Below are 72,089 nucleotides of genomic sequence, written 5' to 3' on the forward strand. Positions count from 1 at the left end.
AATGTCCCCCATGCAATATGGCTGACTTGGAAGTCACCTATAGGACATGGCAACCAGCACAATGTCCCCCATGCAATATGGCTGACTTGGAAGTCACCTATAGAACATGGCCACCAGCACAATGTCCCCCATGCAATATGGCTGACTTGGAAGTCACCTATAGAACATGGCAACCAGCACAATGTCCCCCAAGCAATATTGCTGACTTGGAAGTCACCTATACAAGACAACCAGCACAATTTCCCCCATGCAATATGGCTGACTTGGAAGTCACCTATAGGACATGGCAACCAGCACAATGTCCCCCATGCAATATGGCTGACTTGGAAGTCACCTATACAATACAACCAGCACAATGTCCGCCATGCAATATGGCTGACTTGGAAGTCACCTATACAACATGGCATCCAGCACAATGTCCCCCATGCAATATGGCTGACTTGGAAGTCACCTATAGAACATGGCCACCAGCACAATGTCCCCCATGCAATATGGCTGACTTGGAAGTCACCTATACAACATGGCAACCAGCACAATGTCCCCCAAGCAATATGGCTGACTTGGAAGTCACCTATAGAACATGGCCACCAGCACAATGTCCCCCAAGCAATATGGCTGACTTGCAAGTCACCTATAGAACATGGCAACCAGCACAATGTCCCCCAAGCAATATGGCTGACTTGGAAGTCACCTATACAAGACAACCAGCACAATGTCCCCCATGCAATATGGCTGACTTGGAAGTCACCTATAGGACATGGCAACCAGCACAATGTCCCCCATGCAATATAGCTGACTTGGAAGTCACCTATAGAACATGGCCACCAGCACAATGTCCCCCAAGCAATATGGCTGACTTGGAAGTCACCTATACAACATGGCAACCAGCACAATGTCCCCCATGCAATATGGATGACTTGTAAGTCACCTATACAATACAACCAGCACAATGTCCCCCATGCAATATGGCTGACTTGGAAGTCACCTATACAAGACAACCAGCACAATGTCCCCCATGCAATATGGCTGACTTGGAAGTCACCTATAGGACATGGCAACCAGCACAATGTCCCCCAAGCAATATGGCTGACTTGGAAGTCACCTATACAAGACAACCAGCACAATGTCCCAAATGCAATATGGCTGACTTGTAAGTCACCTATAGAACATGGCCACCAGCACAATGTCCCCCATGCAATATGGCTGACTTGGAAGTCACCTATACAATACAACCAGCACAATGTCCCCCATGCAATATGGCTGACTTGGAAGTCACCTATACAATACAACCAGCACAATGTCCCCCATGCAATATGGCTGACTTGGAAGTCACCTATACAATACAACCAGCACAATGTCCCAAATGCAATATGGCTGACTTGGAAGTCACCTATACAACATGGCAACCAGCACAATGTCCCCCATGCAATATGGCTGACTTGGAAGTCACCTATACAATACAACCAGCACAATGTCCCACAAGCAATATGGCTGACTTGGAAGTCACCTATACAAGACAACCAGCACAATGTCCCCCATGCAATATGGCTGACTTGGAAGTCACCTATACAAGACAACCAGCACAATGTCCCCCATGCAATATGGAAGTCACCTATACAACATGGCAACCAGCACAATGTCCCCCAAGCAATATGGCTGACTTGGAAGTCACCTAATAGAACATGGCCACCAGCACAATGTCCCCCAAGCAATATGGCTGACTTGGAAGTCACCTATAGAACATGGCAACCAGCACAATGTCCCCCTAGCAATATGGCTGACTTGGAAGTCACCTATACAAGACAACCAGCACAATGTCCCCCATGCAATATGGCTGACTTGGAAGTCACCTATAGGACATGGCAACCAGCACAATGTCCCGCATGCAATATGGCTTACTTGGTAGTCACCTATACAATACAACCAGCACAATGTCCCCCATGCAATATGGCTGACTTGGAAGTCACCTAAACAATACAACCAGCACAATGTCCCCCATGCAATATGGCTGACTTGGAAGTCACCTATACAACATGGCAACCAGCACAATGTCCCCCATGCAATATGGCTTACTTGGAAGTCACCTATACAAGACAACCAGCACAATGTCCCCCATGCAATATGGCTGACTTGGAAGTCACCTATAGGATATGGCAACCAGCACAATGTCCCCCAAGCAATATGGCTGACTTGGAAGTCACCTATACAAGACAACCAGCACAATGTCCCAAATGCAATATGGCTGACTTGGAAGTCACCTATAGAACATTGCCACCAGCACAATGTCCCCCATGCAATATGGCTGACTTGGAAGTCACCTATACAACATACAACCAGCACAATGTCCCCTAAGCAATATGGCTGACTTGGAAGTCACCTATACAAGACAACCAGCACAATGTCCCCCATGCAATATGGCTGACTTGGAAGTCACCTATAGGACATGGCCACCAGCACAATGTCCCCCATGCAATATGGCTGACTTGGAAGTCACCTATACAATACAACCAGCACAATGTCCCCCATGCAATATGGCTGACTTGGAAGTCACCTATACAATACAACCAGCACAATGTCCCCCATGCAATATGGCTGACTTGGAAGTCACCTATACAATACAACCAGCACAATGTCCCCCATGCAATATGGCTGATTTGGAAGTCACCTATACAACACAACCAGCACAATGTCCCCCATGCAATATGGCTGACTTGGAAGTCACCAATACAAGACAACCAGCACAATGTCCCCCATGCAATATGGCTGAATTGGAAGTCAACTACAGAACATGGCCACCAGCACAATGTCCCCCATGCAATATGGCTGACTTGGAAGTCACCTATACAACATACAACCAGCACAATGTCCCCTAAGCAATATGGCTGACTTGGAAGTCACCTATACAAGACAACCAGCACAATGTCCCCCATGCAATATGGCTGACTTGGAAGTCACCTATAGGACATGGCCACCAGCACAATGTCCCCCATGCAATATGGCTGACTTGGAAGTCACCTATACAATACAACCAGCACAATGTCCCCCATGCAATATGGCTGACTTGGAAGTCACCTATACAATACAACCAGCACAATGTCCCCCATGCAATATGGCTGATTTGGAAGTCACCTATAAAACACAACCAGCACAATGTCCCCCATGCAATATGGCTGACTTGGAAATCACCTATACAAGACAACCAGCACAATGTCCCAAATGCAATATGGCTGACTTGGAAGTCACCTATAGAACATGGCCACCAGCACAATGTCCCCCATGCAATATGGCTGACTTGGAAGTCACCTATACAAGACAACCAGCACAATGTCCCCCATGCAATATGGCTGACTTGGAAGTCACCTATAGGACATGGCCACCAGCACAATGTCCCCCATGCAATATGGCTGACTTGGAAGTCACCTATACAATACAACCAGCACAATGTCCCCCATGCAATATGGCTGATTTGGAAGTCACCTATACAACACAACCAGCACAATGTCACCCATGCAATATGGCTGACTTGGAAGTCACCAATACAAGACAACCAGCACAATGTCCCCCATGCAATAGGGCTGACTTGGAAGTCACCTATAGAACATGGCCACCAGCACAATGTCCCCCATGCAATATGGCTGACTTGGAAGTCACCTATACAACATGGCAACCAGCACAATGTCACCCAAGCAATATGGCTGACTTGGAAGTCACCTATACAACATGACAACCAGCACAATTTCCCCCATGCAATATGGCTGACTTGGAAGTCACCTATAGGACATGGCAACCAGCACAATGTCCCCCATGCAATATGGCTGACTTGGAAGTCACCTATACAAGACAACCAGCACAATGTCCCAAATGCAATATGGCTGACTTGGAAGTCACCTATAGAACATGGCCACCAGCACAATGTCCCCCATGCAATATGGCTGACTTGGAAGTCACCTATACAAGACAACCAGCACAATGTCCACCATGCAATATGGCTGACTTGGAAGTCACCTATAGGACATGGCCACCAGCACAATGTCCCCCATGCAATATGGCTGACTTGGAAGTCACCTATACAATACAACCAGCACAATGTCCCCCATGCAATATGGCTGATTTTGAAGTCACCTATACAACACAACCAGCACAATGTCTCCCATGCAATATGGCTGACTTGGAAGTCACCAATACAAGACAACCAGCACAATGTCCCCCATGCAATATGGCTGACTTGGAAGTCAACTATAGAACATGGCCACCAGCACAATGTCCCCCATGCAATATGGCTGACTTGGAAGTCACCTATACAACATGGCAACCAGCACAATGTCCCCCAAGCAATATGGCTGACTTGGAAGTCACCTATACAACATGACAACCAGCACAATTTCCCCCATGCAATATGGCTGACTTGGAAGTCACCTATAGGACATGGCAACCAGCACAATGTCCCCCATGCAATATGGCTGACTTGTAAGTCACCTATACAACATGGCAACCAGCACAATGTCCCCCATGCAATATGGCTGACTTGGAAGTCACCTATACAACATGGCAACCAGCACTATGTCCCCCATGCAATATGGCTGACTTGGAAGTCACCTATACAAGACAACCAGCACAATGTCCCAAATGCAATATGCCTGACTTGGCAGTCACCTATAGAACATGGCCACCAGCACAATGTCCCCCATGCAATATGGCTGACTTGGAAGTCACCTATACAACACAACCAGCACAATGTCCCCCAAGCAATATGGCTCACTTGGAAGTCACCTATACAACATGGCCACCAGCACAATGTCCCCCATGCAATATGGCTGACTTGGAAGTCACCTACACAATACAACCAGCACAATGTCCCCCAAGCAATATGGCTGATTTGGAAGTCACCTATAGAACATGGCAAACCAGCACAATGTCCCCCATGCAATATGGCTGACTTGGAAGTCACCTATAGAACATGGCCACCAGCACAATGTCCCCCATGCAATATGGAAGTCACCTATACAACATGGCAACCAGCACAATGTCCCCCAAGCAATATGGCTCACTTGGAAGTCACCTAATAGAACATGGCCACCAGCACAATGTCCCCCAAGCAATATGGCTGACTTGGAAGTCACCTATAGAACATGGCAACCGGCACAATGTCCCCCAAGCAATATGGCTGACTTGGAAGTCACCTATACAAGACAACCAGCACAATGTCCCCCATGCAATATGGCTGACTTGGAAGTCACCTATAGGACATGGCAACCAGCACAATGTCCCGCATGCAATATGGCTGACTTGGAAGTCACCTATACAATACAACCAGCACAATGTCCCCCATGCAATATGGCTGACTTGGAAGTCACCTATACAATACAACCAGCACAATGTCCCCCATGCAATATGGCTGACTTGGAAGTCACCTATACAACATGGCAACCAGCACAATGTCCCCCATGCAATATGGCTGACTTGGAAGTCAACTATAGAACATGGCCACCAGCACAATGTCCCCCATGCAATATGGCTGACTTGGAAGTCACCTATACAATACAACCAGCACAATGTCCCCCATGCAATATGGCTGACTTGGAAGTCACCTATACAATACAACCAGCACAATGTCCCCCATGCAATATGGCTGACTTGGAAGTCACCTATACAATACAACCAGCACAATGTCCCCCATGCAATATGGCTGATTTGGAAGTCACCTATACAACACAACCAGCACAATGTCCCCCATGCAATATGGCTGACTTGGAAGTCACCAATACAAGACAACCAGCACAATGTCCCCCATGCAATATGGCTGAATTGGAAGTCAACTACAGAACATGGCCACCAGCACAATGTCCCCCATGCAATATGGCTGACTTGGTAGTCACCTATACAACATACAACCAGCACAATGTCCCCTAAGCAATATGGCTGACTTGGAAGTCACCTATACAAGACAACCAGCACAATGTCCCCCATGCAATATGGCTGACTTGGAAGTCACCTATAGGACATGGCCACCAGCACAATGTCCCCCATGCAATATGGCTGACTTGGAAGTCACCTATACAATACAACCAGCACAATGTCCCCCATGCAATATGGCTGACTTGGAAGTCACCTATACAATACAACCAGCACAATGTCCCCCATGCAATATGGCTGATTTGGAAGTCACCTATAAAACACAACCAGCACAATGTCCCCCATGCAATATGGCTGACTTGGAAATCACCTATACAAGACAACCAGCACAATGTCCCAAATGCAATATGGCTGACTTGGAAGTCACCTATAGAACATGGCCACCAGCACAATGTCCCCCATGCAATATGGCTGACTTGGAAGTCACCTATACAAGACAACCAGCACAATGTCCCCCATGCAATATGGCTGACTTGGAAGTCACCTATAGGACATGGCCACCAGCACAATGTCCCCCATGCAATATGGCTGACTTGGAAGTCACCTATACAATACAACCAGCACAATGTCCCCCATGCAATATGGCTGATTTGGAAGTCACCTATACAACACAACCAGCACAATGTCACCCATGCAATATGGCTGACTTGGAAGTCACCAATACAAGACAACCAGCACAATGTCCCCCATGCAATAGGGCTGACTTGGAAGTCACCTATAGAACATGGCCACCAGCACAATGTCCCCCATGCAATATGGCTGACTTGGAAGTCACCTATACAACATGGCAACCAGCACAATGTCCCCCAAGCAATATGGCTGACTTGGAAGTCACCTATACAACATGACAACCAGCACAATTTCCCCCATGCAATATGGCTGACTTGGAAGTCACCTATAGGACATGGCAACCAGCACAATGTCCCCCATGCAATATGGCTGACTTGGAAGTCACCTATACAAGACAACCAGCACAATGTCCCAAATGCAATATGGCTGACTTGGAAGTCACCTATAGAACATGGCCACCAGCACAATGTCCCCCATGCAATATGGCTGACTTGGAAGTCACCTATACAAGACAACCAGCACAATGTCCACCATGCAATATGGCTGACTTGGAAGTCACCTATAGGACATGGCCACCAGCACAATGTCCCCCATGCAATATGGCTGACTTGGAAGTCACCTATACAATACAACCAGCACAATGTCCCCCATGCAATATGGCTGATTTGGAAGTCACCTATACAACACAACCAGCACAATGTCCCCCATGCAATATGGCTGACTTGGAAGTCACCAATACAAGACAACCAGCACAATGTCCCCCATGCAATATGGCTGACTTGGAAGTCAACTATAGAACATGGCCACCAGCACAATGTCCCCCATGCAATATGGCTGACTTGGAAGTCACCTATACAACATGGCAACCAGCACAATGTCCCCCAAGCAATATGGCTGACTTGGAAGTCACCTATACAACATGACAACCAGCACAATTTCCCCCATGCAATATGGCTGACTTGGAAGTCACCTATAGGACATGGCAACCAGCACAATGTCCCCCATGCAATATGGCTGACTTGTAAGTCACCTATACAACATGGCAACCAGCACAATGTCCCCCATGCAATATGGCTGACTTGGAAGTCACCTATACAACATGGCAACCAGCACAATGTCCCCCATGCAATATGGCTGACTTGGAAGTCACCTATACAAGACAACCAGCACAATGTCCCAAATGCAATATGCCTGACTTGGCAGTCACCTATAGAACATGGCCACCAGCACAATGTCCCCCATGCAATATGGCTGACTTGGAAGTCACCTATACAACACAACCAGCACAATGTCCCCCAAGCAATATGGCTCACTTGGAAGTCACCTATACAACATGGCCACCAGCACAATGTCCCCCATGCAATATGGCTGACTTGGAAGTCACCTATACAATACAACCAGCACAATGTCCCCCAAGCAATATGGCTGATTTGGAAGTCACCTATAGAACATGGCAAACCAGCACAATGTCCCCCATGCAATATGGCTGACTTGGAAGTCACCTATAGAACATGGCCACCAGCACAATGTCCCCCATGCAATATGGAAGTCACCTATACAACATGGCAACCAGCACAATGTCCCCCAAGCAATATGGCTCACTTGGAAGTCACCTAATAGAACATGGCCACCAGCACAATGTCCCCCAAGCAATATGGCTGACTTGGAAGTCACCTATAGAACATGGCAACCGGCACAATGTCCCCCAAGCAATATGGCTGACTTGGAAGTCACCTATACAAGACAACCAGCACAATGTCCCCCATGCAATATGGCTGACTTGGAAGTCACCTATAGGACATGGCAACCAGCACAATGTCCCGCATGCAATATGGCTGACTTGGAAGTCACCTATACAATACAACCAGCACAATGTCCCCCATGCAATATGGCTGACTTGGAAGTCACCTATACAATACAACCAGCACAATGTCCCCCATGCAATATGGCTGACTTGGAAGTCACCTATACAACATGGCAACCAGCACAATGTCCCCCATGCAATATGGCTGACTTGGAAGTCAACTATAGAACATGGCCACCAGCACAATGTCCCCCATGCAATATGGCTGACTTGGAAGTCACCTATACAATACAACCAGCACAATGTCCCCCATGCAATATGGCTGACTTGGAAGTCACCTATACAATACAACCAGCACAATGTCCCCCATGCAATATGGCTGACTTGGAAGTCACCTATACAACATGGCAACCAGCACAATGTCCCCCATGCAATATGGCTGACTTGGAAGTCACCTATACAAGACAACCAGCACAATGTCCCCCATGCAATATGGCTGACTTGGAAGTCACCTATACAAGACAACCAGCACAATGTCCCAAATGCAATATGGCTGACTTGGAAGTCACCTATAGAACATGGCCACCAGCACAATGTCCCCCATGCAATATGGCTGACTTGGAAGTCACCTATACAACATACAACCAGCACAATGTCCCCTAAGCAATATGGCTGACTTGGAAGTCACCTATACAAGACAACCAGCACAATGTCCCCCATGCAATATGGCTGACTTGGAAGTCACCTATAGGACATGGCCACCAGCACAATGTCCCCCATGCAATATGGCTGACTTGGAAGTCACCTATACAATACAACCAGCACAATGTCCCCCATGCAATATGGCTGACTTGGAAGTCACCTATACAATACAACCAGCACAATGTCCCCCATGCAATATGGCTGATTTGGAAGTCACCTATAAAACACAACCAGCACAATGTCTCCCATGCAATATGGCTGACTTGGAAATCACCTATACAAGACAACCAGCACAATGTCCCAAATGCAATATGGCTGACTTGGAAGTCACCTATAGAACATGGCCACCAGCACAATGTCCCCCATGCAATATGGCTGACTTGGAAGTCACCTATACAAGACAACCAGCACAATGTCCCCCATGCAATATGGCTGACTTGGAAGTCACCTATAGGACATGGCCACCAGCACAATGTCCCCCATGCAATATGGCTGACTTGGAAGTCACCTATACAATACAACCAGCACAATGTCCCCCATGCAATATGGCTGATTTGGAAGTCACCTATACAACACAACCAGCACAATGTCACCCATGCAATATGGCTGACTTGGAAGTCACCAATACAAGACAACCAGCACAATGTCCCCCATGCAATATGGCTGACTTGGAAGTCACCTATAGAACATGGCCACCAGCACAATGTCCCCCATGCAATATGGCTGACTTGGAAGTCACCTATACAACATGGCAACCAGCACAATGTCCCCCAAGCAATATGGCTGACTTGGAAGTCACCTATACAACATGACAACCAGCACAATTTCCCCCATGCAATATGGCTGACTTGGAAGTCACCTATAGGACATGGCAACCAGCACAATGTCCCCCATGCAATATGGCTGACTTGGAAGTCACCTATACAAGACAACCAGCACAATGTCCCAAATGCAATATGGCTGACTTGGAAGTCACCTATAGAACATGGCCACCAGCACAATGTCCCCCATGCAATATGGCTGACTTGGAAGTCACCTATACAAGACAACCAGCACAATGTCCACCATGCAATATGGCTGACTTGGAAGTCACCTATAGGACATGGCCACCAGCACAATGTCCCCCATGCAATATGGCTGACTTGGAAGTCACCTATACAATACAACCAGCACAATGTCCCCCATGCAATATGGCTGATTTGGAAGTCACCTATACAACACAACCAGCACAATGTCCCCCATGCAATATGGCTGACTTGGAAGTCACCAATACAAGACAACCAGCACAATGTCCCCCATGCAATATGGCTGACTTGGAAGTCAACTATAGAACATGGCCACCAGCACAATGTCCCCCATGCAATATGGCTGACTTGGAAGTCACCTATACAACATGGCAACCAGCACAATGTCCCCCAAGCAATATGGCTGACTTGGAAGTCACCTATACAACATGACAACCAGCACAATTTCCCCCATGCAATATGGCTGACTTGGAAGTCACCTATAGGACATGGCAACCAGCACAATGTCCCCCATGCAATATGGCTGACTTGTAAGTCACCTATACAACATGGCAACCAGCACAATGTCCCCCATGCAATATGGCTGACTTGGAAGTCACCTATACAACATGGCAACCAGCACAATGTCCCCCATGCAATATGGCTGACTTGGAAGTCACCTATACAAGACAACCAGCACAATGTCCCAAATGCAATATGCCTGACTTGGCAGTCACCTATAGAACATGGCCACCAGCACAATGTCCCCCATGCAATATGGCTGACTTGGAAGTCACCTATACAAGACAACCAGCACAATGTCCCCCATGCAATATGGCTGACTTGGAAGTCACCTATAGGACATGGCAACCAGCACAATGTCCCCCATGCAATATGGCTGACTTGGAAGTCACCTATACAATACAACCAGCACAATGTCCCCCAAGCAATATGGCTGATTTGGAAGTCACCTATAGAACATGGCCACCAGCACAATGTCCCCCATGCAATATGGCTGACTTGGAAGTCACCTATAGAACATGGCCACCAGCACAATGTCCCCCATGCAATATGGAAGTCACCTATACAACATGGCAACCAGCACAATGTCCCCCAAGCAATATGTCTGACTTGGAAGTCACCTAATAGAACATGGCCACCAGCACAATGTCCCCCAAGCAATATGGCTGACTTGGAAGTCACCTATAGAACATGGCAACCAGCACAATGTCCCCCTAGCAATATGGCTGACTTGGAAGTCACCTATACAAGACAACCAGCACAATGTCCCCCATGCAATATGGCTGACTTGGAAGTCACCTATAGGACATGGCAACCAGCACAATGTCCCGCATGCAATATGGCTGACTTGGAAGTCACCTATACAATACAACCAGCACAATGTCCCCCATGCAATATGGCTGACTTGGAAGTCACCTAAACAATACAACCAGCACAATGTCCCCCATGCAATATGGCTGACTTGGAAGTCACCTATACAACATGGCAACCAGCACAATGTCCCCCATGCAATATGGCTTACTTGGAAGTCACCTATACAAGACAACCAGCACAATGTCCCCCATGCAATATGGCTGACTTGGAAGTCACCTATAGGACATGGCAACCAGCACAATGTCCCCCAAGCAATATGGCTGACTTGGAAGTCACCTATACAAGACAACCAGCACAATGTCCCAAATGCAATATGGCTGACTTGGAAGTCACCTATAGAACATTGCCACCAGCACAATGTCCCCCATGCAATATGGCTGACTTGGAAGTCACCTATACAACATACAACCAGCACAATGTCCCCTAAGCAATATGGCTGACTTGGAAGTCACCTATACAAGACAACCAGCACAATGTCCCCCATGCAATATGGCTGACTTGGAAGTCACCTATAGGACATGGCCACCAGCACAATGTCCCCTATGCAATATGGCTGACTTGGAAGTCACCTATACAATACAACCAGCACAATGTCCCCCATGCAATATGGCTGACTTGGAAGTCACCTATACAATACAACCAGCACAATGTCCCCCATGCAATCTTGCTGACTTGGAAGTCACCTATACAATACAACCAGCACAATGTCCCCCATGCAATATGGCTGATTTGGAAGTCACCTATACAACACAACCAGCACAATGTCCCCCATGCAATATGGCTGACTTGGAAGTCACCAATACAAGACAACCAGCACAATGTCCCCCATGCAATATGGCTGACTTGGAAGTCAACTACAGAACATGGCCACCAGCACAATGTCCCCCATGCAATATGGCTGACTTGGAAGTCACCTATACAACATGGCAACCAGCACAATGTCCCCCAAGCAATATGGCTGACTTGGAAGTCACCTATACAACATGACAACCAGCACAATTTCCCCCATGCAATATGGCTGACTTGGAAGTCACCTATAGGACATGGCAACCAGCACAATGTCCCCCATGCAATATGGCTGACTTGTAAGTCACCTATACAACATGGCAACCAGCACAATGTCCCCCATGCAATATGGCTGACTTGGAAGTCACCTATACAACATGGCAACCAGCACAATGTCCCCCATGCAATATGGCTGACTTGGAAGTCACCTATACAAGACAACCAGCACAATGTCCCAAATGCAATATGCCTGACTTGGCAGTCACCTATAGAACATGGCCACCAGCACAATGTCCCCCATGCAATATGGCTGACTTGGAAGTCACCTATACAACACAACCAGCACAATGTCCCCCAAGCAATATGGCTCACTTGGAAGTCACCTATACAACATGGCCACCAGCACAATGTCCCCCATGCAATATGGCTGACTTGGAAGTCACCTATACAATACAACCAGCACAATGTCCCCCAAGCAATATGGCTGATTTGGAAGTCACCTATAGAACATGGCCACCAGCACAATGTCCCCCATGCAATATGGCTGACTTGGAAGTCACCTATAGAACATGGCCACCAGCACAATGTCCCCCATGCAATATGGAAGTCACCTATACAACATGGCAACCAGCACAATGTCCCCCAAGCAATATGGCTGACTTGGAAGTCACCTAATAGAACATGGCCACCAGCACAATGTCCCCCAAGCAATATGGCTGACTTGGAAGTCACCTATAGAACATGGCAACCAGCACAATGTCCCCCAAGCAATATGGCTGACTTGGAAGTCACCTATACAAGACAACCAGCACAATGTCCCCCATGCAATATGGCTGACTTGGAAGTCACCTATAGGACATGGCAACCAGCACAATGTCCCGCATGCAATATGGCTGACTTGGAAGTCACCTATACAATACAACCAGCACAATGTCCCCCATGCAATATGGCTGACTTGGAAGTCACCTATAGGACATGGCAACCAGCACAATGTCCCGCATGCAATATGGCTGACTTGGAAGTCACCTATACAATACAACCAGCACAATGTCCCCCATGCAATATGGCTGACTTGGAAGTCACCTATACAAGACAACCAGCACAATGTCCCAAATGCAATATGGCTGACTTGGAAGTCACCTATAGAACATGGCCACCAGCACAATGTCCCCCATGCAATATGGCTGACTTGGAAGTCACCTATACAAGACAACCAGCACAATGTCCACCATGCAATATGGCTGACTTGGAAGTCACCTATAGGACATGGCCACCAGCACAATGTCCCCCATGCAATATGGCTGACTTGGAAGTCACCTATACAATACAACCAGCACAATGTCCCCCATGCAATATGGCTGATTTGGAAGTCACCTATACAACACAACCAGCACAATGTCCCCCATGCAATATGGCTGACTTGGAAGTCACCAATACAAGACAACCAGCACAATGTCCCCCATGCAATATGGCTGACTTGGAAGTCAACTATAGAACATGGCCACCAGCACAATGTCCCCCATGCAATATGGCTGACTTGGAAGTCACCTATACAACATGGCAACCAGCACAATGTCCCCCAAGCAATATGGCTGACTTGGAAGTCACCTATACAACATGACAACCAGCACAATTTCCCCCATGCAATATGGCTGACTTGGAAGTCACCTATAGGACATGGCAACCAGCACAATGTCCCCCATGCAATATGGCTGACTTGTAAGTCACCTATACAACATGGCAACCAGCACAATGTCCCCCATGCAATATGGCTGACTTGGAAGTCACCTATACAACATGGCAACCAGCACAATGTCCCCCATGCAATATGGCTGACTTGGAAGTCACCTATACAAGACAACCAGCACAATGTCCCAAATGCAATATGCCTGACTTGGCAGTCACCTATAGAACATGGCCACCAGCACAATGTCCCCCATGCAATATGGCTGACTTGGAAGTCACCTATACAACACAACCAGCACAATGTCCCCCAAGCAATATGGCTCACTTGGAAGTCACCTATACAACATGGCCACCAGCACAATGTCCCCCATGCAATATGGCTGACTTGGAAGTCACCTATACAATACAACCAGCACAATGTCCCCCAAGCAATATGGCTGATTTGGAAGTCACCTATAGAACATGGCCACCAGCACAATGTCCCCCATGCAATATGGCTGACTTGGAAGTCACCTATAGAACATGGCCACAAGCACAATGTCCCCCATGCAATATGGAAGTCACCTATACAACATGGCAACCAGCACAATGTCCCCCAAGCAATATGGCTGACTTGGAAGTCACCTAATAGAACATGGCCACCAGCACAATGTCCCCCAAGCAATATGGCTGACTTGGAAGTCACCTATAGAACATGGCAACCAGCACAATGTCCCCCTAGCAATATGGCTGACTTGGAAGTCACCTATACAAGACAACCAGCACAATGTCCCCCATGCAATATGGCTGACTTGGAAGTCACCTATAGGACATGGCAACCAGCACAATGTCCCGCATGCAATATGGCTGACTTGGAAGTCACCTATACAATACAACCAGCACAATGTCCCCCATGCAATATGGCTGACTTGGAAGTCACCTAAACAATACAACCAGCACAATGTCCCCCATGCAATATGGCTGACTTGGAAGTCACCTATACAACATGGCAACCAGCACAATGTCCCCCATGCAATATGGCTTACTTGGAAGTCACCTATACACGACAACCAGCACAATGTCCCCCATGCAATATGGCTGACTTGGAAGTCACCTATAGGACATGGCAACCAGCACAATGTCCCCCAAGCAATATGGCTGACTTGGAAGTCACCTATACAAGACAACCAGCACAATGTCCCAAATGCAATATGGCTGACTTGGAAGTCACCTATAGAACATTGCCACCAGCACAATGTCCCCCATGCAATATGGCTGACTTGGAAGTCACCTATACAACATACAACCAGCACAATGTCCCCTAAGCAATATGGCTGACTTGGAAGTCACCTATACAAGACAACCAGCACAATGTCCCCCATGCAATATGGCTGACTTGGAAGTCACCTATAGGACATGGCCACCAGCACAATGTCCCCCATGCAATATGGCTGACTTGGAAGTCACCTATACAATACAACCAGCACAATGTCCCCCATGCAATATGGCTGACTTGGAAGTCACCTATACAATACAACCAGCACAATGTCCCCCATGCAATCTGGCTGACTTGGAAGTCACCTATACAATACAACCAGCACAATGTCCCCCATGCAATATGGCTGATTTGGAAGTCACCTATACAACACAACCAGCACAATGTCCCCCATGCAATATGGCTGACTTGGAAGTCACCAATACAAGACAACCAGCACAATGTCCCCCATGCAATATGGCTGACTTGGAAGTCAACTACAGAACATGGCCACCAGCACAATGTCCCCCATGCAATATGGCTGACTTGGAAGTCACCTATACAACATGGCAACCAGCACAATGTCCCCCAAGCAATATGGCTGACTTGGAAGTCACCTATACAACATGACAACCAGCACAATTTCCCCCATGCAATATGGCTGACTTGGAAGTCACCTATAGGACATGGCAACCAGCACAATGTCCCCCATGCAATTTGGCTGACTTGTAAGTCACCTATACAACATGGCAACCAGCACAATGTCCCCCATGCAATATGGCTGACTTGGAAGTCACCTATACAACATGGCAACCAGCACAATGTCCCCCATGCAATATGGCTGACTTGGAAGTCACCTATACAAGACAACCAGCACAATGTCCCAAATGCAATATGCCTGACTTGGCAGTCACCTATAGAACATGGCCACCAGCACAATGTCCCCCATGCAATATGGCTGACTTGGAAGTCACCTATACAACACAACCAGCACAATGTCCCCCAAGCAATATGGCTCACTTGGAAGTCACCTATACAACATGGCCACCAGCACAATGTCCCCCATGCAATATGGCTGACTTGGAAGTCACCTATACAATACAACCAGCACAATGTCCCCCAAGCAATATGGCTGATTTGGAAGTCACCTATAGAACATGGCCACCAGCACAATGTCCCCCATGCAATATGGCTGACTTGGAAGTCACCTATAGAACATGGCCACCAGCACAATGTCCCCCATGCAATATGGAAGTCACCTATACAACATGGCAACCAGCACAATGTCCCCCAAGCAATATGGCTGACTTGGAAGTCACCTAATAGAACATGGCCACCAGCACAATGTCCCCCAAGCAATATGGCTGACTTGGAAGTCACCTATAGAACATGGCAACCAGCACAATGTCCCCCTAGCAATATGGCTGACTTGGAAGTCACCTATACAAGACAACCAGCACAATGTCCCCCATGCAATATGGCTGACTTGGAAGTCACCTATAGGACATGGCAACCAGCACAATGTCCCGCATGCAATATGGCTGACTTGGAAGTCACCTATACAATACAACCAGCACAATGTCCCCCATGCAATATGGCTGACTTGGAAGTCACCTATACAATACAACCAGCACAATGTCCCCCATGCAATATGGCTGACTTGGAAGTCACCTATACAACATGGCAACCAGCACAATGTCCCCCATGCAATATGGCTTACTTGGAAGTCACCTATACAAGACAACCAGCACAATGTCCCCCATGCAATATGGCTGACTTGGAAGTCACCTATAGGACATGGCAACCAGCACAATGTCCCCCAAGCAATATGGCTGACTTGGAAGTCACCTATACAAGACAACCAGCACAATGTCCCAAATGCAATATGGCTGACTTGGAAGTCACCTATAGAACATTGCCACCAGCACAATGTCCCCCATGCAATATGGCTGACTTGGAAGTCACCTATACAACATACAACCAGCACAATGTCCCCTAAGCAATATGGCTGACTTGGAAGTCACCTATACAAGACAACCAGCACAATGTCCCCCATGCAATATGGCTGACTTGGAAGTCACCTATAGGACATGGCCACCAGCACAATGTCCCCCATGCAATATGGCTGACTTGGAAGTCACCTATACAATACAACCAGCACAATGTCCCCCATGCAATATGGCTGACTTGGAAGTCACCTATACAATACAACCAGCACAATGTCCCCCATGCAATATGGCTGATTTTGGAAGTCACCTATAAAACACAACCAGCACAATGTCCCCCATGCAATATGGCTGACTTGGAAATCACCTATACAAGACAACCAGCACAATGTCCCAAATGCAATATGGCTGACTTGGAAGTCACCTATAGAACATGGCCACCAGCACAATGTCCCCCATGCAATATGGCTGACTTGGAAGTCACCTATACAAGACAACCAGCACAATGTCCCCCATGCAATATGGCTGACTTGGAAGTCACCTATAGGACATGGCCACCAGCACAATGTCCCCCATGCAATATGGCTGACTTGGAAGTCACCTATACAATACAACCAGCACAATGTCCCCCATGCAATATGGCTGATTTGGAAGTCACCTATACAACACAACCAGCACAATGTCCCCCATGCAATATGGCTGACTTGGAAGTCACCAATACAAGACAACCAGCACAATGTCCCCCATGCAATATGGCTGACTTGGAAGTCACCTATAGAACATGGCCACCAGCACAATGTCCCCCATGCAATATGGCTGACTTGGAAGTCACCTATACAACATGGCAACCAGCACAATGTCCCCCAAGCAATATGGCTGACTTGGAAGTCACCTATACAACATGGCAACCAGCACAATGTCCCACAAGCAATATGGCTGACTTGGAAGTCACCTATAGAACATGGCAACCAGCACAATGTCCCCCAAGCAATATGGCTGACTTAAAAGTCACCTATACAAGACAACCAGCACAATTTCCCCCATGCAATATGGCTGACTTGGAAGTCACCTATAGGACATGGCAACCAGCACAATGTCCCCCATGCAATATGGCTGACTTGTAAGTCACCTATACAACATGGCAACCAGCACAATGTCCCCCATGCAATATGGCTGACTTGGAAGTCACCTATACAACATGGCAACCAGCACAATGTCCCCCATGCAATATGGCTGACTTGAAAGTCACCTATACAACATGGCCACCAGCACAATGTCCCCCATGCAACACGGCTGACTTGGAAGTCACCTATACAAGACAACTAGCACAATGTCCCCCATGCAATATGGCTGACTTGGAAGTCACCTATACAACACAACCAGCACAATGTCCCCCAAGCAATATGGCTCACTTGGAAGTCACCTATACAACATGGCAACCAGCACAATGTCCCCCATGCAATATGGCTGACTTGGAAGTCACCTATACAATACAACCAGCACAATGTCCCCCAAGCAATATGGCTGACTTGGAAGTCACCTATAGAACATGGCCACCAGCACAATGTCCCCCATGCAATATGGCTGACTTGGAAGTCACCTATACAAGACAACCAGCACAATGTCCCCCATGCAATATGGCTGACTTGGAAGTCACCTATAGAACATGGCCACCAGCACAATGTCCCCCATGCAATATGGCTGACTTGGAAGTCACCTATACAACATGGCAACCAGCACAATGTCCCCCAAGCAATATGGCTGACTTGGAAGTCACCTATAGAACATGGCCACCAGCACAATGTCCCCCAAGCAATATGGCTGACTTGGAAGTCACCTATAGAACATGGCAACCAGCACAATGTCCCCCAAGCAATATGGCTGACTTGGAAGTCACCTATACAAGACAACCAGCACAATGTCCCCCATGCAATATGGCTGACTTGGAAGTCACCTATAGGACATGGCAACCAGCAAAATGTCCCGCATGCAATATGGCTGACTTGGAAGTCACCTATACAATACAACCAGCACAATGTCCCCCAAGCAATATGGCTGACTTGGAAGTCACCTATAGAACATGGCCAGCAGCACAATGTCCCCCATGCAATATGGCTGACTTGGAAGTCACCTATACAAGACAACCAGCACAATGTCCCCCATGCAATATGGCTGACTTGGAAGTCACCTATAGAACATGGCCACCAGCACAATGTCCCCCATGCAATTTGGCTGACTTGGAAGTCACCTATACAACATGGCAACCAGCACAATGTCCCCCAAGCAATATGGCTGACTTGGAAGTCACCTATAGAACATGGCCACCAGCACAATGTCCCCGAAGCAATATGGCTGACTTGGAAGTCACCTATACAAGACAACCAGCACAATGTCCCCCATGCAATATGGCTGACTTGGAAGTCACCTATAGAACATGGCCACCAGCACAATGTCCCCCATGCAATATGGCTCACTTGGAAGTCACCTATAGAACATGGCAACCAGCACAATGTCCCCCATGCAATATGGCTGACATGGAAGTCACCTATACAATACAACCAGCACAATGTCCCCCATGCAATATGGCTGATTTGGAAGTCACCTATACAACACAACCAGCACAATGTCCCCCATGCAATATGGCTGACTTGGAAGTCACCTATACAACATGGCAACCAGCACAATGTCCCCCATGCAATATGGCTGACTTGGAAGTCACCTATACAATACAACCAGCACAATGTCCCCCAAGCAATATGGCTGACTTGGAAGTTACCTATACAAGACAACCAGCACAATGTCCCCCATGCAATATGGCTGACTTGGAAGTCACCTATACAATACAACCAGCACAATGTCCCCCATGCAATATGGCTGATTTGGAAGTCACCTATACAACACAACCAGCACAATGTCCCCCATGCAATATGGCTGACTTGGAAGTCACCTATACAAGACAACCAGCACAATGTCCCAAATGCAATATGGCTGACTTGGAAGTCACCTATAGAACATGGCCACCAGCACAATGTCCCCCATGCAATATGGCTGACTTGGAAGTCACCTATACAACATGGCAACCAGCACAATTTCCCCCATGAAATATGGCTGACTTGGAAGTCACCTATACAATACAACCAGCACAATGTCCCCCAAGCAATATGGCTGACTTGGAAGTCACCTATACAAGACAACCAGCACAATGTCCCCCATGCAATATGGCTGACTTGGAAGTCACCTATACAACATGGCAACCAGCACAATGTCCCCCAAGCAATATGGCTGACTTGGAAGTCACCTATAGAACATGGCCACCAGCACAATGTCCCCCAAGCAATATGGCTGACTTGGAAGTCACCTATAGAACATGGCAACCAGCACAATGTCCCCCAAGCAATATGGCTGACTTGGAAGTCACCTATACAAGACAACCAGCACAATGTCCCCCATGCAATATGGCTGACTTGGAAGTCACCTATAGGACATGGCAACCAGCAAAATGTCCCGCATGCAATATGGCTGACTTGGAAGTCACCTATACAATACAACCAGCACAATGTCCCCCAAGCAATATGGCTGACTTGGAAGTCACCTATAGAACATGGCCAGCAGCACAATGTCCCCCATGCAATATGGCTGACTTGGAAGTCACCTATACAAGACAACCAGCACAATGTCCCCCATGCAATATGGCTGACTTGGAAGTCACCTATAGAACATGGCCACCAGCACAATGTCCCCCATGCAATTTGGCTGACTTGGAAGTCACCTATACAACATGGCAACCAGCACAATGTCCCCCAAGCAATATGGCTGACTTGGAAGTCACCTATAGAACATGGCCACCAGCACAATGTCCCCGAAGCAATATGGCTGACTTGGAAGTCACCTATACAAGACAACCAGCACAATGTCCCCCATGCAATATGGCTGACTTGGAAGTCACCTATAGAACATGGCCACCAGCACAATGTCCCCCATGCAATATGGCTCACTTGGAAGTCACCTATAGAACATGGCAACCAGCACAATGTCCCCCATGCAATATGGCTGACATGGAAGTCACCTATACAATACAACCAGCACAATGTCCCCCATGCAATATGGCTGATTTGGAAGTCACCTATACAACACAACCAGCACAATGTCCCCCATGCAATATGGCTGACTTGGAAGTCACCTATACAACATGGCAACCAGCACAATGTCCCCCATGCAATATGGCTGACTTGGAAGTCACCTATACAATACAACCAGCACAATGTCCCCCAAGCAATATGGCTGACTTGGAAGTTACCTATACAAGACAACCAGCACAATGTCCCCCATGCAATATGGCTGACTTGGAAGTCACCTATACAATACAACCAGCACAATGTCCCCCATGCAATATGGCTGATTTGGAAGTCACCTATACAACACAACCAGCACAATGTCCCCCATGCAATATGGCTGACTTGGAAGTCACCTATACAAGACAACCAGCACAATGTCCCAAATGCAATATGGCTGACTTGGAAGTCACCTATAGAACATGGCCACCAGCACAATGTCCCCCATGCAATATGGCTGACTTGGAAGTCACCTATACAACATGGCAACCAGCACAATTTCCCCCATGCAATATGGCTGACTTGGAAGTCACCTATACAATACAACCAGCACAATGTCCCCCAAGCAATATGGCTGACTTGGAAGTCACCTATACAAGACAACCAGCACAATGTCCCCCATGCAATATGGCTGACTTGGAAGTCACCTATACAATACAACCAGCACAATGTCCCCCATGCAATATGGCTGACTTGGAAGTCACCTATACAACATGGCAACCAGCACAATGTCCCCCATGCAATATGGCTGACTTGGAAGTCACCTATACAAGACAACCAGCACAATGTCCCCCATGCAATATGGCTGACTTGGAAGTCACCTATACAACATGGCCACCAGCACAATGTCCCCCATGCAAAATGGCTGACTTGGAAGTCACCTATACAACATGGCAACCAGCACAATGTCCCCCAAGCAATATGGCTGACTTGGAAGTCACCTATAGAACATGGCCACCAGCACAATGTCCCCCAAGCAATATGGCTGACTTGGAAGTCACCTATAGAACATGGCAACCAGCACAATGTCCCCCAAGCAATATGGCTGACTTGGAAGTCACCTATACAAGACAACCAGCACAATGTCCCCCATGAAATATGGCTGACTTGGAAGTCACCTATAGGACATGGCAACCAGCACAATGTCCCCCATGCAATATGGCTGACTTGGAAGTCACCTATAGAACATGGCCACCAGCACAATGTCCCCCAAGCAATATGGCTCACTTGGAAGTCACCTATACAATACAACCAGCACAATGTCCCCCATGCAATATGGCTGACTTGGAAGTCACCTATACAATACAACCAGCACAATGTCCCAAATGCAATATGGCTGACTTGGAAGTCACCTATACAAGACAACCAGCACAATGTCCCCCATGCAATATGGCTGACTTGGAAGTCACCTATACAATACAACCAGCACAATGTCCCCCATGCAATATGGCTGATTTGGAAGTCACCTATACAACACAACCAGCACAATGTCCCCCATGCAATATGGCTGACTTGGAAGTCACCTATACAAGACAACCAGCACAATGTCCCAAATGCAATATGGCTGACTTGGAAGTCACCTATAGAACATGGCCACCAGCACAATGTCCCCCATGCAATATGGCTGACTTGGAAGTCACCTATACAACATGGCAACCAGCACAATGTCCCCCAAGCAATATGGCTGACTTGGAAGTCACCTATAGAACATGGCCACCAGCACAATGTCCCCCAAGCAATATGGCTGACTTGGAAGTCACCTATAGAACATGGCAACCAGCACAATGTCCCCCAAGCAATATGGCTGACTTGGAAGTCACCTATACAAGACAACCAGCACAATGTCCCCCATGCAATATGGCTGACTTGGAAGTCACCTATAGGACATGGCAACCAGCAAAATGTCCCGCATGCAATATGGCTGACTTGGAAGTCACCTATACAATACAACCAGCACAATGTCCCCCAAGCAATATGGCTGACTTGGAAGTCACCTATAGAACATGGCCAGCAGCACAATGTCCCCCATGCAATATGGCTGACTTGGAAGTCACCTATACAAGACAACCAGCACAATGTCCCCCATGCAATATGGCTGACTTGGAAGTCACCTATAGAACATGGCCACCAGCACAATGTCCCCCATGCAATTTGGCTGACTTGGAAGTCACCTATACAACATGGCAACCAGCACAATGTCCCCCAAGCAATATGGCTGACTTGGAAGTCACCTATAGAACATGGCCACCAGCACAATGTCCCCGAAGCAATATGGCTGACTTGGAAGTCACCTATACAAGACAACCAGCACAATGTCCCCCATGCAATATGGCTGACTTGGAAGTCACCTATAGAACATGGCCACCAGCACAATGTCCCCCATGCAATATGGCTCACTTGGAAGTCACCTATAGAACATGGCAACCAGCACAATGTCCCCCATGCAATATGGCTGACATGGAAGTCACCTATACAATACAACCAGCACAATGTCCCCCATGCAATATGGTTGATTTGGAAGTCACCTATACAACACAACCAGCACAATGTCCCCCATGCAATATGGCTGACTTGGAAGTCACCTATACAACATGGCAACCAGCACAATGTCCCCCATGCAATATGGCTGACTTGGAAGTCACCTATACAATACAACCAGCACAATGTCCCCCAAGCAATATGGCTGACTTGGAAGTTACCTATACAAGACAACCAGCACAATGTCCCCCATGCAATATGGCTGACTTGGAAGTCACCTATACAATACAACCAGCACAATGTCCCCCATGCAATATGGCTGATTTGGAAGTCACCTATACAACACAACCAGCACAATGTCCCCCATGCAATATGGCTGACTTGGAAGTCACCTATACAAGACAACCAGCACAATGTCCCAAATGCAATATGGCTGACTTGGAAGTCACCTATAGAACATGGCCACCAGCACAATGTCCCCCATGCAATATGGCTGACTTGGAAGTCACCTATACAACATGGCAACCAGCACAATTTCCCCCATGCAATATGGCTGACTTGGAAGTCACCTATACAATACAACCAGCACAATGTCCCCCAAGCAATATGGCTGACTTGGAAGTCACCTATACAAGACAACCAGCACAATGTCCCCCATGCAATATGGCTGACTTGGAAGTCACCTATACAACATGGCAACCAGCACAATGTCCCCCAAGCAATATGGCTGACTTGGAAGTCACCTATAGAACATGGCCACCAGCACAATGTCCCCCAAGCAATATGGCTGACTTGGAAGTCACCTATAGAACATGGCAACCAGCACAATGTCCCCCAAGCAATATGGCTGACTTGGAAGTCACCTATACAAGACAACCAGCACAATGTCCCCCATGCAATATGGCTGACTTGGAAGTCACCTATAGGACATGGCAACCAGCAAAATGTCCCGCATGCAATATGGCTGACTTGGAAGTCACCTATACAATACAACCAGCACAATGTCCCCCAAGCAATATGGCTGACTTGGAAGTCACCTATAGAACATGGCCAGCAGCACAATGTCCCCCATGCAATATGGCTGACTTGGAAGTCACCTATACAAGACAACCAGCACAATGTCCCCCATGCAATATGGCTGACTTGGAAGTCACCTATAGAACATGGCCACCAGCACAATGTCCCCCATGCAATTTGGCTGACTTGGAAGTCACCTATACAAAATGGCAACCAGCACAATGTCCCCCAAGCAATATGGCTGACTTGGAAGTCACCTATAGAACATGGCCACCAGCACAATGTCCCCGAAGCAATATGGCTGACTTGGAAGTCACCTATACAAGACAACCAGCACAATGTCCCCCATGCAATATGGCTGACTTGGAAGTCACCTATAGAACATGGCCACCAGCACAATGTCCCCCATGCAATATGGCTCACTTGGAAGTCACCTATAGAACATGGCAACCAGCACAATGTCCCCCATGCAATATGGCTGACATGGAAGTCACCTATACAATACAACCAGCACAATGTCCCCCATGCAATATGGCTGATTTGGAAGTCACCTATACAACACAACCAGCACAATGTCCCCCATGCAATATGGCTGACTTGGAAGTCACCTATACAACATGGCAACCAGCACAATGTCCCCCATGCAATATGGCTGACTTGGAAGTCACCTATACAATACAACCAGCACAATGTCCCCCAAGCAATATGGCTGACTTGGAAGTTACCTATACAAGACAACCAGCACAATGTCCCCCATGCAATATGGCTGACTTGGAAGTCACCTATACAATACAACCAGCACAATGTCCCCCATGCAATATGGCTGATTTGGAAGTCACCTATACAACACAACCAGCACAATGTCCCCCATGCAATATGGCTGACTTGGAAGTCACCTATACAAGACAACCAGCACAATGTCCCAAATGCAATATGGCTGACTTGGAAGTCACCTATAGAACATGGCCACCAGCACAATGTCCCCCATGCAATATGGCTGACTTGGAAGTCACCTATACAACATGGCAACCAGCACAATTTCCCCCATGCAATATGGCTGACTTGGAAGTCACCTATACAATACAACCAGCACAATGTCCCCCAAGCAATATGGCTGACTTGGAAGTCACCTATACAAGACAACCAGCACAATGTCCCCCATGCAATATGGCTGACTTGGAAGTCACCTATACAATACAACCAGCACAATGTCCCCCATGCAATATGGCTGACTTGGAAGTCACCTATACAACATGGCAACCAGCACAATGTCCCCCATGCAATATGGCTGACTTGGAAGTCACCTATACAAGACAACCAGCACAATGTCCCCCATGCAATATGGCTGACTTGGAAGTCACCTATACAACATGGCCACCAGCACAATGTCCCCCATGCAAAATGGCTGACTTGGAAGTCACCTATACAACATGGCAACCAGCACAATGTCCCCCAAGCAATATGGCTGACTTGGAAGTCACCTATAGAACATGGCCACCAGCACAATGTCCCCCAAGCAATATGGCTGACTTGGAAGTCACCTATAGAACATGGCAACCAGCACAATGTCCCCCAAGCAATATGGCTGACTTGGAAGTCACCTATACAAGACAACCAGCACAATGTCCCCCATGAAATATGGCTGACTTGGAAGTCACCTATAGGACATGGCAACCAGCACAATGTCCCCCATGCAATATGGCTGACTTGGAAGTCACCTATAGAACATGGCCACCAGCACAATGTCCCCCAAGCAATATGGCTCACTTGGAAGTCACCTATACAATACAACCAGCACAATGTCCCCCATGCAATATGGCTGACTTGGAAGTCACCTATACAATACAACCAGCACAATGTCCCAAATGCAATATGGCTGACTTGGAAGTCACCTATACAAGACAACCAGCACAATGTCCCCCATGCAATATGGCTGACTTGGAAGTCACCTATACAATACAACCAGCACAATGTCCCCCATGCAATATGGCTGATTTGGAAGTCACCTATACAACACAACCAGCACAATGTCCCCCATGCAATATGGCTGACTTGGAAGTCACCTATACAAGACAACCAGCACAATGTCCCAAATGCAATATGGCTGACTTGGAAGTCACCTATAGAACATGGCCACCAGCACAATGTCCCCCATGCAATATGGCTGACTTGGAAGTCACCTATACAACATGGCAACCAGCACAATGTCCCCCATGCAATATGGCTGACTTGGAAGTCACCTATACAATACAACCAGCACAATGTCCACCAAGCAATATGGCTGACTTGGAAGTCACCTATACAAGACAACCAGCACAATGTCCCCCATGCAATATGGCTGACTTGGAAGTCACCTATAGGACATGGCCACCAGCACAATGTCCCCTATGCAATATGGCTGACTTGGAAGTCACCTATACAATACAACCAGCACAATGTCCCCCATGCAATATGGCTGACTTGGAAGTCACCTATACAATACAACCAGCACAATGTCCCCCATGCAATATGGCTGACTTGGAAGTCACCTATACAATACAACCAGCACAATGTCCCCCATGCAATATGGCTGATTTGGAAGTCACCTATACAACACAACCAGCACAATGTCCCCCATGCAATATGGCTGACTTGGAAGTCACCTATACAAGACAACCAGCACAATGTCCCCCATGCAATATGGCTGACTTGGAAGTCACCTATAGAACATGGCCACCAGCACAATGTCCCCCATGCAATATGGCTGACTTGGAAGTCACCTATAGAACATGGCCACCAGCACAATGTCCCCCAAGCAATATGGCTGACTTGGAAGTCACCTATAGAACATGGCAAAAAGCACAATGTCCCCCAAGCAATATGGCTGACTTGGAAGTCACCTATACAAGACAACCAGCACAATGTCCCCCATGCAATATGGCTGACTTGGAAGTCACCTATAGGACATGGCAACCAGCACAATGTCCCCCATGCAATATGGCTGACTTGGAAGTCACCTATAGAACATGGCCACCAGCACAATGTCCCCCAAGCAATATGGCTGACTTGGAAGTCACCTATACAATACAACCAGCACAATGTCCCCCAAGCAATATGGCTGACTTGGAAGTCACCTATACAAGACAACCAGCACAATGTCCCCCATGCAATATGGCTGACTTGGAAGTCACCTATACAATACAACCAGTACAATGTCCCCCATGCAATATGGCTGATTTGGAAGTCACCTATACAACACAACCGGCACAATGTCCCCCATGCAATATGGCTGACTTGGAAGTCACCTATACAAGACAACCAGCACAATGTCCCAAATGCAATATGGCTGACTTGGAAGTCACCTATAGAACATGGCCACCAGCACAATGTCCCCCATGCAATATGGCTGACTTGGAAGTCACCTATACAACATGGCAACCAGCACAATGTCCCCCATGCAATATGGATTACTTGGAAGTCACCTATACAATACAACCAGCACAATGTCCCCCATGCAATATGGCTGACTTGGAAGTCACCTATACAAGACAACCAGCACAATGTCCCCCATGCAATATGGCTGACTTGGATGTCACCTATAGGACATGGCAACCAGCACAATGTCCCTCAAGCAATATGGCTGACTTGGAAGTCACCTATACAAGACAACCAGCACAATGTTCCAAATGCAATATGGCTGACTTGGAAGTCACCTATAGAACATGGCCACCAGCACAATGTCCCCCATGCAATATGGCTGACTTGGAAGTCACCTATACAACATGGCAACCAGCACAATGTCCCCCATGCAATATGGATGACTTGGAAGTCACCTATACAATACAACCAGCACAATGTCCCCCATGCAATATGGCTGACTTGGAAGTCACCTATACAATACAACCAGCACAATGTCCCCCATGCAATATGGCTGACTTGGAAGTCACCTATACAATACAACCAGCACAATGTCCCAAATGCAATATGGCTGACTTGGAAGTCACCTATACAACATGGCAACCAGCACAATGTCCCCCATGCAATATGGCTGACTTGGAAGTCACCTATACAATACAACCAGCACAATGTCCCCCAAGCAATATGGCTGACTTGGAATTCACCTATACAAGACAACCAGCACAATGTCCCCCATGCAATATGGCTGACTTGGAAGTCACCTATACAAGACAACCAGCACAATGTCCCCCATGCAATATGGCTGACTTGGAAGTCACCTATACAATACAACCAGCACAATGTCCCCCATGCAATATGGCTGATTTGGAAGTCACCTATACAACACAACCAGCACAATGTCCCCCATGCAATATGGCTGACTTGGAAGTCACCTATACAAGACAACCAGCACAATGTCCCAAATGCAATATGGCTGACTTGGAAGTCACCTATAGAACATGGCCACCAGCACATTGTCCCCCATGCAATATGGCTGACTTGGAAGTCACCTATACAACATGGCAACCAGCACAATTTCCCCCATGCAATATGGCTGACTTAGAAGTCACCTATACAAGACAACCAGCACAATGTCCCCCATGCAATATGGCTGACTTGGAAGTCACCTATAGGACATGGCCACCAGCACAATGTCCCCCATGCAATATGGCTGACTTGGAAGTCACCTATACAATACAACCAGCACAATGTCCCCCAAGCAATATGGCTGACTTGGAAGTCACCTATAGAACATGGCCACCAGCACAATGTCCCCCAAGCAATATGGCTGACTTGGAAGTCACCTATAGAACATGGCAACCAGCACAATGTCCCCCAAGCAATATGGCTGACTTGGAAGTCACCTATACAAGACAACCAGCACAATGTCCCCCATGCAATATGGCTGACTTGGAAGTCACCTATACAATACAACCAGCACAATGTCCCCCATGCAATATGGCTGATTTGGAAGTCACCTATACAACACAACCAGCACAATGTCCCCCATGCAATATGGCTGACTTGGAAGTCACCTATACAAGACAACCAGCACAATGTCCCAAATGCAATATGGCTGACTTGGAAGTCACCTATAGAACATGGCCACCAGCACAATGTCCCCCATGCAATATGGCTGACTTGGAAGTCACCTATACAACATGGCAACCAGCACAATTTCCCCCATGCAATATGGCTGACTTGGAAGTCACCTATACAATACAACCAGCACAATGTCCCCCAAGCAATATGGCTGACTTGGAAGTCACCTATACAAGACAACCAGCACAATGTCCCCCATGCAATATGGCTGACTTGGAAGTCACCTATACAACATGGCAACCAGCACAATGTCCCCCAAGCAATATGGCTGACTTGGAAGTCACCTATAGAACATGGCCACCAGCACAATGTCCCCCAAGCAATATGGCTGACTTGGAAGTCACCTATAGAACATGGCAACCAGCACAATGTCCCCCAAGCAATATGGCTGACTTGGAAGTCACCTATACAAGACAACCAGCACAATGTCCCCCATGCAATATGGCTGACTTGGAAGTCACCTATAGGACATGGCAACCAGCAAAATGTCCCGCATGCAATATGGCTGACTTGGAAGTCACCTATACAATACAACCAGCACAATGTCCCCCAAGCAATATGGCTGACTTGGAAGTCACCTATAGAACATGGCCAGCAGCACAATGTCCCCCATGCAATATGGCTGACTTGGAAGTCACCTATACAAGACAACCAGCACAATGTCCCCCATGCAATATGGCTGACTTGGAAGTCACCTATAGAACATGGCCACCAGCACAATGTCCCCCATGCAATTTGGCTGACTTGGAAGTCACCTATACAAAATGGCAACCAGCACAATGTCCCCCAAGCAATATGGCTGACTTGGAAGTCACCTATAGAACATGGCCACCAGCACAATGTCCCCGAAGCAATATGGCTGACTTGGAAGTCACCTATACAAGACAACCAGCACAATGTCCCCCATGCAATATGGCTGACTTGGAAGTCACCTATAGAACATGGCCACCAGCACAATGTCCCCCATGCAATATGGCTCACTTGGAAGTCACCTATAGAACATGGCAACCAGCACAATGTCCCCCATGCAATATGGCTGACATGGAAGTCACCTATACAATACAACCAGCACAATGTCCCCCATGCAATATGGCTGATTTGGAAGTCACCTATACAACACAACCAGCACAATGTCCCCCATGCAATATGGCTGACTTGGAAGTCACCTATACAACATGGCAACCAGCACAATGTCCCCCATGCAATATGGCTGACTTGGAAGTCACCTATACAATACAACCAGCACAATGTCCCCCAAGCAATATGGCTGACTTGGAAGTTACCTATACAAGACAACCAGCACAATGTCCCCCATGCAATATGGCTGACTTGGAAGTCACCTATACAATACAACCAGCACAATGTCCCCCATGCAATATGGCTGATTTGGAAGTCACCTATACAACACAACCAGCACAATGTCCCCCATGCAATATGGCTGACTTGGAAGTCACCTATACAAGACAACCAGCACAATGTCCCAAATGCAATATGGCTGACTTGGAAGTCACCTATAGAACATGGCCACCAGCACAATGTCCCCCATGCAATATGGCTGACTTGGAAGTCACCTATACAACATGGCAACCAGCACAATTTCCCCCATGCAATATGGCTGACTTGGAAGTCACCTATACAATACAACCAGCACAATGTCCCCCAAGCAATATGGCTGACTTGGAAGTCACCTATACAAGACAACCAGCACAATGTCCCCCATGCAATATGGCTGACTTGGAAGTCACCTATACAATACAACCAGCACAATGTCCCCCATGCAATATGGCTGACTTGGAAGTCACCTATACAACATGGCAACCAGCACAATGTCCCCCATGCAATATGGCTGACTTGGAAGTCACCTATACAAGACAACCAGCACAATGTCCCCCATGCAATATGGCTGACTTGGAAGTCACCTATACAACATGGCCACCAGCACAATGTCCCCCATGCAAAATGGCTGACTTGGAAGTCACCTATACAACATGGCAACCAGCACAATGTCCCCCAAGCAATATGGCTGACTTGGAAGTCACCTATAGAACATGGCCACCAGCACAATGTCCCCCAAGCAATATGGCTGACTTGGAAGTCACCTATAGAACATGGCAACCAGCACAATGTCCCCCAAGCAATATGGCTGACTTGGAAGTCACCTATACAAGACAACCAGCACAATGTCCCCCATGAAATATGGCTGACTTGGAAGTCACCTATAGGACATGGCAACCAGCACAATGTCCCCCATGCAATATGGCTGACTTGGAAGTCACCTATAGAACATGGCCACCAGCACAATGTCCCCCAAGCAATATGGCTCACTTGGAAGTCACCTATACAATACAACCAGCACAATGTCCCCCATGCAATATGGCTGACTTGGAAGTCACCTATACAATACAACCAGCACAATGTCCCAAATGCAATATGGCTGACTTGGAAGTCACCTATACAAGACAACCAGCACAATGTCCCCCATGCAATATGGCTGACTTGGAAGTCACCTATACAATACAACCAGCACAATGTCCCCCATGCAATATGGCTGATTTGGAAGTCACCTATACAACACAACCAGCACAATGTCCCCCATGCAATATGGCTGACTTGGAAGTCACCTATACAAGACAACCAGCACAATGTCCCAAATGCAATATGGCTGACTTGGAAGTCACCTATAGAACATGGCCACCAGCACAATGTCCCCCATGCAATATGGCTGACTTGGAAGTCACCTATACAACATGGCAACCAGCACAATGTCCCCCATGCAATATGGCTGACTTGGAAGTCACCTATACAATACAACCAGCACAATGTCCACCAAGCAATATGGCTGACTTGGAAGTCACCTATACAAGACAACCAGCACAATGTCCCCCATGCAATATGGCTGACTTGGAAGTCACCTATAGGACATGGCCACCAGCACAATGTCCCCTATGCAATATGGCTGACTTGGAAGTCACCTATACAATACAACCAGCACAATGTCCCCCATGCAATATGGCTGACTTGGAAGTCACCTATACAATACAACCAGCACAATGTCCCCCATGCAATATGGCTGACTTGGAAGTCACCTATACAATACAACCAGCACAATGTCCCCCATGCAATATGGCTGATTTGGAAGTCACCTATACAACACAACCAGCACAATGTCCCCCATGCAATATGGCTGACTTGGAAGTCACCTATACAAGACAACCAGCACAATGTCCCCCATGCAATATGGCTGACTTGGAAGTCACCTATAGAACATGGCCACCAGCACAATGTCCCCCATGCAATATGGCTGACTTGGAAGTCACCTATAGAACATGGCCACCAGCACAATGTCCCCCAAGCAATATGGCTGACTTGGAAGTCACCTATAGAACATGGCAAAAAGCACAATGTCCCCCAAGCAATATGGCTGACTTGGAAGTCACCTATACAAGACAACCAGCACAATGTCCCCCATGCAATATGGCTGACTTGGAAGTCACCTATAGGACATGGCAACCAGCACAATGTCCCCCATGCAATATGGCTGACTTGGAAGTCACCTATAGAACATGGCCACCAGCACAATGTCCCCCAAGCAATATGGCTGACTTGGAAGTCACCTATACAATACAACCAGCACAATGTCCCCCAAGCAATATGGCTGACTTGGAAGTCACCTATACAAGACAACCAGCACAATGTCCCCCATGCAATATGGCTGACTTGGAAGTCACCTATACAATACAACCAGTACAATGTCCCCCATGCAATATGGCTGATTTGGAAGTCACCTATACAACACAACCGGCACAATGTCCCCCATGCAATATGGCTGACTTGGAAGTCACCTATACAAGACAACCAGCACAATGTCCCAAATGCAATATGGCTGACTTGGAAGTCACCTATAGAACATGGCCACCAGCACAATGTCCCCCATGCAATATGGCTGACTTGGAAGTCACCTATACAACATGGCAACCAGCACAATGTCCCCCATGCAATATGGATTACTTGGAAGTCACCTATACAATACAACCAGCACAATGTCCCCCATGCAATATGGCTGACTTGGAAGTCACCTATACAAGACAACCAGCACAATGTCCCCCATGCAATATGGCTGACTTGGATGTCACCTATAGGACATGGCAACCAGCACAATGTCCCTCAAGCAATATGGCTGACTTGGAAGTCACCTATACAAGACAACCAGCACAATGTTCCAAATGCAATATGGCTGACTTGGAAGTCACCTATAGAACATGGCCACCAGCACAATGTCCCCCATGCAATATGGCTGACTTGGAAGTCACCTATACAACATGGCAACCAGCACAATGTCCCCCATGCAATATGGATGACTTGGAAGTCACCTATACAATACAACCAGCACAATGTCCCCCATGCAATATGGCTGACTTGGAAGTCACCTATACAATACAACCAGCACAATGTCCCCCATGCAATATGGCTGACTTGGAAGTCACCTATACAATACAACCAGCACAATGTCCCAAATGCAATATGGCTGACTTGGAAGTCACCTATACAACATGGCAACCAGCACAATGTCCCCCATGCAATATGGCTGACTTGGAAGTCACCTATACAATACAACCAGCACAATGTCCCCCAAGCAATATGGCTGACTTGGAATTCACCTATACAAGACAACCAGCACAATGTCCCCCATGCAATATGGCTGACTTGGAAGTCACCTATACAAGACAACCAGCACAATGTCCCCCATGCAATATGGCTGACTTGGAAGTCACCTATACAATACAACCAGCACAATGTCCCCCATGCAATATGGCTGATTTGGAAGTCACCTATACAACACAACCAGCACAATGTCCCCCATGCAATATGGCTGACTTGGAAGTCACCTATACAAGACAACCAGCACAATGTCCCAAATGCAATATGGCTGACTTGGAAGTCACCTATAGAACATGGCCACCAGCACATTGTCCCCCATGCAATATGGCTGACTTGGAAGTCACCTATACAACATGGCAACCAGCACAATTTCCCCCATGCAATATGGCTGACTTAGAAGTCACCTATACAAGACAACCAGCACAATGTCCCCCATGCAATATGGCTGACTTGGAAGTCACCTATAGGACATGGCCACCAGCACAATGTCCCCCATGCAATATGGCTGACTTGGAAGTCACCTATACAATACAACCAGCACAATGTCCCCCAAGCAATATGGCTGACTTGGAAGTCACCTATAGAACATGGCCACCAGCACAATGTCCCCCAAGCAATATGGCTGACTTGGAAGTCACCTATAGAACATGGCAACCAGCACAATGTCCCCCAAGCAATATGGCTGACTTGGAAGTCACCTATACAAGACAACCAGCACAATGTCCCCCATGCAATATGGCTGACTTGGAAGTCACCTATAGGACATGGCAACCAGCACAATGTTCCCCATGCAATATGGCTGACTTGGAAGTCACCTATAGAACATGGCCACCAGCACAATGTCCCCCAAGCAATATGGCTCACTTGGAAGTCACCTATACAATACAACCAGCACAATGTCCCCCATGCAATATGGCTGACTTGGAAGTCACCTATACAATACAACCAGCACAATGTCCCAAATGCAATATGGCTGACTTGGAAGTCACCTATAGAACATGGCCACCAGCACAATATCCCCCATGCAATATGGCTGACTTGGAAGTCACCTATAGAACATGGCAACCAGCACAATGTCCCCCAAGCAATATTGCTGACTTGGAAGTCACCTATACAAGACAACCAGCACAATTTCCCCCATGCAATATGGCTGACTTGGAAGTCACCTATAGGACATGGCAACCAGCACAATGTCCCCCATGCAATATGGCTGACTTGGAAGTCACCTATACAATACAACCAGCACAATGTCCGCCATGCAATATGGCTGACTTGGAAGTCACGTATACAACATGGCATCCAGCACAATGTCCCCCATGCAATATGGCTGACTTGGAAGTCACCTATAGAACATGGCCACCAGCACAATGTCCCCCATGCAATATGGCTGACTTGGAAGTCACCTATACAACATGGCAACCAGCACAATGTCCCCCAAGCAATATGGCTGACTTGGAAGTCACCTATAGAACATGGCCACCAGCACAATGTCCCCCAAGCAATATGGCTGACTTGGAAGTCACCTATAGAACATGGCAACCAGCACAATGTCCCCCAAGCAATATGGCTGACTTGGAAGTCACCTATACAAGACAACCAGCACAATGTCCCCCATGCAATATGGCTGACTTGGAAGTCACCTATAGGACATGGCAACCAGCACAATGTCCCCCATGCAATATAGCTGACTTGGAAGTCACCTATAGAACATGGCCACCAGCACAATGTCCCCCAAGCAATATGGCTGACTTGGAAGTCACCTATACAACATGGCAACCAGCACAATGTCCCCCATGCAATATGGATGACTTGTAAGTCACCTATACAATACAACCAGCACAATGTCCCCCATGCAATATGGCTGACTTGGAAGTCACCTATACAAGACAACCAGCACAATGTCCCCCATGCAATATGGCTGACTTGGAAGTCACCTATACAAGACAACCAGCACAATGTCCCCCATGCAATATGGCTGACTTGGAAGTCACCTATAGGACATGGCAACCAGCACAATGTCCCCCAAGCAATATGGCTGACTTGTAAGTCACCTATAGAACATGGCCACCAGCACAATGTCCCCCATGCAATATGGCTGACTTGGAAGTCACCTATACAATACAACCAGCACAATGTCCCCCATGCAATATGGCTGACTTGGAAGTCACCTATACAATACAACCAGCACAATGTCCCCCATGCAATATGGCTGACTTGGAAGTCACCTATACAATACAACCAGCACAATGTCCCAAATGCAATATGGCTGACTTGGAAGTCACCTATACAACATGGCAACCAGCACAATGTCCCCCATGCAATATGGCTGACTTGGAAGTCACCTATACAATACAACCAGCACAATGTCCCCCAAGCAATATGGCTGACTTGGAAGTCACCTATACAAGACAACCAGCACAATGTCCCCCATGCAATATGGCTGACTTGGAAGTCACCTATACAAGACAACCAGCACAATGTCCCCCATGCAATATGGCTGACTTGGAAGTCACCTATACAATACAACCAGCACAATGTCCCCCATGCAATATGGCTGATTTGGAAGTCAAATATACAACACAACCAGCACAATGTCCCCCATGCAATATGGCTGACTTGGAAGTCACCTATACAAGACAACCAGCACAATGTCCCAAATGCAATATGGCTGACTTGGAAGTCACCTATAGAACATGGCCACCAGCACATTGTCCCCCATGCAATATGGCTGACTTGGAAGTCACCTATACAACATGGCAACCAGCACAATTTCCCCCATGCAATATGGCTGACTTGGAAGTCACCTATACAATACAACCAGCACAATGTCCCCCAAGCAATATGGCTGACTTGGAAGTCACCTATACAAGACAACCAGCACAATGTCCCCCATGCAATATGGCTGACTTGGAAGTCACATATAGGACATGGCCACCAGCACAATGTCCCCCATGCAATATGGCTGACTTGGAAGTCACCTATACAATACAACCAGCACAATGTCCCGCAAGCAATATGGCTGACTTGGAAGTCACCTATAGAACATGGCCACCAGCACAATGTCCCCCATGCAATATGGCTGACTTGGAAGTCACCTATACAATACAACCAGCACAATGTCCCAAATGCAATATGGCTGACTTGGAAGTCACCTATACAACATGGCAACCAGCACAATGTCCCCCATGCAATATGGCTGACTTGGAAGTCACCTATACAATACAACCAGCACAATGTCCCCCAAGCAATATGGCTGACTTGGAAGTCACCTATACAAGACAACCAGCACAATGTCCCCCATGCAATATGGCTGACTTGGAAGTCACCTATACAAGACAACCAGCACAATGTCCCCCATGCAATATGGCTGACTTGGAAGTCACCTATACAATACAACCAGCACAATGTCCCCCATGCAATATGGCTGATTTGGAAGTCACCTATACAACACAACCAGCACAATGTCCCCCATGCAATATGGCTGACTTGGAAGTCACCTATACAAGACAACCAGCACAATGTCCCAAATGCAATATGGCTGACTTGGAAGTCACCTATAGAACATGGCCACCAGCACATTGTCCCCCATGCAATATGGCTGACTTGGAAGTCACCTATACAACATGGCAACCAGCACAATTTCCCCCATGCAATATGGCTGACTTGGAAGTCACCTATACAAGACAACCAGCACAATGTCCCCCATGCAATATGGCTGACTTGGAAGTCACCTATAGGACATGGCCACCAGAACAATGTCCCCCATGCAATATGGCTGACTTGGAAGTCACCTATACAATACAACCAGCACAATGTCCCCCAAGCAATATGGCTGACTTGGAAGTCACCTATAGAACATGGCCACCAGCACAATGTCCCCCAAGCAATATGGCTGACTTGGAAGTCACCTATAGAACATGGCAACCAGCACAATCTCCCCCAAGCAATATGGCTGACTTGGAAGTCACCTATACAAGACAACCAGCACAATGTCCCCCATGCAATATGGCTGACTTGGAAGTCACCTATAGGACATGGCAACCAGCACAATGTCCCCCATGCAATATGGCTGACTTGGAAGTCACCTATAGAACATGGCCACCAGCACAATGTCCCCCAAGCAATATGGCTCACTTGGAAGTCACCTATACAATACAACCAGCACAATGTCCCCCATGCAATATGGCTGACTTGGAAGTCACCTATACAATACAACCAGCACAATGTCCCAATGCAATATGGCTGACTTGGAAGTCACCTATAGAACATGGCCACCAGCACAATGTCCCCCATGCAATATGGCTGACTTGGAAGTCACCTATAGAACATGGCAACCAGCACAATGTCCCCCAAGCAATATGGCTGACTTGGAAGTCACCTATACAAGACAACCAGCACAATTTCCCCCATGCAATATGGCTGACTTGGAAGTCACCTATAGGACATGGCAACCAGCACAATGTCCCCCATGCAATATGGCTGACTTGGAAGTCACCTATACAATACAACCAGCACAATGTCCACCATGCAATATGGCTGACTTGGAAGTCACCTATAGGACATGGCAACCAGCACAATGTCCCCCATGCAATATAGCTGACTTGGAAGTCACCTATACAAGACAACCAGCACAATGTCCCCCATGCAATATGGCTGACTTGGAAGTCACCTATAGGACATGGCAACCAGCACAATGTCCCCCATGCAATATGGCTGACTTGGAAGTCACCTATACAAGACAACCAGCACAATGTCCCCCATGCAATATGGCTGACTTGGAAGTCACCTATAGGACATGGCAACCAGCACAATGTCCCCCATGCAATATGGCTGACTTGGAAGTCACCTATAGAACATGGCCACCAGCACAATGTCCCCCAAGCAATATGGCTCACTTGGAAGTCACCTATACAATACAACCAGCACAATGTCCCCCATGCAATATGGCTGACTTGGAAGTCACCTATACAATACAACCAGCACAATGTCCCAATGCAATATGGCTGACTTGGAAGTCACCTATAGAACATGGCCACCAGCACAATGTCCCGCAAGCAATATGGCTGACTTGGAAGTCACCTATAGAACATGGCCACCAGCACAATGTCCCCCATGCAATATGGCTGACTTGGAAGTCACCTATACAATACAACCAGCACAATGTCCCAAATGCAATATGGCTGACTTGGAAGTCACCTATACAACATGGCAACCAGCACAATGTCCCCCATGCAATATGGCTGACTTGGAAGTCACCTATACAATACAACCAGCACAATGTCCCCCAAGCAATATGGCTGACTTGGAAGTCACCTATACAAGACAACCAGCACAATGTCCCCCATGCAATATGGCTGACTTGGAAGTCACCTATACAAGACAACCAGCACAATGTCCCCCATGCAATATGGCTGACTTGGAAGTCACCTATACAATACAACCAGCACAATGTCCCCCATGCAATATGGCTGATTTGGAAGTCACCTATACAACACAACCAGCACAATGTCCCCCATGCAATATGGCTGACTTGGAAGTCACCTATACAAGACAACCAGCACAATGTCCCAAATGCAATATGGCTGACTTGGAAGTCACCTATAGAACATGGCCACCAGCACATTGTCCCCCATGCAATATGGCTGACTTGGAAGTCACCTATACAACATGGCAACCAGCACAATTTCCCCCATGCAATATGGCTGACTTGGAAGTCACCTATACAAGACAACCAGCACAATGTCCCCCATGCAATATGGCTGACTTGGAAGTCACCTATAGGACATGGCCACCAGAACAATGTCCCCCATGCAATATGGCTGACTTGGAAGTCACCTATACAATACAACCAGCACAATGTCCCCCAAGCAATATGGCTGACTTGGAAGTCACCTATAGAACATGGCCACCAGCACAATGTCCCCCAAGCAATATGGCTGACTTGGAAGTCACCTATAGAACATGGCAACCAGCACAATCTCCCCCAAGCAATATGGCTGACTTGGAAGTCACCTATACAAGACAACCAGCACAATGTCCCCCATGCAATATGGCTGACTTGGAAGTCACCTATAGGACATGGCAACCAGCACAATGTCCCCCATGCAATATGGCTGACTTGGAAGTCACCTATAGAACATGGCCACCAGCACAATGTCCCCCAAGCAATATGGCTCACTTGGAAGTCACCTATACAATACAACCAGCACAATGTCCCCCATGCAATATGGCTGACTTGGAAGTCACCTATACAATACAACCAGCACAATGTCCCAATGCAATATGGCTGACTTGGAAGTCACCTATAGAACATGGCCACCAGCACAATGTCCCCCATGCAATATGGCTGACTTGGAAGTCACCTATAGAACATGGCAACCAGCACAATGTCCCCCAAGCAATATGGCTGACTTGGAAGTCACCTATACAAGACAACCAGCACAATTTCCCCCATGCAATATGGCTGACTTGGAAGTCACCTATAGGACATGGCAACCAGCACAATGTCCCCCATGCAATATGGCTGACTTGGAAGTCACCTATACAATACAACCAGCACAATGTCCACCATGCAATATGGCTGACTTGGAAGTCACCTATAGGACATGGCAACCAGCACAATGTCCCCCATGCAATATAGCTGACTTGGAAGTCACCTATACAAGACAACCAGCACAATGTCCCCCATGCAATATGGCTGACTTGGAAGTCACCTATAGGACATGGCAACCAGCACAATGTCCCCCATGCAATATGGCTGACTTGGAAGTCACCTATACAAGACAACCAGCACAATGTCCCCCATGCAATATGGCTGACTTGGAAGTCACCTATAGGACATGGCAACCAGCACAATGTCCCCCATGCAATATGGCTGACTTGGAAGTCACCTATAGAACATGGCCACCAGCACAATGTCCCCCAAGCAATATGGCTCACTTGGAAGTCACCTATACAATACAACCAGCACAATGTCCCCCATGCAATATGGCTGACTTGGAAGTCACCTATACAATACAACCAGCACAATGTCCCAATGCAATATGGCTGACTTGGAAGTCACCTATAGAACATGGCCACCAGCACAATGTCCCCCATGCAATATGGCTGACTTGGAAGTCACCTATAGAACATGGCAACCAGCACAATGTCCCCCAAGCAATATGGCTGACTTGGAAGTCACCTATACAAGACAACCAGCACAATTTCCCCCATGCAATATGGCTGACTTGGAAGTCACCTATAGGACATGGCAACCAGCACAATGTCCCCCATGCAATATGGCTGACTTGGAAGTCACCTATACAATACAACCAGCACAATGTCCGCCATGCAATATGGCTGACTTGGAAGTCACCTATAGGACATGGCAACCAGCACAATGTCCCCCATGCAATATAGCTGACTTGGAAGTCACCTATACAAGACAACCAGCACAATGTCCCCCATGCAATATGGCTGACTTGGAAGTCACCTATAGGACATGGCAACCAGCACAATGTCCCCCATGCAATATGGCTGACTTGGAAGTCACCTATACAAGACAACCAGCACAATGTCCCCCATGCAATATGGCTGACTTGGAAGTCACCTATAGGACATGGCAACCAGCACAATGTCCCCCATGCAATATAGCTGACTTGGAAGTCACCTATAGAACATGGCCACCAGCACAATGTCCCCCAAGCAATATGGCTGACTTGGAAGTCACCTATACAACATGGCAACCAGCACAATGTCCCCCATGCAATATGGATGACTTGTAAGTCACCTATACAATACAACCAGCACAATGTCCCCCATGCAATATGGCTGACTTGGAAGTCACCTATACAAGACAACCAGCACAATGTCCCCCATGCAATATGGCTGACTTGGAAGTCACCTATAGGACATGGCAACCAGCACAATGTCCCCCAAGCAATATGGCTGACTTGGAAGTCACCTATACAAGACAACCAGCACAATGTCCCAAATGCAATATGGCTGACTTGGAAGTCACCTATAGAACATGGCCACCAGCACAATGTCCCCCATGCAATATGGCTGACTTGGAAGTCACCTATACAATACAACCAGCACAATGTCCCCCATGCAATATGGCTGACTTGGAAGTCACCTATACAATACAACCAGCACAATGTCCCCCATGCAATATGGCTGACTTGGAAGTCATCTATACAATACAACCAGCACAATGTCCCAAATGCAATATGGCTGACTTGGAAGTCACCTATACAACATGGCAACCAGCACAATGTCCCCCATGCAATATGGCTGACTTGGAAGTCACCTATACAATACAACCAGCACAATGTCCCCCAAGCAATATGGCTGACTTGGAAGTCACCTATACAAGACAACCAGCACAATGTCCCCCATGCAATATGGCTGACTTGGAAGTCACCTATACAAGACAACCAGCACAATGTCCCCCATGCAATATGGCTGACTTGGAAGTCACCTATACAATACAACCAGCACAATGTCCCCCATGCAATATGGCTGATTTGGAAGTCACCTATACAACACAACCAGCACAATGTCCCACATGCAATATGGCTGACTTGGAAGTCACCTATAGAACATGGCCACCAGCACATTGTCCCCCATGCAATATGGCTGACTTGGAAGTCACCTATACAACATGGCAACCAGCACAATTTCCCCCATGCAATATGGCTGACTTGGAAGTCACCTATACAATACAACCAGCACAATGTCCCCCAAGCAATATGGCTGACTTGGAAGTCACCTATACAAGACAACCAGCACAATGTCCCCCATGCAATATGGCTGACTTGGAAGTCACATATAGGACATGGCCACCAGCACAATGTCCCCCATGCAATATGGCTGACTTGGAAGTCACCTATACAATACAACCAGCACAATGTCCCCCAAGCAATATGGCTGACTTGGAAGTCACCTATAGAACATGGCCACCAGCACAATGTCCCCCATGCAATATGGCTGACTTGGAAGTCACCTATAGAACATGGCAACCAGCACAATGTCCGCCAAGCAATATGGCTGACTTGGAAGTCACCTATACAAGACAACCAGCACAATTTCCCCCATGCAATATGGCTGACTTGGAAGTCACCTATAGGACATGGCAACCAGCACAATGTCCCCCATGCAATATGGCTGACTTGGAAGTCACCTATACAATACAACCAGCACAATGTCCCCCATGCAATATGGCTGACTTGGAAGTCACCTATACAACATGGCAACCAGCACAATGTCCCCCATGCAATATGGCTGACTTGGAAGTCACCTATAGAACATGGCCACCAGCACAATGTCCCCCATGCAATATGGCTGACTTGGAAGTCACCTATACAACATGGCAACCAGCACAATGTCCCCCAAGCAATATGGCTGACTTGGAAGTCACCTATAGAACATGGCCACCAGCACAATGTCCCCCAAGCAATATGGCTGACTTGGAAGTCACCTATAGAACATGGCAACCAGCACAATGTCCCCCAAGCAATATGGCTGACTTGGAAGTCACCTATACAAGACAACCAGCACAATGTCCCCCATGCAATATGGCTGACTTGGAAGTCACCTATAGGACATGGCAACCAGCACAATGTCCCCCATGCAATATGGCTGACTTGGAAGTCACCTATAGAACATGGCCACCAGCACAATGTCCCCCAAGCAATATGGCTGACTTGGAAGTCACCTATACAACATGGCAACCAGCACAATGTCCCCCATGCAATATGGATGACTTGGAAGTCACCTATACAATACAACCAGCACAATGTCCCCCATGCAATATGGCTGACTTGGAAGTCACCTATACAATACAACCAGCACAATGTCCCCCATGCAATATGGCTGATTTGGAAGTCACCTATACAACACAACCAGCACAATGTCCCCCATGCAATATGGCTGACTTGGAAGTCACCTATACAAGACAACCAGCACAATGTCCCAAATGCAATATGGCTGACTTGGAAGTCACCTATAGAACATGGCCACCAGCACATTGTCCCCCATGCAATATGGCTGACTTGGAAGTCACCTATACAACATGGCAACCAGCACAATTTCCCCCATGCAATATGGCTGACTTGGAAGTCACCTATACAATACAACCAGCACAATGTCCCCCAAGCAATATGGCTGACTTGGAAGTCACCTATACAAGACAACCAGCACAATGTCCCCCAAGCAATATGGCTGACTTGGAAGTCACCTATACAAGACAACCAGCACAATTTCCCCCATGCAATATGGCTGACTTGGAAGTCACCTATAGGACATGGCAACCAGCACAATGTCCCCCATGCAATATGGCTGACTTGGAAGTCACCTATACAATACAACCAGCACAATGTCCCCCATGCAATATGGCTGACTTGGAAGTCACCTATACAACATGGCAACCAGCACAATGTCCCCCATGCAATATGGCTGACTTGGAAGTCACCTATAGAACATGGCCACCAGCACAATGTCCCCCATGCAATATGGCTGACTTGGAAGTCACCTATACAACATGGCAACCAGCACAATGTCCCCCAAGCAATATGGCTGACTTGGAAGTCACCTATAGAACATGGCCACCAGCACAATGTCCCCCAAGCATTATGGCTGACTTGGAAGTCACCTATAGAACATGGCAACCAGCACAATGTCCCCCAAGCAATATGGCTGACTTGGAAGTCACCTATACAAGACAACCAGCACAATGTCCCCCATGCAATATGGCTGACTTGGAAGTCACCTATAGGACATGGCAACCAGCACAATGTCCCCCATGCAATATGGCTGACTTGGAAGTCACCTATAGAACATGACCACCAGCACAATGTCCCCCAAGCAATATGGCTGACTTGGAAGTCACCTATACAACATGGCAACCAGCACAATGTCCCCCATGCAATATGGATGACTTGGAAGTCACCTATACAATACAATCAGCACAATGTCCCCCATGCAATATGGCTGACTTGGAAGTCACATATACAAGACAACCAGCACAATGTCCCAAATGCAATATGGCTGACTTGGAAGTCACCTATAGAACATGGCCACCAGCACAATTTCCCCCATGCAATATGGCTGACTTGGAAGTCACCTATACAACATGGCAACCAGCACAATGTCCCCCATGCAATATGGATGACTTGGAAGTCACCTATACAATACAACCAGCACAATGTCCCCCATGCAATATGGCTGACTTGGAAGTCACCTATACAATACAACCAGCACAATGTCCCCCATGCAATATGGCTGACTTGGAAGTCACCTATACAATACAACCAGCACAATGTCCCAAATGCAATATGGCTGACTTGGAAGTCACCTATACAACATGGCAACCAGCACAATGTCCCCATGCAATATGGCTGACTTGGAAGTCACCTATACAATACAACCAGCACAATGTCCCCCAAGCAATATGGCTGACTTGGAAGTCACCTATACAAGACAACCAGCACAATGTCCCCCATGCAATATGGCTGACTTGGAAGTCACCTATACAAGACAACCAGCACAATGTCCCCCATGCAATATGGCTGACTTGGAAGTCACCTATACAATACAACCAGCACAATGTCCCCCATGCAATATGGCTGATTTGGAAGTCACCTATACAACACAACCAGCACAATGTCCCCCATGCAATATGGCTGACTTGGAAGTCACCTATACAAGACAACCAGCACAATGTCCCAAATGCAATATGGCTGACTTGGAAGTCACCTATAGAACATGGCCACCAGCACATTGTCCCCCATGCAATATGGCTGACTTGGAAGTCACCTATACAACATGGCAACCAGCACAATTTCCCCCATGCAATATGGCTGACTTGGAAGTCACCTATACAATACAACCAGCACAATGTCCCCCAAGCAATATGGCTGACTTGGAAGTCACCTATACAAGACAACCAGCACAATGTCCCCCATGCAATATGGCTGACTTGGAAGTCACCTATAGGACATGGCCACCAGCACAATGTCCCCCATGCAATATGGCTGACTTGGAAGTCACCTATACAATACAACCAGCACACTGTCCCCCAAGCAATATGGCTGACTTGGAAGTCACCTATAGAACATGGCCACCAGCACAATGTCCCCCAAGCAATATGGCTGACTTGGAAGTCACCTATAGAACATGGCAACCAGCACAATGTCCCCCAAGCAATATGGCTGACTTGGAAGTCACCTATACAAGACAACCAGCACAATGTCCCCCATGCAATATGGCTGACTTGGAAGTCACCTATAGGACATGGCAACCAGCACAATGTCCCCCATGCAATATGGCTGACTTGGAAGTCACCTATAGAACATGGCCACCAGCACAATGTCCCCCAAGCAATATGGCTCACTTGGAACTCACCTATACAATACAACCAGCACAATGTCCCCCATGCAATATGGCTGACTTGGAAGTCACCTATACAATACAACCAGCACAATGTCCCAAATGCAATATGGCTGACTTGGAAGTCACCTATAGAACATGGCCACCAGCACAATGTCCCCCATGCAATATGGCTGACTTGGAAGTCACCTATAGAACATGGCAACCAGCACAATGTCCCCCAAGCAATATGGCTGACTTGGAAGTCACCTATACAAGACAACCAGCACAATTTCCCCCATGCAATATGGCTGACTTGGAAGTCACCTATAGGACATGGCAACCAGCACAATGTCCCCCATGCAATATGGCTGACTTGGAAGTCACCTATACAATACAACCAGCACAATGTCCCCCATGCAATATGGCTGACTTGGAAGTCACCTATAGGACATGGCAACCAGCACAATGTCCCCCATGCAATATGGCTGACTTGGAAGTCACCTATACAATACAACCAGCACAATGTCCCCCATGCAATATGGCTGACTTGGAAGTCACCTATACAACATGGCAACCAGCACAATGTCCCCCCATGCAATATGGCTGACTTGGAAGTCACCTATAGAACATGGCCACCAGCACAATGTCCCCCATGCAATATGGCTGACTTGGAAGTCACCTATACAACATGGCAACCAGCACAATGTCCCCCAAGCAATATGGCTGACTTGGAAGTCACCTATAGAACATGGCAACCAGCACAATGTCCCCCAAGCAATATGGCTGACTTGGAAGTCACCTATACAAGACAACCAGCACAATGTCCCCCATGCAATATGGCTGACTTGGAAGTCACCTATAGGACATGGCAACCAGCACAATGTCCCCCATGCATTATGGCTGACTTGGAAGTCACCTATAGAACATGGCCACCAGCACAATGTCCCCCAAGCAATATGGCTGACTTGGAAGTCACCTATACAATACAACCAGCACAATGTCCCCCATGCAATATGGCTGACTTGGAAGTCACCTATACAATACAACCAGCACAATGTCCCAAATGCAATATGGCTGACTTGGAAGTCACCTATAGAACATGGCCACCAGCACAATGTCCCCCATGCAATATGGCTGACTTGGAAGTCACCTATACATCATGGCAACCAGCACAATGTTCCCCATGCAATATGGCTGACTTGGAAGTCACCTATACAATACAACCAGCACAATGTCCCCCAAGCAATATGGCTGACTTGGAAGTCACCTATACAAGACAACCAGCACAATGTCCCCCATGCAATATGGCTGACTTGGAAGTCACCTATACAATACAACCAGCACAATGTCCCCCATGCAATATGGCTGATTTGAAAGTCACCTATACAACACAACCAGCACAATGTCCCCCATGCAATATGGCTGACTTGGAAGTCACCTATACAAGACAACCAACACAATGTCCCAAATGCAATATGGCTGACTTGGAAGTCACCTATAGAACATGGCCACCAGCACAATGTCCCCCATGCAATATGGCTGACTTGGAAGTCACCTATACAACATGGCAACCAGCACAATTTCCCCCATGCAATATGGCTGACTTGGAAGTCACCTATACAATACAACCAGCACAATGTCCCCCAAGCAATATGGCTGACTTGGAAGTCACCTATACAAGACAACCAGCACAATGTCCCCCATGCAATATGGCTGACTTGGAAGTCACCTATAGGACATGGCCACCAGCACAATGTCCCCCATGCAATATGGCTGACTTGGAAGTCACCTATACAATACAACCAGCACAATGTCCCCCATGCAATATGGCTGACTTGGAAGTCACCTATACAATACAACCAGCACAATGTCCCCCAAGCAATATGGCTGACTTGAAAGTCACCTATAGAACATGGCCACCAGCACAATGTCCCCCAAGCAATATGGCTGACTTGGAAGTCACCTATAGAACATGGCAACCAGCACAATGTCCCCCAAGCAATATGGCTGACTTGGAAGTCACCTATACAAGACAACCAGCACAATGTCCCCCATGCAATATGGCTGACTTGGAAGTCACCTATAGGACATGGCAACCAGCACAATGTCCCCCATGCAATATGGCTGACTTGGAAGTCACCTATAGAACATGGCCACCAGCACAATGTCCCCCAAGCAATATGGCTCACTTGGAAGTCACCTATACAATACAACCAGCACAATGTCCCCCATGCAATATGGCTGACTTGGAAGTCACCTATTCAATACAACCAGCACAATGTCCCAAATGCAATATGGCTGACTTGGAAGTCACCTATAGAACATGGCCACCAGCACAATGTCCCCCATGCAATATGGCTGACTTGAAAGTCACCTATACAAGACAACCAGCACAATTTCCCCCATGCAATATGGCTGACTTGGAAGTCACCTATAGGACATGGCAACCAGCACAATGTCCCCCATGCAATATGGCTGACTTGGAAGTCACCTATACAATACAACCAGCACAATGTCCCCCATGCAATATGGCTGACTTGGAAGTCACCTATACAAGACAACCAGCACAATGTCCCCCATGCAATATGGCTGACTTGGAAGTCACCTATACAACATGGCCACCAGCACAATGTCCCCCATGCAATATGGCTGACTTGGAAGTCACCTATAGAACATGGCCACCAGCACATTGTCCCCCATGCAATATGGCTGACTTGGAAGTCACCTATACAACATGGCAACCAGCACAATTTCCCCCATGCAATATGGCTGACTTGGAAGTCACCTATACAAGACAACTAGCACAATGTCCCAAATGCAATATGGCTGACTTGGAAGTCACCTATAGAACATGGCCACCAGCACATTGTCCCCCATGCAATATGGCTGACTTGGAAGTCACCTATACAACATGGCAACCAGCACAATTTCCCCCATGCAATATGGCTGACTTGGAAGTCACCTATACAATACAACCAGCACAATGTCCCCCAAGCAATATGGCTGACTTGGAAGTCACCTATACAAGACAACCAGCACAATGTCCCCCATGCAATATGGCTGACTTGGAAGTCACCTATACAATACAACCAGCACAATGTCCCCCAAGCAATATGGCTGACTTGGAAGTCACCTATAGAACATGGCCACCAGCACAATGTCCCCCATGCAATATGGCTGACCTGGAAGTCACCTATAGAACATGGCAACCAGCACAATGTCCGCCAAGCAATATGGCTGACTTGGAAGTCACCTATACAAGACAACCAGCACAATTTCCCCCATGCAATATGGCTGACTTGGAAGTCACCTATAGGACATGGCAACCAGCACAATGTCCCCCATGCAATATGGCTGACTTGGAAGTCACCTATACAACATGGCAACCAGCACAATGTCCCCCAAGCAATATGGCTCACTTGGAAGTCACCTATAGAACATGGCAACCAGCACAATGTCCCCCAAGCAATATGGCTGACTTGGAAGTCACCTATACAAGACAACCAGCACAATGTCCCCCATGCAATATGGCTGACTTGGAAGTCGCCTATAGGACATGGCAACCAGCACAATGTCCCCCATGCAATATGGCTGACTTGGAAGTCACCTATAGAACATGGCCACCAGCACAATGTCCCCCAAGCAATATGGCTGACTTGGAAGTCACCTATACAACATGGCAACCAGCACAATGTCCCCCATGCAATATGGATGACTTGGAAGTCACCTATACAATACAACCAGCACAATGTCCCCCATGCAATATGGCTGACTTGGAAGTCACCTATACAATACAACCAGCACAATGTCCCCCATGCAATATGGCTGATTTGGAAGTCACCTATACAACACAACCAGCACAATGTCCCCCATGCAATATGGCTGACTTGGAAGTCACCTATACAAGACAACCAGCACAATGTCCCAAATGCAATATGGCTGACTTGGAAGTCACCTATAGAACATGGCCACCAGCACATTGTCCCCCATGCAATATGGCTGACTTGGAAGTCACCTATACAACCTGGCAACCAGCACAATTTCCCCCATGCAATATGGCTGACTTGGAAGTCACCTATACAATACAACCAGCACAATGTCCCCCAAGCAATATGGCTGACTTGGAAGTCACCTATACAAGACAACCAGCACAATGTCCCCCAAGCAATATGGCTGACTTGGAAGTCACCTATACAAGACAACCAGCACAATTTCCCCCATGCAATATGGCTGACTTGGAAGTCACCTATAGGACATGGCAACCAGCACAATGTCCCCCATGCAATATGGCTGACTTGGAAGTCACCTATACAATACAACCAGCACAATGTCCCCCATGCAATATGGCTGACTTGGAATTCACCTATACAACATGGCAACCAGCACAATGTCCCCCATGCAATATGGCTGACTTGGAAGTCACCTATAGAACATGGCCACCAGCACAATGTCCCCCATGCAATATGGCTGACTTGGAAGTCACCTATACAACATGGCAACCAGCACAATGTCCCCCAAGCAATATGGCTGACTTGGAAGTCACCTATAGAACATGGCCACCAGCACAATGTCCCCCAAGCAATATGGCTGACTTGGAAGTCACCTATAGAACATGGCAACCAGCACAATGTCCCCCAAGCAATATGGCTGACTTGGAAGTCACCTATACAAGACAACCAGCACAATGTCCCCCATGCAATATGGCTGACTTGGAAGTCACCTATAGGACATGGCAACCAGCACAATGTCCCCCATGCAATATGGCTGACTTGGAAGTCACCTATAGAACATGGCCACCAGCACAATGTCCCCCAAGCAATATGGCTGACTTGGAAGTCACCTATACAACATGGCAACCAGCACAATGTCCCCCATGCAATATGGATGTCTTGGAAGTCACCTATACAATACAATCAGCACAATGTCCCCCATGCAATATGGCTGACTTGGAAGTCACCTATACAAGACAACCAGCACAATGTCCCCCATGCAATATGGATGACTTGGAAGTCACCTATAGGACATGGCAACCAGCACAATGTCCCCCAAGCAATATGGCTGACTTGGAAGTCACCTATACAAGACAACCAGCACAATGTCCCAAATGCAATATGGCTGACTTGGAAGTCACCTATAGAACATGGCCACCAGCACAATTTCCCCCATGCAATATGGCTGACTTGGAAGTCACCTATACAACATGGCAACCAGCACAATGTCCCCCATGCAATATGGATGACTTGGAAGTCACCTATACAATACAACCAGCACAATGTCCCCCATGCAATATGGCTGACTTGGAAGTCACCTATACAATACAACCAGCACAATGTCCCCCATGCAATATGGCTGACTTGGAAGTCACCTATACAATACAACCAGCACAATGTCCCAAATGCAATATGGCTGACTTGGAAGTCACCTATACAACATGGCAACCAGCACAATGCCCCCCATGCAATATGGCTGACTTGGAAGTCACCTATACAATACAACCAGCACAATGTCCCCCAAGCAATATGGCTGACTTGGAAGTCACCTATACAAGACAACCAGCACAATGTCCCCCATGCAATATGGCTGACTTGGAAGTCACCTATACAAGACAACCAGCACAATGTCCCCCATGCAATATGGCTGACTTGGAAGTCACCTATACAATACAACCAGCACAATGTCCCCCATGCAATATGGCTGATTTGGAAGTCACCTATACAACACAACCAGCACAATGTCCCCCATGCAATATGGCTGACTTGGAAGTCACCTATACAAGACAACCGGCACAATGTCCCAAATGCAATATGGCTGACTTGGAAGTCACCTATAGAACATGGCCACCAGCACATTGTCCCCCATGCAATATGGCTGACTTGGAAGTCACCTATACAACATGGCAACCAGCACAATTTCCCCCATGCAATATGGCTGACTTGGAAGTCACCTATACAATACAACCAGCACAATGTCCCCCAAGCAATATGGCTGACTTGGAAGTCACCTATACAAGACAACCAGCACAATGTCCCCCATGCAATATGGCTGACTTGGAAGTCACCTATAGGACATGGCCACCAGCACAATGTCCCCCATGCAATATGGCTGACTTGGAAGTCACCTATACAATACAACCAGCACAATGTCCCCCAAGCAATATGGCTGACTTGGAAGTCACCTATAGAACATGGCCACCAGCACAATGTCCCCCAAGCAATATGGCTGACTTGGAATTCACCTATAGAACATTGCAACCAGCACAATGTCCCCCAAGCAATATGGCTGACTGGGAAGTCACCTATACAAGACAACCAGCACAATGTCCCCCATGCAATATGGCTGACTTGGAAGTCACCTATAGGACATGGCAACCAGCACAATGTCCCCCATGCAATATGGCTGACTTGGAAGTCACCTATAGAACATGGCCACCAGCACAATGTCCCCCAAGCAATATGGCTCACTTGGAACTCACCTATACAATACAACCAGCACAATGTCCCCCATGCAATATGGCTGACTTGGAAGTCACCTATACAATACAACCAGCACAATGTCCCAAATGCAATATGGCTGACTTGGAAGTCACCTATAGAACATGGCCACCAGCACAATGTCCCCCATGCAATATGGCTGACTTGGAAGTCACCTATAGAACATGGCAACCAGCACAATGTCCCCCAAGCAATATGGGTAGACTTGGAAGTCACCTATACAAGACAACCAGCACAATTTCCCCCATGCAATATGGCTGACTTGGAAGTCACCTATAGGACATGGCAACCAGCACAATGTCCCCCATGCAATATGGCTGACTTGGAAGTCACCTATACAATACAACCAGCACAATGTCCCCCATGCAATATGGCTGACTTGGAAGTCACCTATAGGACATGGCAACCAGCACAATGTCCCCCATGCAATATGGCTGACTTGGAAGTCACCTATACAATACAACCAGCACAATGTCCCCCATGCAATATGGCTGACTTGGAAGTCACCTATAGAACATGGCAACCAGCACAATGTCCCCCAAGCAATATGGCTGACTTGGAAGTCACCTATACAAGACAACCAGCACAATGTCCCCCATGCAATATGGCTGACTTGGAAGTCACCTATAGGACATGGCAACCAGCACAATGTCCCCCATGCAATATGGCTGACTTGGAAGTCACCTATAGAACATGGCCACCAGCACAATGTCCCCCAAGCAATATGGCTGACTTGGAAGTCACCTATACAAGACAACCAGCACAATGTCCCCCATGCAATATGGCTGACTTGGAAGTCACCTATACAATACAACCAGCACAATGTCCCCCATGCAATATGGCTGATTTGGAAGTCACCTATACAACACAACCAGCACATTGTCCCCCATGCAATATGGCTGACTTGGAAGTCACCTATACAAGACAACCAACACAATGTCCCAAATGCAATATGGCTGACTTGGAAGTCACCTATAGAACATGGCCACCAGCACAATGTCCCCCATGCAATATGGCTGACTTGGAAGTCACCTATACAACATGGCAACCAGCACAATTTCCCCCATGCAATATGGCTGATTTGGAAGTCACCTATACAATACAACCAGCACAATGTCCCCCAAGCAATATGGCTGACTTGGAAGTCACCTATACAAGACAACCAGCACAATGTCCCCCATGCAATATGGCTGACTTGGAAGTCACCTATTGGACATGGCCACCAGCACAATGTCCCCCATGCAATATGGCTGACTTGGAAGTCACCTATACAATACAACCAGCACAATGTCCCCCATGCAATATGGCTGACTTGGAAGTCACCTATACAATACAACCAGCACAATGTCCCCCAAGCAATATGGCTGACTTGGAAGTCACCTATAGAACATGGCCACCAGCACAATGTCCCCCAAGCAATATGGCTGACTTGGAAGTCACCTATAGAACATGGCAACCAGCACAATGTCCCCCAAGCAATATGGCTGACTTGGAAGTCACCTATAAAAGACAACCAGCACAATGTCCCCCATGCAATATGGCTGACTTGGAAGTCACCTATAGGACATGGCAACCAGCACAATGTCCCCCATGCAATATGGCTGACTTGGAAGTCACCTATAGAACATGGCCACCAGCACAATGTCCCCCAAGCAATATGGCTCACTTGGAACTCACCTATACAAGACAACCAGCACAATGTCCCCCATGCAATATGGCTGACTTGGAAGTCACCTATACAATACAACCAGCACAATGTCCCAAATGCAATATGGCTGACTTGGAAGTCACCTATAGAACATGGCCACCAGCACAATGTCCCCCATGCAATATGGCTGACTTGGAAGTCACCTATAGAACATGGCAACCAGCACAATGTCCCCCAAGCAATATGGCTGACTTGGAAGTCACCTATACAAGACAACCAGCACAATTTCCCCCATGCAATATGGCTGACTTGGAAGTCACCTATAGGACATGGCAACCAGCACAATGTCCCCCATGCAATATGGCTGACTTGGAAGTCACCTATACAATACAACCAGCACAATGTCCCCCATGCAATATGGCTGACTTGGAAGTCACCTATAGGACATGGCAACCAGCACAATGTCCCCCATGCAATATGGCTGACTTGGAATTCACCTATACAATACAACCAGCACAATGTCCCCCATGCAATATGGCTGACTTGGAAGTCACCTATACAACATGGCAACCAGCACAATGTCCCCCATGCAATATGGCTGACTTGGAAGTCACCTATAGAACATGGCCACCAGCACAATGTCCCCCATGCAATATGGCTGACTTGGAAGTCACCTATACAACATGGCAACCAGCACAATGTCCCCCAAGCAATATGGCTGACTTGGAAGTCACCTATAGAACATGGCCACCAGCACAATGTCCCCCAAGCAATATGGCTGACTTGGAAGTCACCTATAGAACATGGGAACCAGCACAATGTCCCCCAAGCAATATGGCTGACTTGGAAGTCACCTATACAAGACAACCAGCACAATGTCCCCCATGCAATATGGCTGACTTGGAAGTCACCTATAGGACATGGCAACCAGCACAATGTCCCCCATGCAATATGGCTGACTTGGAAGTCACCTATAGAACATGGCCACCAGCACAATGTCCCCCAAGCAATATGGCTGACTTGGAAGTCACCTATACAAGACAACCAGCACAATGTCCCCCATGCAATATGGCTGACTTGGAAGTCACCTATACAATACAACCAGCACAATGTCCCCCATGCAATATGGCTGATTTGGAAGTCACCTATACAACACAACCAGCACATTGTCCCCCATGCAATATGGCTGACTTGGAAGTCACCAATACAAGACAACCAACACAATGTCCCAAATGCAATATGGCTGACTTGGAAGTCACCTATAGAACATGGCCACCAGCACAATGTCCCCCATGCAATATGGCTGACTTGGAAGTCACCTATACAACATGGCAACCAGCACAATTTCCCCCATGCAATATGGCTGACTTGGAAGTCACCTATACAATACAACCAGCACAATGTCCCCCAAGCAATATGGCTGACTTGGAAGTCACCTATACAAGACAACCAGCACAATGTCCCCCATGCAATATGGCTGACTTGGAAGTCACCTATAGGACATGGCCACCAGCACAATGTCCCCCATGCAATATGGCTGACTTGGAAGTCACCTATACAATACAACCAGCACAATGTCCCCCATGCAATATGGCTGACTTGGAAGTCACCTATACAATACAACCAGCACAATGTCCCCCAAGCAATATGGCTGACTTGGAAGTCACCTATAGAACATGGCCACCAGCACAATGTCCCCCAAGCAATATGGCTGACTTGGAAGTCACCTATAGAACATGGCAAGCAGCACAATGTCCCCCAAGCAATATGGCTGACTTGGAAGTCACCTATACAAGACAACCAGCACAATGTCCCCCATGCAATATGGCTGACTTGGAAGTCACCTATAGGACATGGCAACCAGCACAATGTCCCCCATGCAATATGGCTGACTTGGAAGTCACCTATAGAACATGGCCACCAGCACAATGTCCCCCAAGCAATATGGCTCACTTGTAAGTCACCTATACAATACAACCAGCACAATGTCCCCCATGCAATATGGCTGACTTGGAAGTCACCTATTCAATACAACCAGCACAATGTCCCAAATGCAATATGGCTGACTTGGAAGTCACCTATAGAACATGGCCACCAGCACAATGTCCCCCATGCAATATGGCTGACTTGGAAGTCACCTATAGGACATGGCAACCAGCACAATGTCCCCCATGCAATATGGCTGACTTGGAAGTCACCTATAGAACATGGCCACCAGCACAATGTCCCCCAAGCAATATGGCTGACTTGGAAGTCACCTATACAAGACAACCAGCACAATGTCCCCCGTGCAATATGGCTGACTTGGAAGTCACCTATACAATACAACCAGCACAATGTCCCCCATGCAATATGGCTGATTTGGAAGTCACCTATAAAACACAACCAGCACATTGTCCCCCATGCAATATGGCTGACTTGGAAGTCACCTATACAAGACAACCAACACAATGTCCCAAATGCAATATGGCTGACTTGGAAGTCACCTATAGAACATGGCCACCAGCACAATGTCCCCCATGCAATATGGCTGACTTGGAAGTCACCTATACAACATGGCAACCAGCACAATTTCCCCCATGCAATATGGCTGACTTGGAAGTCACCTATACAATACAACCAGCACAATGTCCCCCAAGCAATATGGCTGACTTGGAAGTCACCTATACAAGACAACCAGCACAATGTCCCCCATGCAATATGGCTGACTTGGAAGTCACCTATAGGACATGGCCACCAGCACAATGTCCCCCATGCAATATGGCTGACTTGGAAGTCACCTATACAATACAACCAGCACAATGTCCCCCATGCAATATGGCTGACTTGGAAGTCACCTATACAATACAACCAGCACAATGTCCCCCAAGCAATATGGCTGACTTGGAAGTCACCTATAGAACATGGCCACCAGCACAATGTCCCCCAAGCAATATGGCTGACTTGGAAGTCACCTATAGAACATGGCAACCAGCACAATGTCCCCCAAGCAATATGGCTGACTTGGAAGTCACCTATACAAGACAACCAGCACAATGTCCCCCATGCAATATGGCTGACTTGGAAGTCACCTATAGGACATGGCAACCAGCACAATGTCCCCCATGCAATATGGCTGACTTGGAAGTCACCTATAGAACATGGCCACCAGCACAATGTCCCCCAAGCAATATGGCTCACTTCGAAGTCACCTATACAATACAACCAGCACAATGTCCCCCATGCAATATGGCTGACTTGGAAGTCACCTATTCAATACAACCACCACAATGTCCCAAATGCAATATGGCTGACTTGGAAGTCACCTATAGAACATGGCCACCAGCACAATGTCCCCCATGCAATATGGCTGACTTGGAAGTCACCTATACAAGACAACCAGCACAATTTCCCCCATGCAATATGGCTGACTTGGAAGTCACCTATAGGACATGGCAACCAGCACAATGTCCCCCATGCAATATGGCTGACTTGGAAGTCACCTATACAATACAACCAGCACAATGTCCCCCATGCAATATGGCTGACTTGGAAGTCACCTATACAAGACAACCAGCACAATATCCCCCATGCAATATGGCTGACTTGGAAGTCACCTATACAACATGGCCACCAGCACAATGTCCCCCATGCAATATGGCTGACTTGGAAGTCACCTATACAACATGGCAACCAGCACAATGTCCACCAAGCAATATGGCTGACTTGGAAGTCACCTATAGAACATGGCCACCAGCACAATGTCCCCCAAGCAATATGGCTGACTTGGAAGTCACCTATAGAACATGGCAACCAGCACAATGTCCCCCAAGCAATATGGCTGACTTGGAAGTCACCTATACAAGACAACCAGCACAATGTCCCCCATGCAATATGGCTGACTTGGAAGTCACCTATAGGACATGGCAACCAGCACAAGGTCCCCCATGCAATATGGCTGACTTGGAAGTCACCTATAGAACATGGCCACCAGCACAATGTCCCCCAAGCAATATGGCTCACTTGGAAGTCACCTATACAATACAACCAGCACAATGTCCCCCATGCAATATGGCTGACTTGGAAGTCACCTATAGAACATGGCCACCAGCACAATGCCCCCATGCAATATGGCTGCCTTGGAAGTCACCTTTACAACATGGCAACAAGCACAATGTCCCCCATGCAATATGGCTGACTTGGAAGTCACCTATACAATACAACCAGCACTATGTCCCCCAAGCAATATTGCTGACTTGGAAGTCACCTATACAATACAACCAGCACAATGTCCCCCATGCAATATGGCTGATTTGGAAGTCACCTATACAACACAACCAGCACAATGTCCCCCATGCAATATGGCTGACTTGGAAGTCACCTATACAAGACAACCAGCACAATGTCCCAAATGCAATATGGGTGACTTGGAAGTCACCTATAGAACATGGCCACCAGCACAATGTCCCCCATGCAATATGGCTGACTTGGAAGTCACCTATACAACATGGCAACCAGCACAATGTCCCCCATGCAATATTCCTGACTTGGAAGTCACCTATACAATACAACCAGCACAATGTCCCCCAAGCAATATGGCTGACTTGGAAGTCACCTATACAAGACAACCAGCACAATGTCCCCCATGCAATATGGCTGACTTGGAAGTCACCTATAGGACATGGCCACCAGCACAATGTCCCCCATGCAATATGGCTGACTTGGAAGTCACCTATACAATACAACCAGCACAATGTCCCCCATGCAATATGGCTGACTTGGAAGTCACCTATACAATACAACCAGCACAATGTCCCCCATGCAATATGGCTGATTTGGAAGTCACCTATACAACACAACCAGCACAATGTCCCCCATGCAATATGGCTGACTTGGAAGTCACCTATAGAACATGGCCACCAGCACAATGTCCCCCATGCAATATGGCTGACTTTGAAGTCACCTATACAACATGGCAACCAGCACAATGTCCCCCATGCAATATGGCTGACATGGAAGTCACCTATAGAACATGGCCACCAGCACAATGTCCCCCATGCAATATGGCTGACTTGGAAGTCACCTATACAACATGGCAACCAGCACAATGTCCCCCAAGCAATCTGGCTGACTTGGAAGTCACCTATAGAACATGACCACCAGCACAATGTCCCGCAAGCAATATGGCTGACTTGGAAGTCACCTATAGAACATGGCAACCAGCACAATGTCCCACAAGCAATATGGCTGACTTGGAAGTCACCTATACAAGACAACCAGTACAATGTGCCCCATGCAATATGGCTGACTTGGAAGTCACCTATAGGACATGGCAACCAGCACAATGTCCCGCATGCAATATGGCTGACTTGGAAGTCACCTATAGAACATGGCCACCAGCACAATGTCCCCCAAGCAATATGGCTCACTTGGAAGTCACCTATACAATACAACCAGCACAATGTCCCCCATGCAATATGGCTGACTTGGAAGTCACCTATACAATACAACCAGCACAATGTCCCAAATGCAATATGGCTGACTTGCAAGTCACCTATAGAACATGGCCACCAGCACAATGTCCCCCATGCAATATGGCTGACTTGGAAGTCACCTATACAAATGGCAACCAGCACAATGTCCCCCATGCAATATGGCTGACTTGGAAGTCACCTATACAATACAACCAGCACAATGTCCCCCAAGCAATATGGCTGACTTGGAAGTCACCTATACAAGACAACCAGCACAATGTCCCCCATGCAATATGGCTGACTTGGAAGTCACCTATACAATACAACCAGCACAATGTCCCCCATGCAATATGGCTGATTTGGAAGTAACCTATACAACACAACCAGCACAATGTCCCGCATGCAATATGGCTGACTTGGAAGTCACCTATACAAGACAACCAGCACAATGTCCCAAATGCAATATGGCTGACTTGGAAGTCACCTATAGAACATGGCGACCAGCACAATGTCCCCCATGCAATATGGCTGACTTGGAAGTCACCTATACAACATGGCAACCAGCACAATTTCCCCCATGCAATATGGCTGACTTGGAAGTCACCTATACAATACAACCAGCACAATGTCCCCCAAGCAATATGGCTGACTTGGAAGTCACCTATACAAGACAACCAGCACAATGTCCCCCATGCAATATGGCTGACTTGGAAGTCACCTATAGGACATGGCCACCAGCACAATGTCCTCCATGCAATATGGCTGACTTGGAAGTCACCTATACAATACAACCAGCACAATGTCCAACATGCAATATGGCTGATTTGGAAGTCACCTATACAACACAACCAGCACAATGTCCCCCATGCAATATGGCTGACTTGGAAGTCACCTATACAAGACAACCAGCACAATGTCCCCCATGCAATATGGCTGACTTGGAAGTCACCTATAGAACATGGCCACCAGCACAATGTCCCCCATGCAATATGGCTGACTTTGAAGTCACCTCTACAACATGGCAACCAGCACAATGTCCCCCATGCAATATGGCTGACTTGGAAGTCACCTATAGAACATGGCCACCAGCACAATGTGCCCCATGCAATATGGCTGACTTGGAAGTCACCTATACAACATGGCAACCAGCACAATGTCCCCCAAGCAATATGGCTGACTTGGAAGTCACCTATAGAACATGGCCACCAGCACAATGTCCCCCAAGCAATATGGCTGACTTGGAAGTCACCTATAGAACATGGCAACCAGCACAATGTCCCCCAAGCAATATGGCTGACTTGGAAGTCACCTATACAAGACAACCAGCACAATGTGCCCCATGCAATATGGCTGACTCGGAAGTCACCTATAGGACATGGCAACCAGCACAATGTCCCCCATGCAATATGGCTGACTTGGAAGTCACCTATAGAACATGGCCACCAGCACAATGTCCCCCAAGCAATATGGCTCACTTGGAAATCACCTATGCAATACAACCAGCACAATGTCCCCCATGCAATATGGCTGACTTGGAAGTCACCTATACAATACAACCAGCACAATGTCCCAAATGCAATATGGCTGACTTGGAAGTCACCTATAGAACATGGCCACCAGCACAATGTCCCCCATGCAATATGGCTGACTTGGAAGTCACCTATACAACATGGCAACCAGCACAATGTCCCCCATGCAATATGGCTGACTTGGAAGTCACCTATACAATACAACCAGCACAATGTCCCCCAAGCAATATGGCTGACTTGGAAGTCACCTATACAAGACAACCAGCACAATGTCCCCCATGCAATATGGCTGACTTGGAAGTCACCTATACAATACAACCAGCACAATGTCCCCCATGCAATATGGCTGATTTGGAAGTCACCTATACAACACAACCAGCACAATGTCCCCCATGAAATATGGCTGACTTGGAAGTCACCTATACAAGACAACCAGCACAATGTCCCAAATGCAATATGGCTGACTTGGAAGTCACCTATACAACATGGCAACCAGCACAATTTCCCCCATGCAATATGGCTGACTTGGAAGTCACCTATACATTACAACCAGCACAATGTCCCCCAAGCAATATGGCTGACTTGGAAGTCACCTATACAAGACAACCAGCACAATGTCCCCCATGCAATATGGCTGACTTGGAAGTCACCTATAGGACATGGCCACCAGCACAATGTCCCCCATGCAATATGGCTGACTTGGAAGTCACCTATACAATACAACCAGCACAATGTCCCCCATGCAATATGGCTGACTTGGACGTCACCTATACAAAACAACCAGCACAATGTCCCCCAAGCAATATGGCTGACTTGGAAGTCACCTATAGAACATGGCCACCAGCACAATGTCGCCCAAGCAATATGGCTGACTTGGAAGTCACCTATAGAACATGGGAACCAGCACAATGTCCCCCAAGCAATATGGCTGACTTGGAAGTCACCTATACAAGACAACCAGCACAATGTCCCCCATGCAATATGGCTGACTTGGAAGTCACCTATAGGACATGGCCACCAGCACAATGTCCCCCATGCAATATGGCTGACTTGGAAGTCACCTATACAATACAACCAGCACAATGTCCCCCATGCAATATGGCTGACTTGGACGTCACCTATACAAAACAACCAGCACAATGTCCCCCAAGCAATATGGCTGACTTGGAAGTCACCTATAGAACATGGCCACCAGCACAATGTCCCCCAAGCAATATGGCTGACTTGGAAGTCACCTATAGAACATGGGAACCAGCACAATGTCCCCCAAGCAATATGGCTGACTTGGAAGTCACCTATACAAGACAACCAGCACAATGTCCCCCATGCAATATGGCTGACTTGGAAGTCACCTATAGGACATGGCAACCAGCACAATGTCCCCCATGCAATATGGCTGACTTGGAAGTCACCTATAGAACATGGCCACCAGCACAATGTCCCCCAAGCAATATGGCTCACTTGGAAGTCACCTATACAATACAACCAGCACAATGTCCCCCATGCAATATGGCTGACTTGGAAGTCACTTATACAATACAACCAGCACAATGTCCCAAATGCAATATGGCTGACTTGGAAGTCACCTATAGAACATGGCCACCAGCACAATGTCCCCCATGCAATATGGCTGACTTGGAAGTCACCTATACAAGACAACCAGCACAATTTCCCCCATGCAATATGGCTGACTTGGAAGTCACCTATAGGACATGGCAACCAGCACAATGTCCCCCATGCAATATGGCTGACTTGGAAGTCACCTATACAATACAACCAGCACAATGTCCCCCATGCAATATGGCTGACTTGGAAGTCACCTATACAAGACAACCAGCACAATGTCCCCCATGCAATATGGCTGACTTGGAAGTCACCTATACAACATGGCCACCAGCACAATGTCCCCCATGCAATATGGCTGACTTGTAAGTCACCTATACAACATGGCAACCAGCACAATGTCCCCCAAGCAATATGGCTGACTTGGAAGTCACCTATAGAACATGGCCACCAGCAAAATGTCCCCCAAGCAATATGGCTGACTTGGAAGTCACCTATAGAACATGGCAACCAGCACAATGTCCCCCAAGCAATATGGCTGACTTGGAAGTCACCTATACAAGACAACCAGCACAATGTCCCAAATGCAATATGGCTGACTTGGAAGTCACCTATAGAACATGGCCACCAGCACAATGTCCCCCATGCAATATGGCTGACTTGGAAGTCATCTATACAACATGGCAACCAGCACAATGTCCCCCATGCAATATGGCTGACTTGGAAGTCACCTATACATTACAAACAGCACAATGTCCCCCAAGCAATATGGCTGACTTGGAAGTCACCTATACAAGACAACCAGCACAATGTCCCCCATGCAATATGGCTGACTTGGAAGTCACCTATAGGACATGGCCACCAGCACAATGTCCCCCATGCAATATGGCTGACTTGGAAGTCACCTATACAATACAACCAGCACAATGTCCCCCATGCAATATGGCTGACTTGGACGTCACCTATACAAAACAACCAGCACAATGTCCCCCAAGCAATATGGCTGACTTGGAAGTCACCTATAGAACATGGCCACCAGCACAATGTCCCCCAAGCAATATGGCTGACTTGGAAGTCACCTATAGAACATGGGAACCAGCACAATGTCCCCCAAGCAATATGGCTGACTTGGAAGTCACCTATACAAGACAACCAGCACAATGTCCCCCATGCAATATGGCTGACTTGGAAGTCACCTATAGGACATGGCCACCAGCACAATGTCCCCCATGCAATATGGCTGACTTGGAAGTCACCTATACAATACAACCAGCACAATGTCCCCCATGCAATATGGCTGACTTGGACGTCACCTATACAAAACAACCAGCACAATGTCCCCCAAGCAATATGGCTGACTTGGAAGTCACCTATAGAACATGGCCACCAGCACAATGTCCCCCAAGCAATATGGCTGACTTGGAAGTCACCTATAGAACATGGGAACCAGCACAATGTCCCCCAAGCAATATGGCTGACTTGGAAGTCACCTATACAAGACAACCAGCACAATGTCCCCCATGCAATATGGCTGACTTGGAAGTCACCTATAGGACATGGCAACCAGCACAATGTCCCCCATGCAATATGGCTGACTTGGAAGTCACCTATAGAACATGGCCACCAGCACAATGTCCCCCAAGCAATATGGCTCACTTGGAAGTCACCTATACAATACAACCAGCACAATGTCCCCCATGCAATATGGCTGACTTGGAAGTCACTTATACAATACAACCAGCACAATGTCCCAAATGCAATATGGCTGACTTGGAAGTCACCTATAGAACATGGCCACCAGCACAATGTCCCCCATGCAATATGGCTGACTTGGAAGTCACCTATACAAGACAACCAGCACAATTTCCCCCATGCAATATGGCTGACTTGGAAGTCACCTATAGGACATGGCAACCAGCACAATGTCCCCCATGCAATATGGCTGACTTGGAAGTCACCTATACAATACAACCAGCACAATGTCCCCCATGCAATATGGCTGACTTGGAAGTCACCTATACAAGACAACCAGCACAATGTCCCCCATGCAATATGGCTGACTTGGAAGTCACCTATACAACATGGCCACCAGCACAATGTCCCCCATGCAATATGGCTGACTTGTAAGTCACCTATACAACATGGCAACCAGCACAATGTCCCCCAAGCAATATGGCTGACTTGGAAGTCACCTATAGAACATGGCCACCAGCACAATGTCCCCCAAGCAATATGGCTGACTTGGAAGTCACCTATAGAACATGGCAACCAGCACAATGTCCCCCAAGCAATATGGCTGACTTGGAAGTCACCTATACAAGACAACCAGCACAATGTCCCCCATGCAATATGGCTGACTTGGAAGTCACCTATAGGACATGGCAACCAGCACAATGTCCCCCATGCAATATGGCTGACTTGGAAGTCACCTATAGAACATGGCCACCAGCACAATGTCCCCCAAGCAATATGGCTCACTTGGAAGTCACCTATACAATACAACCAGCACAATGTCCCCCATGCAATATGGCTGACTTGGAAGTCACCTATACAATACAACCAGCACAATGTCCCAAATGCAATATGGCTGACTTGGAAGTCACCTATAGAACATGGCCACCAGCACAATGCCCCCATGCAATATGGCTGACTTGGAAGTCACCTATACAACATGGCAACAAGCACAATGTCCCCCATGCAATATGGCTGACTTGGAAGTCACCTATACAATACAACCAGCACAATGTCCCCCAAGCAATATGGCTGACTTGGAAGTCACCTATACAAGACAACCAGCACAATGTCCCCCATGCAATATGGCTGACTTGGAAGTCACCTATATAATACAACCAGCACAATGTCCCCCATGCAATATGGCTGATTTGGAAGTCACCTATACAACACAACCAGCACAATGTCCCCCATGCAATATGGCTGACTTGGAAGTCACCTATACAAGACAACCAGCACAATGTCCCAAATGCAATATGGCTGACTTGGAAGTCACCTATAGAACATGGCCACCAGCACAATGTCCCCCATGCAATATGGCTGACTTGGAAGTCACCTATACAACATGGCAACCAGAACAATGTCCCCCATGCAATATGGCTGACTTGGAAGTCACCTATACAATACAACCAGCACAATGTCCCCCAAGCAATATGGCTGACTTGGAAGTCACCTATACAAGACAACCAGCACAATGTCCCCCATGCAATATGGCTGACTTGGAAGTCACCTATAGGACATGGCCACCAGCACAATGTCCCCCATGCAATATGGCTGACTTGGAAGTCACCTATACAATACAACCAGCACAATGTCCCCCATGCAATATGGCTGACTTGGAAGTCACCTATACAAGACAACCAGCACAATGTCCCAAATGCAATATGGCTGACTTGGAAGTCACCTATAGAACATGGCCACCAGCACAATGTCCCCCATGCAATATGGCTGACTTGGAAGTCATCTATACAACATGGCAACCAGCACAATGTCCCCCATGCAATATGGCTGACTTGGAAGTCACCTATACAATACAACCAGCACAATGTCCCCCAAGCAATATGGCTGACTTGGAAGTCACCTATACAAGACAACCAGCACAATGTCCCCCATGCAATATGGCTGACTTGGAAGTCACCTATAGGACATGGCCACCAGCACAATGTCCCCCATGCAATATGGCTGACTTGGAAGTCACCTATACAAGACAACCAGCACAATGTCCCCCATGCAATATCGCTGACTTGGAAGTCACCTATAGGACATGGCCACCAGCACAATGTCCCCCATGCAATATGGCTGACTTGGAAGTCACCTATACAAGACAACCAGCACAATGTCCCCCATGCAATATGGCTGACTTGGAAGTCACCTATACAATACAACCAGCACAATGTCCCCCATGCAATATGGCTGACTTGGAAGTCACCTATACAATACAACCAGCACAATGTCCCACAAGCAATATGGCTGACTTGGAAGTCACCTATACAAGACAACCAGCACAATGTCCCCCATGCAATATGGCTGACTTGGAAGTCACCTATAGGACATGGCCACCAGCACAATGTCCCCCATGCAATATGGCTGACTTGGAAGTCACCTATACAATACAACCAGCACAATGTCCCCCATGCAATATGGCTGACTTGGAAGTCACCTATACAAGACAACCAGCACAATGTCCCAAATGCAATATGGCTGACTTGGAAGTCAACTATAGAACATGGCCACCAGCACAATGTCCCCCATGCAATATGGCTGACTTGGAAGGCACCTATACAACATGGCAACCAGCACAATGTCCCCCATGCAATATGGCTGACTTGGAAGTCACCTATACAATACAACCAGCACAATGTCCCCCAAGCAATATGGCTGACTTGGAAGTCACCTATACAAGACAACCAGCACAATGTCCCCCATGCAATATGGCTGACTTGGAAGTCACCTATAGGACATGGCCACCAGCACAATGTCCCCCATGCAATATGGCTGACTTGGAAGTCACCTATACAATACAACCAGCACAATGTCCCCCATGCAATATGGCTGACTTGGAAGTCACCTATACAATACAACCAGCACAATGTCCCCCATGCAATATGGCTGATTTGGAAGTCACCTATACAACACAACCAGCACAATGTCCCCCATGCAATATGGCTGACTTGGAAGTCACCTATACAAGACAACCAGCACAATGTCCCCCATGCAATATGGCTGAATTGGAAGTAACCTATAGAACATGGCCACCAGCACAATGTCCCCCATGCAATATGGCTGACTTTGAAGTCACCTATACAACATGGCAACCAGCACAATGTCCCCCATGCAATATGGCTGACTTGGAAGTCACCTATAGAACATGGCCACCAGCACAATGTCCCCCATGCAATATGGCTGACTTGGAAGTCACCTATACAACATGGCAACCAGCACAATGTCCCCCAAGCAATATGGCTGACTTGGAAGTCACCTATAGAACATGACCACCAGCACAATGTCCCCCAAGCAATATGGCTGACTTGGAAGTCACCTATAGAACATGGCAACCAGCACAATGTCCCCCAAGCAATATGGCTGACTTGGAAGTCACCTATACAAGACAACCAGCACAATGTGCCCCATGCAATATGGCTGACTTGGAAGTCACCTATAGGACATGGCAACCAGCACAATGTCCCCCATGCAATATGGCTGACTTGGAAGTCACCTATAGAACATGGCCACCAGCACAATGTCCCCCAAGCAATATGGCTCACTTGGAAGTCACCTATACAATACAACCAGCACAATGTCCCCCATGCAATATGGCTGACTTGGAAGTCACCTATACAATACAACCAGCACAATGTCCAAAATGCAATATGGCTGCTTTGGAAGTCACCTATAGAACATGGCCACCAGCACAATGTCCCCTATGCAATATGGCTGACTTGGAAGTCACCTATACAACATCTCAACCAGCACAATGTCCCCAATGCAATATGGCTGACTTGGAAGTCACCTATACAATACAACCAGCACAATGTCCCCCAAGCAATATGTCTGACTTGGAAGTCACCTATACAAGACAACCAGCACAATGTCCCCCATGCAATATGGCTGACTTGGAAGTCACCTATACAATACAACCAGCACAATGTCCCCCATGCAATATGGCTGATTTGGAAGTCACCTATACAACACAACCAGCACAATGTCCCCCATGCAATATGGCTGACTTGGAAGTCACCTATACAAGACAACCAGCACAATGTCCCAAACGCAATATGGCTGACTTGGAAGTCACCTATAGAACATGGCCACCAGCACAATGTCCCCCATGCAATATGGCTGACTTGGAAGTCACCTATACAACATGGCAACCAGCACAATGTCCCCCATGCAATATGGCTGACTTGGAAGTCACCTATACAAGACAACCAGCACAATGTCCCCCATGCAATATGGCTGACTTGGAAGTCACCTATAGGACATGGCAACCAGCACAATGTCCCCCAAGCAATATGGCTGACTTGGAAGTCACCTATACAAGACAACCAGCACAATGTCCCAAATGCAATATGGCTGACTTGGAATTCACCTATAGAACATGGCCACCAGCACAATGTCCCCCATGCAATATGGCTGACTTGGAAGTCACCTATACAACATGGCAACCAGCACAATGTCCCCCATGCAATATGGCTGACTTCGAAGTCACCTATACAATACAACCAGCACAATGTCCCCCATGCAATATGGCTGACTTGGAAGTCACTTATACAATACAACCAGCACAATGTCCCAAATGCAATATGGCTGACTTGGAAGTCAACTATAGAACATGGCCATCAGCACAATGTCCCCCATGCAATATGGCTGGATTGGAAGTCACCTATACAACATGGCAACCAGCACAATGTCCCCCATGCAATATGGCTGACTTGGAAGTCACCTATACAATACAACCAGCACAATGTCCCCCAAGCAATATGGCTGACTTGGAAGTCACCTATACAAGACAACCAGCACAATGTCCCCCATGCAATATGGCTGACTTGGAAGTCACCTATACAATACAACCAGCACAATGTCCCCCATGCAATATGGCTGATTTGGAAGTCACCTATACAACACAACCAGCACAATGTACCCCATGCAATATGGCTGACTTGGAAGTCACCTATACAAGACAACCAGCACAATGTCCCCCATGCAATATGGCTGACTTGGAAGTCACCTATAGAACATGGCCACCAGCACAATGTCCCCCATGCAATATGGCTGACTTTGAAGTCACCTATACAACATGGCAACCAGCACAATTTCCCCCATGCAATATGGCTGACTTGGAAGTCACCTATACAAGACAACCAGCACAATGTCCCCCATGCAATATGGCTGACTTGGAAGTCACCTATAGGACATGGCCACCAGCACAATGTCCCCCATGCAATATGGCTGACTTGGAAGTCACCTATACAATACAACCAGCACAATGTCCCCCATGCAATATGGCTGACTTGGAAGTCACCTATACAATACAACCAGCACAATGTCCCCCAAGCAATATGGCTGACTTGGAAGTCACCTATAGAACATGGCCTCCAGCACAATGCCCCCCAAGCAATATGGCTGACTTGGAAGTCACCTATAGATCATGGCAACCAGCACAATGTCCCCCAAGCAATATGGCTGACTTGGAAGTCACCTATACAAGACAACCAGCACAATGTCCCCCATGCAATATGGCTGACTTGGAAGTCACCTATAGGACATGGCAACCAGCACAATGTCCCCCATGCAATATGGCTGACTTGGAAGTCACCTATAGAACATGGCCACCAGCACAATGTCCCCCAAGCAATATGGCTCACTTGGAAGTCACCTATACAATACAACCAGCACAAAGTCCCCCATGCAATATGGCTGACTTGGAAGTCACCTATACAATACAACCAGCACAATGTCCCAAATGCAATATGGCTGACTTGGAAGTCACCTATAGAACATGGCCACCAGCACAATGTCCCCCATGCAATATGGCTGACTTGGAAGTCACCTAAAGAACATGGCAACCAGCACAATGTCCCCCAAGCAATATGGCTGACTTGGAAGTCACCTATACAAGACAACCAGCACAATTTCCCCCATGCAATATGGCTGACTTGGAAGTCACCTATAGGACATGGCAACCAGCACAATGTCCCCCATGCAATATGGCTGACTTGGAAGTCACCTATACAATACAACCAGCACAATGTCCCCCAAGCAATATGGCTGACTTGGAAGTCACCTATACAAGACAACCAGCACAATGTCCCCCATGCAATATGGCTGACTTGGAAGTCACCTATAGGACATGGCCACCAGCACAATGTCCCCCATGCAATATGGCTGACTTGGAAGTCACCTATACAAGACAACCAGCACAATGTCCCCCATGCAATATCGCTGACTTGGAAGTCACCTATAGGACATGGCCACCAGCACAATGTCCCCCATGCAATATGGCTGACTTGGAAGTCACCTATACAAGACAACCAGCACAATGTCCCCCATGCAATATGGCTGACTTGGAAGTCACCTATACAATACAACCAGCACAATGTCCCCCATGCAATATGGCTGACTTGGAAGTCACCTATACAATACAACCAGCACAATGTCCCACAAGCAATATGGCTGACTTGGAAGTCACCTATACAAGACAACCAGCACAATGTCCCCCATGCAATATGGCTGACTTGGAAGTCACCTATAGGACATGGCCACCAGCACAATGTCCCCCATGCAATATGGCTGACTTGGAAGTCACCTATACAATACAACCAGCACAATGTCCCCCATGCAATATGGCTGACTTGGAAGTCACCTATACAAGACAACCAGCACAATGTCCCAAATGCAATATGGCTGACTTGGAAGTCAACTATAGAACATGGCCACCAGCACAATGTCCCCCATGCAATATGGCTGACTTGGAAGGC

Source organism: Petromyzon marinus, unplaced genomic scaffold (assembly GCF_048934315.1).
Source record: "Petromyzon marinus isolate PM22_M1 ecotype Great Lakes invasive population unplaced genomic scaffold, UKy_Petmar_22M1.pri1.0 PM_G_Scaffold_1, whole genome shotgun sequence".
Taxonomy (NCBI): Eukaryota; Metazoa; Chordata; class Hyperoartia; order Petromyzontiformes; family Petromyzontidae; genus Petromyzon; species Petromyzon marinus.